Raw genomic sequence first — 71,431 nt, forward strand, 5'->3', positions numbered from 1 at the left:
AAGATCACAAACTTTATCTAATATTTCACATAATTTGTCTAAATAAATTAAGTTTGCATTTGGAGGTCTGTAACAACATCCTACCAACAAAGGTTTCAAGTGAGGTAAATGAATTTGCAACCAAAGAACTTCAATATCAGCAGACATCAAATTATATCTCACTTTAGCTGGTATTTGCTTTTGAATGTATACTGCCACCGCACCTCCATATGCATTCCTGTCCTTTCTAAATATTCTATATCCATCAATATCCACAGCAGCGTCATTACATGTGTCATCTAAGTGAGTTTCAGATATTGCTAACAAATGAATACCACATGATAATATTTCCTCTATCTCAGACACTTTATTTCTTAAACTACATATATTTATGTGAGCCAATTGAAACCCTTTACCTGGTAACTTATTCAACATTAAGATGGCAATTTAAATGTTATCCCTTTTTCACTTCCTATCAAAATGAGAGCTGAATTAAAACATACATGTAACACAATTTCAACCGCACTCCATCACATACATAACCCAACATTTATCTGCACATAGATTGCTATAAATGTGCATACTCACTCGCTCGATTAGACGAGCCTCCCGGTAGCTCCCAAACATTTTTAAATAATAGTATGAAATAGATTCATGGTAATGTCTCGCAACACTAGATCTAATCAATACATCAACATTATATTTTAGGAGGAATAAACAACAATAAAGACACGTTGAAATGTGTCTCTATTCAAAATCTAATAAACATAAATTCATACTCGCAGATGATGAAGTAAATAACTTCAAATAAATGAGTAAATAACTCAGACCAGTGAATATTGGCCTACAAGAAAATAAAACAATTGTGGAGATCACCAAAACTGCAACAATTCCCATTTTCATAATACAATTAATTTCTTCTCCTATATGTATAATCATACCATCTATCAGGTCATGTCAATCAGTCATTTCCCACCTTCATTTCTGGTGTGAACTGAAACCGGGCTTATCACTGTTTTATAGAAATGCTCAGCTTCACTACAGTCCCGATAAAGTTTGGTTTGTCCATTGAAGGTTACGATGAGCGTTGCGGGGAACAATAGTCCATGCCTCACCTCAGCCTTGCGCAGCTTCATCCTGACGTCATTGAATAGGGCTCTCTTCCTGGCAATATCCGGAGTAATATCAGGAAATATCTTCACTCGCATGTCACGGAAAATAATCTCTCCCGTGCTTCTTGCCAGCTTCAAGATAGCTTCCTTAGCTTGATATCTCTGCATAGTGACAATCATAGGTCTGGGTTTCAAATCAGTCCCCTGCCCAATCCTGTATGCAATCTCGACTGCCGGTTCACATGAGAGCTCACTTCCAAACACCTGCTTTAAAAAGTTTGTCACAAAGGCAATGGGATCGCTCTTCTCAATGTCTCAATGTCTTTGTTTTCATTCATTAGATTGCCATTTGCGGTTTCGAGTATGCAGTAGCAACCCGACAATCCATGTCGGTTATCCCCTCCTCCATATCACCGAGCTTCTGACAACATGAGTCAAGTTCTCCCTTTAAAGCATCAAGCTGCGGCTGGAATTTCTCAAAAGCAGCCCATATCTCCTCTCTTATTATGGAGCGTATTAGTACCGACAGCTCCGAGTGGTTCACCTGCGATGCCCCGCTCTCCATGGCGTTCTCCTCTGCTGCTTGTGTGTCACTCACTCCCGAAAGACCGCTGCACTCATTCAATGGCACTTTAGCCTTTTTGTTTGGTTTCTTCGGTGGCATTACATTTCCCACATTGTATTTCGCTATAAACTTTGAGTGATCAACTAGCTCATCTGATCATAACCTGATTTCTCAAAAAGTTTGCTACGGGAGCTCCACGCTCTCAGACTTCACAGTCAACGACAACAAAATATAAAAAATATGTATGTATACATAAAACAGTTGAAGTTAAATGTTAGATAAAACATCAAAAATAATATGTAAAATTAAATTAAAATATTAAACAAAACTTAAAAAGATATATTTATACAAACATAAAAAAGTTCAAAATCAAGAATAAAATATATATGCAAACAAAATAAGTTTGAAAAAATGTACACATTGTACTGACATGTACATATACCATGTATAACAGCAACATGATTTACCCAGGATTCAGGCACCTTCCCTGGCTTGTAAAATGTGGTGATGCAGCCTGTTCTCTGGGTGCAGTCTGGGTGCAAGAGCCATGTGCTGCAAGGATCTCTCTGGGTGCGCTCTGTGAGTCTCACACCCCGCTTCTCTCTGGGTGCTCTCTCCCTCTATTCACACCACTTTTTCCCGCCCTTCAAAGACTTATTGCTGGGTAGAAAAGCCAGGTGCATCACCCTGGATCTCTGCATATGTGCCTGTGAGTCTGAGACCCTGCTAACAGCAGTGACTCTGCTGTTTTTACCTTCTTGTACATTTCATCAGTTGAATGTGGACGAAATGGACAGTTTCCTGTACATTTCATGAGTTAAATGTGGACGAAATGGACAGTTTTCTGTCCATATCACCGGCTGTTTATGCAGTCAAATACACATTTCAATTAAAACAGTTTAATGCACTTTTAACACTCATGTACCCACGATTCAAGCTCCTTTCCTAGGTTATAAAGTGAGATGAAGCAGCCTGTTCTCTGGGTGCAAGAGCCATGTGCTGCAAGGAGCTCTCTGGGTGCGCTCTGTGAGTCTCACACCCCGCTTCTCTCTGGGTGCTCTCTCCCTCTATTCACACCACTTTTTCCCGCCCTTCAAAGACTTATTGCTGGGTAGAAAAGCCAGGTGCATCACCCTGGATCTCTGCATATGTGCCTGTGAGTCTGAGACCCTGCTAACAGCAGTGACTCTGCTGTTTTTACCTTCTTGTACATTTCATCAGTTGAATGTGGACGAAATGGACAGTTTCCTGTACATTACATGAGTTGAATGTAGACGAAATGGACAGTTTCCTGTACATTTCATGAGTTAAATGTGGACGAAATGGACAGTTTTCTGTCCATATCACCGGCTGTTTATGCAGTCAAATACACATTTGAATTAAAACAGTTTAATGCACTTTTAACACTCATGTACCCACGATTCAAGCTCCTTTCCTGGGTTATAAAGTGAGATGAAGCAGCCTGTTCTCTGGGTGCAAGAGCCATGTGCTGCAAGGAGCTCTCTGGGTACGCTCTGTGGGTCTCACAGCCCGCTTCTCCGGGGTGCTGGAGAGTAATTGTCAGGCTCCTCTCCACAGTTGTCCCCCTAAAAATGATCTTTAATCATTATGTTCGCATTTAAATGATTTACTTGATCATTAATATGATTCCCTAACACAATGCACATAACCTGGAGCTCACTGGGGTCCTGCATATGCTTTAATCAGGCGTTTTAACACTTTTTTCCATGAAAAGGATTTGTATTGACTATCATGGGGCTAAATAAAACAAATTCCGGGTAATTCGGAGCACAATTGTACCTTTTACTATTTAAATGTATTTGTATTATATATTTTTGGGCTATAAAAGTGACATTTCTGGGTGACTTTGTCAGTTTATGGAGTTTAGGCCACAAATCCTGGAGGTTCCAGGCCAAATTTGGGAGCTCATAGGCGGCCCGCCATGCGCCCCCACCCGTGGAAAGAAGAAAAAAGTAAAGAAAATGGTCAATTATATCTTAAAATAATCAAAAATGAAGTTTTAAAAAATTGTTGAAAAAACGTGTAAGTGCCAACAGAGAAGGGACTCAAAAAAGCTTCGGGCTGAAGCCCCGGACACTTTTCCAGTCCCCCGTTGCAACTTACAACGGAGAGGGGAAACCAAGCCTCCCCTTCTCCGTCAAAATAATTCATTCATCCATTTCAGACTACTTTCCGGACGAAATCGGAAACCCAGTTTTTGAGAGGACTCAGAAAACAAACGGCTGTCTCACTTCATGGAGGAATGTGTCCGCTCCATGTGCTCAGATGAATTTGTTGCCTCGAGACCCCACAGCATGGTTCTTACCAAACTTTAAGGTGAGACACCCCAGGTGAATAGGGTAATTTTTGTAACTTAAAGGTATCAGCTAGAAATTTCTCCAGTTAATTACTTCCAATAAGGTAATTGTTGTTTGTATTACAAGTTTTCTGAAATAGCATGTTTACATATGCAAATGACCCATTATCTTATTAAATGGGCACATATTTTAACACATTTCAGGAATCGAAATCTGAACTTTGAATAAAGCCAGGTTCAAAATTCTTGTTTTATTTTGTAGTCATATTAGTATCTAAGGCTTTTACAGAAGGGATATTGGATATCTCTTTGTATCACTCCATAAATCAGAAAATACTGTCAACAGCCCTAAAATATCCATTTTCGCCATGTTTTTAGGTATACAATGTTGTATAATTCAGGCTATGAATTATATATGAACAAACCCTTCTGTAAAAGACTTCATAATCTTCATAGGAATATAACTGGAAGGTTTGGTGTATGTACGTGCTACTGAAGTTGACATTTCGAACTCAGAGTAGGAGAAAAAACTCATTTTGAGAAAATGACCTTTAAATATTGCAGTGAGGCGCTAGCTAAACCATCCTGTTCTTTGGATAATAGCTTGCACATCGACGCACTCCGTGAAGGTATTTCATGTTCGGGGTTATTTGTTTTTTGCATAATCTTGCTTCGTGCAAGTAACAATTGTTGTTGTCTTCTCTGTGAACATTTTTTTTGTCGTTCTTTTGCCATTTTGAGATTTCAATTTCTAGCGGAAAGCTAACGAGGAAGTGTTTTAGCACACCACGTGAAGCATCTGAACGAATCACGTTGTCAGAAATTGACACCAGCCAATGAGATTTCGTTTCTTGGGTTAAGACCCCTTTGTGCTTTCACGATTGGTTGCTGATACAAAAGAAATTACCATATTTGGATCTGATGAGATTGTGAAGGAGAGACACAGCTTTCCAACGATATCTCTGTTGACATGGTGCACACAGCGGTCACGGTACTTTATGTTACGTTAGAATGCTAACTTTTGGTTAATTTGGGAGAAATCTACAGACGCAAATAGACAAACTATAGTAAAATAAACACTTAAATGAGTATTTTGTACGTTTTCCTTCCAAAAGCCTGAAAGAAAACATGTTATATAATCAAAATAGCACAACATCTCAAAATTGACCAGTACTTGAAAAACTATGTTTTTGCCTGCCGTGTCTCGCCTTAAGTTTTTGAACTGGTCTCTTGAGGAATGCAAGGGGAGTTGACAGGGGACTCTACCCGCATTATGAGGCACTATTTTCGGATACTTTTTTTCATTTTCAACCCTTTTCTATGGATCTCCAAAAAGTTAACTCAGACTTTTTCTGACTCTGGAGGAATGTAAGGGGAGTCGACAGGGGACTCTACCCGCCTTATGAGGCACTATTTTTGGATACTTTTTCTCATTTTCACCCCTTTTCTATGGATCTCCAAAAAGTTAACTCAGACTTTTTTCTGACTCTGGAGGAATGTTAGGGGAGTTGACAGGGGACTCTACCTGCATTATGAGGCACTATTTTTGGATACTTTTTTTCATTTTCACCTATTTTCCCCTGGTTCTCCAAAAACTTGAATCTGACTATTTTGCCTGTGGAGGAATGACATGGGAGTTGGCAGGGGACTCTACACGGGATATGAGGCACTATTTTCGGATACTTTTTTACATTTTCACCCCTTTTGCCAGGTTCTTATTATTTTTTATATTTATAATAATAATTATTTATATTATATTTTTATATTTTTTTATTCAGATAATTATTCAAACAGGACGGATTTTAATCTGTACTCTGTAAGTTATTTTTTTAAAGTTTTACATTATTATTTGTAATGTACACAATCCTAGGTGTTTCAGTAATACGCTGCTGTAGGAAGATAAGAAAAATATTTTGTAGTTTTTTATTTTATTATCACATTTAATAATTAAACTTCAGTTGTTCCTGGAGGACATTGACGTATATATATATTTAGCTTATTATTCCGAGTTTGCTCACCCACCAGTGTCAGAGAATATTTTAAGGATATCTCTTTGTGTTTTAAGATTCTCAGTTTTTCCTGCATGTGCCCTGTCTGTAACTTGAGGAGGACAAAAGTCAAGAGGTCCTTTTTCCTTTCCTGTGGGGGAAGTGTGGACCATGCAAGCAGTTCTTTGTTCCAAGGTCTGGTATTGATTACCAAAGGCGGGAATATAGGCCACTCCTTTTCTAATGTATAGATCTGCGCTATGCCCCTTTGTCAGGGCAGGGCAGTTCATCTGTAGAGATGTGAATATGCCTTGTGAACCCCCCGGCCGTTTTGTCTCTCAATAAATCCCAGTGTTTGACATTCAGAACTGCTGCTCATCCCGTGTCTCTCTGAGTCCTGACTTTCCATTGCAACAGACGTTTCTCTTACAAATTTGCGTCACGACAGGATACCAAAAGATCTTCAGAGACTGGTAAGTGTAATTTCAAATCCATATTTGGACATTGCCTTACCAGAATCTGTGATTGACGGTATCATAAAATTACCTGTGAAACTGAGCGGCTGCATTTGTTTTGGTTTCTCTACTCTTTACATCTGGGGGTGTGACCAAATTTGGGTTCGGAGAGACTTTAAAGAAGGCCATCAGTAAAGTGAAGCTTCTGCATTTGGAGCAATGTGATAGATTTGTATTGAAACAAATCGCCGAATTCTGGAGGTCTCAGTGGTCAACTGGTTAAATTAACAGCAGGCATTGGCTCAAATCTGCCTGCTGCTGCTGCTGCAGGGAGTGTGTGAATTCTCCACCCCCCCCTGCGGGAAGCCGCAGGCAGAGAAGAAGGAGCACAAAGTGCTACATATTCTTTTCCTCACACCATTTATCGATTTGGAACTAAACAGAACGATTATAAAATGGGAAGCGTGGTATGCAAGAATGTGGCATAGCGCTGTGTTTCATAACTAATTAGTTGTTGAATTTGGCTGTTGTTGGAAGACAGGGTACTGGATAAATAAAAAGACTCTGCTCTCTCGACGGGACGAGCAAAGCACCACTAAATTAGCATAGTGGTTGTTGATTTGAGAATACATTTGTTATTGCTCTTCAACAGATTCCTTTCTTAGCACTTGTACAAGTATATATGAGTAAGAAGGCACTCATATTAAACAGATATTTCCCTACCCCCTCTGAGACTCTCCCTAATTCGGACTAAATTGAGCTGAATGAAGTTTTCTGTCACACTGGTATTTGTTGCGAGTTCATATTTGTTTGTCTACCCGCCGTCTTGTGTATGCTTTGTAACAACTAATAATGAATCAGTCCATAGCCAGGGTAAAATGAACTGCACTTTAGTTATCTCACCAAAAGTAAATGACTTGAGAAAAATAAATAATGTAAAGATGTACAGCTCAAACAGGTCAATGTTGTATTATTTGTTTCATTTATTCTTAAATCTATGTATTGTATGGTAATAATGAATACAAAAACGTAATGTATTGAACACATTCCGAAACAAAGCAGATAAGACTGAACCAGACTCAGACATAATACTCATTGTGATTGAAACCTTTTGCGCTGTTGCTGCAAAATGAAAACTTTGTTGATTGTCTGTTCCAACTGGCCACTGGAATCAGATAATTGATATAAGTTGAAGTTCAATTACAGTTTAAATATAGTTTAACATTCTTTATTAAACTGTTTAAAATTATTTATAGTACAATTGGTCTACAGACATTACTACAAGTCTGATAGTTGTTAAATACTGAGCTTATGAACAATAGAGTAAAGGTCGCTGGTTAAGCCAGGATCAATATATTTGATGAGGTTTTTATTGTGTACATAATAAATGTGTTTAAATGAATTGAGCAATTTTTAAAGGAGTATCATGTTGCAATCTTTTTAAGATAAGTAATTGCAGTTCAAAGACAGATGTTGTTTTCTCCTCCTCTCTTTCACGAGCCCACACAATAAATCATGAGATTTCCAAATCCGAACAGACAGAGAAGTTTTTTTTTTCAACTAAACTATTTTGCTCTTGATTTTTTTGGAAATGGGATTTTCCGCTACATAACAGAAGACTCAATTCAGGCCTTAAAGAACACTTTAAAGACAAGTCAGGGACAGTTAAATGTGGTGCTATTTTGCCCATTAAGAAGTTTACATTTTTGGACAAAATCTCCCCCTTTCTCTGCTCCTAAGGTGCTGCAAAATAAAAAAAAACGCAGCACACGGGGTCAGAGACATGTGTGACCTCTGGAGGGGAAGAGATTCTGAGCAGACCACGGAGTGACCATTGGGGGGTTTTATGGCCTAGGCACAAAGAGGAACATCTGGAGATTGTAAGGAGCTCTCCCAGGGGCAGGCTACCCCCAACCACACACACACACACACACACACACACACACACACACACACACACACACACACACACACACACACACACACACACACACACACACACACACACACACACACACACACACACACACACACACACACACACACACACACACACACACACACACACACACACACACACACACACACACACACGCACTTTGGATGTGTATTTTGCTTTAATCCACTTTGTGTGAGGAATAACAGATGGTTTTAGCAGGCAGAACAACTAAAGCAGCAGTGATAGTAATAACAGAAACGCTACAGAGTCACATCTAATAGAAATATATAGAAAAGCATTTATTTTAATTGTGTAACAGTCAGTTTATAATTTTGCCAGCACTGTTGAGCATTTTCATAAATGTATTTTCATGCCTCTGTGCAAGGCTTAGTCTTTCTATCTGTATAGCCACTGGTGTAACTAAGTTCTTAAACTCAACAAGTACTATACTTGGGCACTATTTTGAGATACTTGTACTTTATTTGAGTATTTAAATGTTTTGCAACTTTATTCTTCTACTTCTACAGTTGAGAGGTACATGGTGTATTTCTACTCCGCTACATGTATTTCATACCTTTTAGTTACTTTACGGATCTGGATGAAATATAATCAAGTGTTAAATCAGACTTTAGTTCCACCTGGAGTAAATCCACAAGCTACCCTGCAGTATACAAAGTCATTCGAACTAGCTGCACCTTTACCAGCTTTGAGAACACTCTCATGATCAATCATTATAAAACACCTCATATATATTATTCTGAAATGGACCAATCTGCACAACAACTACCTTTACTGTCGCTATTTCCACTATATTTTGATGAGAATACTTTTATACTTTTACTTGAGTAACATTTTTAATGCAGTACTTTTACTGTAACATAGTATTCCTACACTCTGGTACTTCTACTTTTACTCAAGAACAAGATCTGAGTACTAAAGCTAACGTTAGCCAGAACATTTTTCAGTTCATTTCACGCTCTGCCGCTCTGACAGGGAGCTCTGCTCTGAACACCTGAACGGCCCGTTCTAACAGCTGTTCACCAGCGGTCCAGTCTGTGCCACAGTGACTCTGGACCACACAGTTAATATTAACGAACACATCCATAGGTAATATAGCTGCTTAAGCATAGCCTTATTATATCCAAAAGCAGAGCCGACGGGCAGGAAGACATTCATTATAATATTAAAAAAAGAAAAGAAAAGAAGAACACCATGCGGGCAATGTTGGCACATAACAGCTCGCGGCTGCAGATTGTCACGTAGTGATCGTCTTCTCAATAGAACATCTTTGATAATGGATTCTGGCCTATCAGAATCAAGATAACGGCGTGGTGTTGTTGCAGGAAATACCCGACGGAGAATAATTTTGCGGTAATACATCGCTATAATACATCGATACAACATTACGTGTTGATAGAAATCATCACATAATTAAATAAGACCCCACGGTTTGATGATTGATAGGTTTACTGTCTTCCATTTTCACACGACAGAACAATGTACCAGTTAAGGGCCAATCAATAGAATCTTCCCTTTCTGACTATTCTGTTTGTGAGTGTTCACAAAGTAACGAGGTAAACGGCATAACTTTAGACCAATCCAAGCTTCTTCCGACAATTCCAGACGGGCATATTAGGGGAAACATATGAGTGTAGTGGCTGTCTGTAATAGGATTTTTTGGAAGTGTCTTGGTGCGTGAATTATTTTTCCTCTTACCAACTGAATCGTTTGTGGAGACAGTATTACCCATGTTTAACGGTTAGTACAATAAAACAAACACTGCAATTTAGACAAACAAACATAAACTCGTAACAAACATCAGCGTGACAGACAAACTCCTCCAACTTAATTTAATCCGAATTAGGGAGACTTTCAGAGCGGGTAGAGAAATATCTGTTTAATATGAGTGCCTTCTTACTCATATATACTTGTACAAGTGCTAAGAACGGAATCTGTGAAGAGCAATAACTAATTTATTCTCAAATCAACAACCACTATGCTAATTTAGTGGTGCTTTGCTCTCCGTCCGAGAGAATAGACTTTAATTTTTTTCCACCCCTTTCTTCCATAACAGCCAAATTCAGCAACTCATCAGTTATGAAAACACAGCACGATTATCACATTCTCATACCATGTTTCCCATAAATAACCGCAGATTGGAAGCGATGCCAGCTGTTTGATTTAATCAGTTTAACCTCTGAAATCTCCAGAATTCGGCGATTTGTTCCATTACAAATCTATCACATTTCTCCTAATGCAGAAGCTCCACTTTACTGATGCTCTCTTTTAAGGTCTCTCCGAATATTTGCTGTGTGTAATTGTCCGGTAATTTATAATTCCGAGAAACACACACAGAGGAAATCAGGAGTGAAAGTCGATATCCTAGGTTATTTATTAGCCTCAAATAATCTCATTGTTTTTTTTACATGAGCTGTGTTTGCTATGTAGGCACATGCCCCAGCAGCAATCACAGGGAAAATTGGCCAGGACAACGTCCCCTTTGGACACCAATTTCCAAGGTTATTATTAATCCTCAAATGTAAACGAGTAGAGAAACCAAAAAAAAAATGCAGCCGCTCAGTTTCACAGGTAATTTTATGATACCGTCAATCACAGATTCTGGTAAGGCAATGTCCAAATATAAAATTTGAAATTACACTTACCAGTCTCTGAAGATCTTTTGGTATCCTGTCGACAATGCCAATTTGTAGAGGAAACTTCTGTGTAGCAATGTATTTGGAGTCACCGACTCATGAAAGAGACACAGGACGAGCAGGAGTTCTGATGTCAAACACTGAGATTTAATACAAATATCGGCCGGATAATTCACATCACAAGTCACACAGTCAAAGGTTTCTGACTGCACGGGTGGGTTGCCATGTCAAATCTGAATCCGCCTCTCATCCTAATAGACCTTTTAACTAGCTTACAGGGAGACAACCCCCACCTTGGGGAAGGCATCTGTGTCCACCTGGAAGCAATGAATTATCTTTATCTGACTCTAGGGCTCTTGTGACCGACAGTTGACCGGTCATTAAATTGGCAAGGTCAGCCACAGTTGACCGTTCCCCTTCCTTAAGACAGATACCAGACTTCGGCTTGGTCATAAAACGTCAACAGGCTGAAAGGTCAAATATCTTAGTAAAGCTACAATTATTCCCTTACAAAGAACATAATTAAAACAAGGTATAAAAAACAGAAATAGTTATATCTTAAAACATGAAAAGTGATACTAACAAATTACAGTTGCCCCAAATGATATGCCAAATTAAAAAGATAGGTCTTTAATGTACTTTAAAACATTTGAATCTGAACGACAATTTATTGTTAGTACAACGTGATTTCCCGATTATTTGAGAATAACTCCTTTTAGTGGGTTAATTACATTCTTACAATAAGTGAGGAATGGATTTAACTTAACTATCAAACTGGAGTAATAAGAAACTGTAAATGTAGGCAATCATTAATAATTAATATCTAATTCTTAACTGTGAATGTCTTTCATTTGATCTAAAATCTGAAATGTATTAGTCTGGCCAAAACGTTCTCTGTTGAGCTTCCTGGAAAAAAAGAACATTTCATTAAAAAAACGTTGATTCAAGAACAAATCTCTGTGTTTTTTTATTATAGGACAATTATTGCTAAATCTGAAAGAGCTTCCCTAGCTTTGTAATTTCTATGATGTCCTATTTGGGTTGCCTTTCGTAAAATCGTGTAGGCATACCCCCCATATTGGACAGTTATGTACGGCAACCCAAAGAGGACATTTGACGTCCAGACGGCTGCCTGAGTTGCACTGTGCAAGAATGTGTTGGTCTGCCATAAACTTATAAACAATAAGAAATACGATAAAAGAGAAATTACAAAGCTGGGAAAGACTTTTCAGATTTAGCAATAATTGTCATATAATAAAAATACAGATTTAATAACAGAGTTTTTGTCTTGAATCAACTTTTTTTATGGAAAATATTTTATGTAATTTCCCTTTTTCCAAGAAGCTCAACAGAGAACGTTTTGGCTAGACTAAAACATTTCTGATTTTACATCAAATGAAAGACATTCACAGTTAAGAATTATATATAAATTATTAATTCCATAAATGATTGAATTTACTCAACCCACTAAAAGGAGTTATTCTCAAATAATTGGGAAATTACGTCGCAATAAAAATAATTAGGTTGTCGGGATCTTTGAATTGTTTTCTCTTCTTTGTGAAACGCTTCTGTGTCAAATGTCCTACGTGGGTTGCCGTACATAGCTCTCCAAAATGGCGGATATCGGGAAGTCACAGCGACATCTTGTAAACGGGTGTCTTGAATTCATATATTTTTATAAACACGATCAGCGCCACAGTATTCATACTATATTTCCATTCCTTGTTTTAACACAGAGAATTGTTGCACTGTTTATTGTTTATGATTATGTATAGCTTGTTATTACAAGTGTGTACGAAGAAATGTGTGTCAGAAAACGATGGATCAGCAAGTGCCTCGAACTGTATTTATCGTTAATATTCCTCACGTTATTTATCAGAACAACGCCTCCTATTCTCAGATTATAAATTTCTAAACCGTCACCCTCACACAGAAATCCTCTCTTGATTCTAATTGTTATTGATTATCGGAATCAGAAAAATTAGCCTGTTTAGATTATTGTTTTTGTGTTAAACGTGACCTTTTGAAATATTGTAAAGTACTGTAAGAATAGCAAAGCTTTCCAAATGCACATTAAATAAGTCGTTAACTTCAATCTTTGAGTGGTTTTTACTAATCTGTTCATAGTTTAATAATAACGTGACACAAATATGAACATGGCAATAGAACCTTAAAATCTGAATCTTTGAATGGAAATATAATGTGTGAAAAAAATATAATTTATCAGTTGTCTTTTTTTAATTTTCATTGTAAGCATATGGGGGCCCCCCAGGGGACGGTGCTGGACCATTTATCTTCACCCACAACACTGCAACCTGTCACCTGCAGAAGTTCTGTAACGACGCCATCGTTGGCCTCATCTCCAACGAGGACGACAGGGAGGTCAGGGAGTACAGGAGCTGACGCAGGACTTCACCCTCTGGAACCACCTCCAGCTCAATGCAATGAAGACCAAGGAGGTGGTGGTGGATTTCAGACAGAGCCCCCCCCCCCCGACACCAGTGAATATCCAGGGAGCGAACATTGAGATTGTGAAATCTTACAAATACCTGGGGTTCATCTGAACAATTAACTGGACTGAACTGATAATACTGCTGCTCTGTACAAGAAGGGACAGAGCAGACTCTTTCGGCTGAGGAGACTGAGGTCTTTCGGGGTGCAGCGGGCACTCCTTCACACATTTTATGACTCTGTTGTGTCATCAGCCATTTTCTATGGTGTGGCCTGCTGGGGCAGCAGCATCTCGGCTGCTGACAGGAAAGACTGAACAGACTGGTAAGGAGCTCTGTCCTGGGGAGTCCTCTGGACACTGTGGAGGAGGTGGGAGATAGGATATATATATATTAGGGCTGTCAGTCGATTAAAATATTTAATGCGATTAATCGCATGATTGTCCATAGTTAATCGCGATTAATCGCAAATTAATCGCACATTTTTGATCTGTTCTACATGTACCTTAGAGGAATATTTTCAAGTTTGTAATACTCTTATCAACATATGAGTGGACAAATATGCTTTATGCTAATGTTTATTATCATTTGAACAATGACAAATATTCTCATGAATATTAAACACAACAACCTCTGAACATTACAAATATTCGCCTCAATTCAACCTGGAACCTCTCTTATACAATAATACAATATAACTGATGTTGTGTGTGTGTGTTGTGTGTGTGTGTGTGTGTGTGTGTGTGTGTGTGTGTGTGTTGTGTGTGTGTGGTGTGTTTGTGTGTGTGTGTGCGTGCGTGCGTGCGTGCGTGCGTGCGTGCGTGTGTGTGTGTGTGTGTGTGTGTGTGTGTGTGTGTGTGTGTGTGTGTGTCGTTAGCTATGTGCAACTCACACTTCACGAGGTTTAGCCTCAGCTCAAGTTGAGTTCTCTGTAAAGATACGGGTCCAGCTCTCGGAGAGCATTGATCAGAACCCTGCTGCTGCAGCTCCTTTTATTTCGCACCGCGTCCACCACCTCTCGTGCTCCGTCATTTTTGGGTTTGATTCTGGCTGACGTCATTTCAGATTCACTGATCACTTCAGAATCAAGAGTTTATCCAGAAGGACGTTCAGGACAGTTGGAGTCACTCTTTGAATGAACTCTGTTCGAACTGAGAGCAGCCTCTGGTCTGCTGGGACTCTGCTCTCTGCTGAGACTCTGCTCTCTACTGAGAATCTGCTCTCTGCTGGGACTCTGCTTTCTGCTGGGACATTTCTCTCGGACAATGCATGTCTTGGACCTGGTAGATAAACAGGGAAAATACTTTTGTTAACCAACAATCACATTAAACAGATCTCTTAAAAATTCAAGTAACTCGACAATCCCAGAGGTGGATTTCTGTTCGGTTAAAGTTATATGTAATATTTCCTCATTCAAATGTATAAGACTCCTACACCTGTATTATTTATACTTGGTTGAGTTGTGTACATAGATTATCCCAAATGGTTTGGGGGGATGTGTAATTTTAAAGGTAACAGTACGTTTCATCACGGTCCTGTAATGCTGTAATCCACTTGAGAATGAGAAGCTGAAGACTACAACTCCCATGATGCCACGCTGTTTCACCACCACACTAGTTATTACTATAGTTATAGAACATTACAGGTTGTGTGTTTAATGTCGTAATGATATGCTGCCATGGAGCCTTAATAGAGAAGGCTCTGAGATAGAGCTTTAGAGATATCAGTCTATCACTGGGTCTGAGCTCAGGTGGAGTCTTTACCTTCCAGTGACAGGCGACAATACCAGACATTATTTCCACGTTGGTCCTTGACCCTCAAAACCACTGTCTCTGTGCTCGTCGTCAGGACAACTTGAAATGTCGGATCGTAATCTGGTCCAAAACTTGATTCAAATGTTTTACTCTGAAAACCAGAAGCAGAAGTTAAAAGTGTATCTGTTTCTTTCCTGATTGTGGATCCACATGCAGATACATGTGTGTTAATGATCATTGTGTTCCTTTAGAGGAGTATCAGTGACTCACCTCAGGCTGAATGAAGAAGCCCTCAGGTTCACAGTGCACACTGTAACCTTTGTACAGTTCCAGCTCACAGTCAGAGGAGATTGTGATGTTCACAGCAGGTCTGTGTTGATCAGCAACCTTTAGTAACAGAGTAACTTTAGTTATGCTCAGATAGTCAAGGCAACTTTATTTAAAGATCACATTAAACAACAACAAATGTTGACGGACCCACTCCAGAAAGTGATGAGATATACAATCAATCACAACATAATTATAAGTATATATTGCCTTTGTAAAGGAATATTAAAAATAGATGATTGTAATTCTTTGAGATAAGCTATTGAAGAAGCTATTCCAACGTTAACCAAAACACAAACCGTCTGTGTCAGTTACAGATTAGCACTCCAGATAGGACTCCAATGGGTGTGTCCCAGCCAAAACCAGCGGATCCCAGTGGATGGGGGTGTTGCCAAACTTTTAGAGGGGGTTTCCAAATTTCTCCATTTGTTCAATTACAGGATTTAACCATGAGATGGCGCTTCATTCACAAATACACAAAGACAACTGGGTGTTGTATAACTTAGTCTGTTTGCAATGTTTGCAGCTCTGCAGTTGTGTTTGCTGAATACTGTAGCATTTAATCACTTATTTGTTATGGGTTTCACAGGCTACTATAATGAAAAACTATCAATATTTTAGATCAAATAAAGTATATAGTTTGCTTTATGCAGTATATTTTTTGTAATATTGTTGGGGTGTTTTTACACAGTACATTAGATTGAAGTAAATCAACTTATACATTAAGATAAGATAAGATAAGATGGACCTTTATTAATCCCTGTGGGGAAATTCAGTAGTTCAAACAGCAACAGGGTAAGAGTGAAAAACAGGATAGCACAGATTAATAAAATCAAAAATAAGATGAGCGATACAAATACAAATAATAATAATGAGAAACTATGAAATAAGAAATGAATAAAACTAAAATGTAATTATCATATATTATAATGTATTGTATTATTAAGCAATATCATACATTAACCCAGTGGTTCTCAAACTTTTTCTGTCATTCCCCACTTTGAACAGGTGGGCCTTTTCAAGCCCCACCTGTTCCTCATCGCTTCAATAAAATGGTAGGCCAAGCTTAAAATTGTCAAATGTATCGTTCTATAACAGGGGTCTCCAACTTTTTTAGGATGAGAGCTACAGTACTTTCAAAAAATAAAACAAGTCGTGAGCTACTTTTACTCCTCTTTTTAGTTTTTTTGCAGTGTATATATTTAGCACATTTTAACATTATTATATGCTACCTTTAACCTTTGAGTGCTGTTTGGGTCTGTGGGACCCGTTTTCAGTGTTTACTAAAATAAAATGTATGCAATTTAATTATTTTAACCTGCTTTATTTGGTGGTGGACGTCACATCCTCGAGGGTCCGGTGGCATGCACCCCCAGGAAGATTTTTTTTAAATGTTGAAGTTGAATGCATCAATCTGTTGCACTTTGAGCTAGGGCTGCTCAATTAAATAGTATTTTCATCGCAATTACGATTTTGGCTTGCAACGATTATGAAAACAACATAATCGAAATAAAACGATTTTATTTATTTTTTTAAATAGGTTTTTCAGTTGAATTATACTTAAAGTTCAGGGTAATCAACTGTTAAAAACATACTTTTCAAATTATTTTCTTCAATAAATTGATGTTTTTCAAAGTAAATAATTTTAATAATCGTGATATCAATTATTGACCCAAATAATCGAGATTATGATTTTTGCCATAATCGAGCAGCCCTACTTTGAGCCCAACATGAATTTATGGATACAGCTCTCAACACTCAGATGAAAGGGAGCTGTATACTTTTCAATAATCCAAACAGCTTTAGAATATGATCACAACAAATCATTTAAACTTGTTTATTCTTATCTTATGTTACCTAGTTAGCATTCTTTCTTTTTATTTATGCATATTTGACTAATCACTCCCCTTTTAAACTTTTTACTGTCCTATAGTACACATTGGAATGATTTCTTACTTTATTTTGTTCAACTTTATTAAATAGATAAAGGTGTGCTCTCTCTCTTGCTCTCTCGCTCCACATTGCTTTTCTTCCCGACTGCAACGCTGTTGTGTGTGTCTGTGAGAGCGTTTCACACGTGTGTATGAGAGATTTTTACCAGTGGCGAGCCTGTCTCTGAGGGCCTAAGATATTCTACAAAATAATATTTAAAAACATTAAAACAAATTATATTTTTCTTTATATATTTTTTTTAAATATGTTTTTAGTAATATTTGTCAATAGTTTTAGTTTTTTTTAACATAACTTGATTAAATTGTATTTAAAATAACATTTCCAAAGAAATAAATCCTTTGAATCTGCCTATTCAGTTTCTGTTTGAATGTGAAGGGTTAAATGAAAGAAGCTCCTCTCTGCGAGTCTGTGAAGACAGGAGCTGATTGGACGTCCAGCTATGAATTCACAGAGGGCCAGCTATAGTAACTGAACGAGAGTAATGTCAAATGACCAATCATATCTTCCCTCTAAATGGGTGGGCTTTATTATCGCGGACTTTATGACAATGTTTCTTGTTTCCATAGCAACAACAACTGTCAACAGCGTAAACTTGCCTTCAAAATAAAAGCATGCCAAATTACAGTTAAGACATACAACTGCAACGAAAGTAACACAATGCAATATCCTTTTCAATTTCAAAGAACACAAATTGGGTTATCTACGTTTTGCTCCCCGGGCGGACCGTTGTTTTGATATTCCACCAGTGTATAAATAATAAATAAATGTGAAAATAAAAATGTAAAACATTTTTTTTTTTCGCGACCCTCCTATCACATCTCTGCGCCCCACACTTTGAGAAACGCTGCATTAACCCCATTATAGCAGATGCCAAATTGAATGGATGAACACATTTATGCATCAATAATTACAAGAGAGTATTTCTAAATACAAGTTGTAAAAATACTTATATGTATTTAATATTAATAACATAATGATTAATTTCAGATGATAATACTTTTCAGGGTTAGGTCCGGTCTGACAGCGCTTAGCTCTCTGCTGCAGAGAAGATCACTGCTCTAAACAAAGTCAAAAATCCTACATCCAAACGGAATAAATATAATAAATTATTATTAATACGTTAAGTCTTGTTCATTGATTTTCACTTTTATTAAATGTTTGATATTTCCGGCACAGACACTTTCATACCAGCAATGCGCGATAGAAACAACAGAAAGTGCGACAGCTTAAATATGCCAGTGTTAATTTCGTCAACGAAAACTATGACGAAAAATGTTCATTAACGACCTTTTTACATGACTAAGACGAGACGATGACGAGCTAAAATAGATTATTGATAACAAAAACTATGACGAAATGTATATTTAGTTTTCGTTGACGAGACGAACAGGGTGTTAATAGTGGACTATCGGACATTCAAAATGCAGCATATTTTCCCCCCAAGTGTCCATCTTGTCTGTCAAAATGCATCTTACATTTTCTTACTTGCAATATAATTATTTCCGCTCTCTTCACTCCAGAAGAGCAATCTCCCTGTGTCTCTCTGTGTGTGGGGGGCGGGGCCTAACATAAATGTTGCAGCGGACACAGAGATCTGCCGGGGACGGAGCGTTCAGAGAGTATAGAGACACATTTTGACCAAAAGTTGACTAAAATGTAATTTTTTCGTAGGGATTAGATCACGTTGTCTTAGCAGTGATTCATCTCAGCAGGTCTTTCAGTTCTGTGTGATGTGTTTAACATTTATGCCATCAGTTTCCACAGACAGAAAGACATGCTGAGAGAGAGAATCATACAAAACCACAAAGAGCGATCAGAAGATTTACAGTTCAGATAGATCTTATTCTTCTCCCAGCACGAGAAGGTTTGAGAAGAGGAGCAGTGTGTGGAAACAGCTGTGGTTTAAACCAGTGTTTAGTCTGATGGTGAGCACATGGCCTTACCTCCTTCTTAGGGACGTTTTTCTGCAGCAAATGTACATCCAGTGTTTGCTCCTCTCTGCCCGGGGGTCGTAGGAACACCAGAATCTTGCCCTTTATCCGCAGAAGCAGAACCCTTTTAATGACATCCCAGACCAAGCCAAAGAGAGAGAGGTGAGGCACCTTCACCACCACGTGAGTGCGTGTGACCTCCAGCGGCTCCAAGATGCTCAGGCCTTCATCAGTGATGTGGACGACAGACAACAGGCCGTCCAGGAGCAGCGCTGTGGAGCAAAGAGCTGTTCATCTGTTGCATTGCTGCTGAAACAGCTTCATCGTATTCAATGTCCCACCACTTTAGCTCAGAGCTAATGTTCATCTAATGTCATTCACTTTGGAGCCTCACTAGGATGTACCAGTTTATATCCTTCACCTTTTATTCTAATGTTTCATTATTGTTCCGCCCCCTGTGATCTTTCTGGATGTGAGCATTTGCTCTTATGCATAAACTTTATTAATTATTTTTTATTCACAAGACTGCTGAAATGTTTGTAATCTGCTGCCAGAACAGCTTGACTGTGTCCACTCTCATGTCTGAGTGATTCTATAGATGTGTGAAGAGTTTTCTAACGCTTTTAGGGCGTAGGAAGTCTAAATTATAAATGTTGTTGTCGTTTTGTTTTTACATGGTTCAGCTAGACCAGGGGTGGGGAACCTTTTTCCTCTCAAGGGCCATTTCAATTTTTTCAACATCCTCCGAGAGCGTGGAAGTGTGGTCTGCCACAAGCGGGCGGCAGGAGCGGGGCTGTCAGCATCATCAGTTTGTAGATGGTATTTTAAACTCGATGCGCTCTGAAACTACGGGGCGGCCGAGGAAAAAAAATACACATGCGTTAATCGCGTTAAAATAATTAGCGGCGTACATTTTTTTGCGTTAATGCGTTAATGCGTTATTAACGCGTTAACTTGACAGCCCTAAGTATTTTATACCCGTTTACTTTATTCTCTTATTTTTTTATAACTATAATGATCATATAAAGATGTGCCTTTACCTCACTGTTTGGAGAAAAAGCTTCTTATATTCGTTAGCATAGCTAGCTAACCAGATGCTAATAACAACACAGTTATTGACTGGATGATCAGTATGACAGATGAACAGATCGCCACTGGGCTTTCAACTAAAGACACAGCCACGCAAAAACTGCGGCATGTGTACGGTTCCTTATGGGTACTGCAATTTTTGGAAGTGCCGGAGCCGCGTTCTGGTGCTCTCCATCAGAACTGCACCCCTGTCAGACGAGACATATACCACGTCATGACACGTTTTTAGGCTCATGTTGTGTTCAAGGACCCTGACCTTGGCCAGGATACGGCCCGGGGGCCGAAGGTTCCCCACCCCTGAGCTAGACTGACAATGTAAAGAGCAGAAAGAGCAACAGATGAATAACAAAGTAAGAATTAATCAAACTGCTAGCTTAGCATCAAGGGGATTGGACTGTGAGCCGTAGGGTCGCCGGTTCAAGTCCCCGACCAGACCTAAAAATGGAGTGTGGACTGCTACTTGGAGAGGTCCCAGTTCACCTCCTGCCCTGCCGTGGTGCCCTTGAGCAAGGCACCGGACAACTCCCTTCCCCCCTCACTCCCATTGCTCCCCGGGCACTGTACACTAGCCGCCCCCTGCTCCTAGTACTAGACTCCTGGTACTAGTATGGGTTAAAAGCAGAGAACAAATGTCACTTTGTGTGCTGTGTGCTCTGCATGTGAGACCATTAAAGAGGGTTTCATACATCCCAATATTTTTAATGTAACAGAGAGTTGGCATTGAGTTAGCACTATTAGCAGCTGAGCATGCTGTGGACTGACCAATCACAGTTTACATCTCTTTAATTTTACAGTGAGGAGACTGCAGAGGGCCCAAAGAAAAACTAACTGAGTATTTAGAGCTGCTTTGCATCGTATGCTTCAATAATGATGTCATGCAACACATCAACTAAATGGATGTTTTAATAATTTAATTCTTCTTCTTTTGAAACAGATTTGGTGCCTGAATTATACTGTTGCTATATTTTTTAGACTAGTTTAATAAAGCTGCTTCATAACTCTTGAACGCTCGTGAATAGTATAAAGTGCTAATCATTATATAGTGTATTTGTTAACACTAGATGTCTTTACCATCCTCTGTCTCACTGTGTGGCAGGTGGAGCTGGCAGACGGCAGCTTCACCAGAACTCTTCACCTCGAACAGCGGCCCAGCTGCCATCTTGCCAGCTGATTGGAGGAAGCTCTCCTCCCAAGGGACAGTCCTGTACAGAAGCTCCGCCTCCTGAGCCATGACAAACACCAGGCCAGTCGAAGCACACTGGAACTCACCTGGACCAGGACACCTGAACCTGTAGACACACAGAAGGGACAGGTTACTACACCAAGCATTCACTGACTGACAGGTGTTCATCCAACTGGAGTCTGACCTGGAGGAGGGTTTGTTGAAAGATCTGAAACACCTGATGATTACAGGAACATCACTGAAGATGTGTCCACATGCATCAGAATGTGTGTGTAAACACATTTTCATTAAATTATCAAAATGGCTAGTCCAGCGAGGATCTAGACTGGCACAAGAAAACAATCCTTCCTACACACACAGGCATTATTTTATTTACTTCTGTTGGAAAGAGATTGGATGCAATACCTCAAGGTGAAAGACATGACATTTTAAATAATGTTTGGTCATGTTATCGGATTACCTGTATGAAGACTCAGTTGTGAGTTCAGGTGAGAAGGATTCAGGAGCCTGGATCAAACAAAGTTAGTTATTTTAATAGAAATCAAGTTAAATTCTAGCTTCATGAAACCAAACCACAATTCCACAACATATTCAGACCAATTTGAAAAATGCAAATGAGTCTGGATCATCTGAGTTCATTGTCAATTTCAGACGGGTTATTAACGGGTTAACATGTCACAGCAGTACCAGCCAATCACAGCACAGTATTACCAGCCAATCACAGCACAGTATTACCAGCCAATCACAGCACATTGGGGCGGGATATTGTTTAGGTTTCTAGATAAATTGCGAGCATTAGTGCGTTTAACTTGAAAGCCCTAATAATTATATTTCATTCAGTGGTGAAATAAATATACTTCACTCTGTACAACTGCTCCTCTCTCACCTTTCTGTCTGTCTTCACTTCCTGTTCCACATCGAGTCACCTGATGGAGAGAGGTGGTGACAGAGAACATAATATAAAAACAATAATATAATTCTTGTACTATAATATATTTTAAGATCAAATTTAGTGTACATAGTTTGATGAATGGAGGATATGGTTTCAGTACTCACAGGGTCTTCTGGATCTTGGCTCTCGATCGTCTCACCTTTGATGCTGTAGGGATGAACACAATCCGAAAGTTTTGGATCAAGTTTAAAATAAGTGTTTGTTCTTTGAGTCAGCTTCAGAGTCCTGACTGATCTCATGCTTTACATCCCATCATATCTTCTCTGCAACACTACGACTGACTGCCACAGCTCTCAGCTGCATCACAGGAAGTAACTGCTCATTAGGCTAGAAACTAAAAACATGACAGGAAACAAAACAGAAAACCTTTTCCACTCTTCTGTAAAATCCTATATGTCTGTTAGAAAGTTGCTAACTAGCTAAATGTGGATTTGCATTTTCAGCTTACAATATATAGTTGATGGAAGAATGAAAGAAACTGCAGTCAGTGGTAACATCACTGATCTGTTGAGATTCCCCAGAGAGAGAAACACCTCCCTGTGTTTAAAACAATACTGCTGAACCAGCAGAGACCCCAGTACTGACCTGAGAGTCTCCAGTCTGCAGTCTGGACTCTACAGAAGATTCTCTCAGCAGCTCCACTCCTTATCCAGCAGAGCGTTGAGACTCAGGTCCAGAACTCTCAGATGGATGTTGGACTTCAGAGCTGAGGCCAGAGCAGAACAGCTGATCAACCAGCAGCCACTCAGTCTGAATAAAGAACACATGATGTAACTTTAGAAAACAAAGTTCCTGTTTGAAATAACTCCAGGTTTAATAATCTGCTCAGAGCTGAAGAAGGTCAGAAAGAGGAAACTCCAAACAGGTTAAAAACGGTAAGATACAGAAAGAGGGAAAGAGCTCTCATTAATATTAAAGACAACGTGCTTCTACTTCAATAAAACGAGGAGACTTCACATCTGAGACTCTGCTCCATCGACACTAACTCATGATGTGCAGCCAGACAAATAAATCCAATCTTTATTCAGACTCAAGGTCCATATCACAAAAGACCAAAACACTCATCAATAAATAAGATAAAAAGCTAAACACAAAACAGATAAAAACACAACAGATAAAAACATAAATCAGTCCAATCACAGCGAGCAAACACATGCTCACCGTCTGTAGAGGCTGTTGCGCCAATGTCTCCAGATCATGGAAGAGAACCGGGTAGAACTCTTCACAGGGTTAATTAAAATTGAGATAACATTATTGTCCGAGTCTTCCAGGCGACACATGAATCTGTACATTAACTTTCTTAAAAGTGCTTGACAAGTAGGTACCCCCAAGTTAACAACCAGCTGGCTGGCACTGTGCCATCTCGGTACCCTCAGCAGCAACCGTAAAGCATCGTTGTATGCAACTTTTAATTTGTGCATGCTTCTAGCCTTGTAGTTACTCCACAGGTGAGCTGTGTACAATGGAGTACAGAAAGCTTTAAAAAGTGATACCTTGACATCTACAGAGCACTTGTGAAACTTCCGCATTAATATGTTTGCAGCGTTGTCTATGGATGTCTTTGTCCTCTGTGAGATCATCAGAGATATAATGACCAAGGTACTTAATCTCACTGCACAAAAGAAGAATGTTGCTACTGAGAATAAAATTAGGAAATACAGCCTTTTTATCCTCTTTACTTCTCACAATCATGATGCTACTCTTCTTGGCGTTATACTTAATATTAAAATCAATAGCAGACTGGGAACAAGTCCTCAGAAGCTGTTGTAAGCCAGCACTGCATGGGGAGAAGATGATTAAATCCTCTGCGTACATAAGGTGGTTGACAACAGTAGCTCTGATGACACAGCCAGTTTTACACAAATTCAGTTTCCCAGACAGATCATCCAGGTACAGATTAAACAACAAAGGAGATCAAACCCCACCTTGCTTGACCCCATTACCAACATAAAAATGTTCAGACACAGTATTGCCCCACTTCACCTCATAGTCTGATGTGCATACCAAAAGGCTAAGATCCTCATTATGTACTTGGGTTCCCCTCTCTGGGACATGTTGTCAAATCATTTGAAATGATTCAGTCGATCAAATGCCTTGGAAGCATCAATACAACACAGAAACATGGTGGAATTATGGCTTCTGTATTTTTCTATAATGTCTTTTAAAGCAAAAATATACATATCTGTGCCGTATTTTCTTTTCAAACCGAACTGGTTGTCAGCTGTGGTAATATACCTTTCCAGCCGATCCAACAGAATGCTCTCCAACACTTTGGAGAGAATGCTAGCTAAAGCAATGGGTCTGTAATTATCAATTCCATTAATCTTCCCAGCTGTATCCTTGATGGCACAAGCAGCACAGATAACATGGAATCTGGTAAGACACCATGATTAAGGAAACCAGTAAGACACAGAGCAAGAAGAGGAGCAAGCTTAAGACTGGCATGTTTTAAGTGTTCAGCTGAGATGAGATCCGGGCCACAAGCTTTGTTCTTTTCTAGTTTCATTATAGTGTTGTAGACTTCCTCTGATCTGACTGTAACATTTTCAGTGGAGTCAACCTTTTCAACCACAGATGCATCACTCTTCTTAACACCGTTGAACAACTCATGATAGTGTTGTCGCCACAGTTCTGCCTGACCCACACACTCCTTCAATGGAAGACGGTGAGGGAGTCTTACAGCTGTTTATGACTTTGACCTCTTTCCAGAAATCATAGCAACTATTGTTGCGCAGCTTTCTGGCAAGTGAGTCAGCCCTCATTGTGTGCTCATTTTTTTTAATGAAGCGGACAGCATACTTATATTTGGCATTAGTGGACTGTTTATGTTCAAACAAAGACCCCTGCCTCGGCCTTCCTGATTCGGCCCATCATTTAAAAGCATCTCTAGCAGCAGAGTGTAGCTCAGACACATGTTCATTCCATCCAGGTTTTATACTATGCTCCTTTTTCTTACTGTTGGAAAAACCCTACTTGAGGCATTTAACACATCAATAATAAGATCATATGTAAAACATTGATCACTCCCATGCTCAGTACAGTCGGTGTCACTGCACAGCATTGCTTCTCTAGGAATTACAACCGAGTCTAATGATTTGTCAGTGAGTGAGGTGTAGTGATTAATATCCTTCTCACTTAACTTTGACCAATCCAGCCTCCCTGTGTATGTTTTATTGTCATCAACAGATAGCACCGGAATATGTTCAACATTTAGGGTCAATACAAAAGGAATGTGATCTGTAGTGGCTGTCACAATTCACATGTTATGTCACGTTTGTAGTTTTGTCTGTGTTGGTGTTTTTCTTGTCTTTGGGTTTCCTGTTTTATTGTGTAAAGTGTTCACCCCCGTTTCCTGCCTGTCTGCTTTCTGTCTGTTTCCCTCCCTGATTACCCGATTGTGTTCACCTGTTGTCCTTGTGTTTCTCCTCCCCTGCCCGGCTGTTTCTCGTTGTCATGATTACCCCTTCTTGTATTTAGTCTTGTCTCTGTCCGTGTTCAGTGTTGGGTCATTGTTTGTTGGTGACGGAGTTCACCGGAGAGTGTTCTGTTCTGTATTTATCATTTATCCTTGATCCTTGATCCTTGGAATAAAGGGTTTCTCAAAGGTTATCTGCATTTGGGTCCTGCTTCCTTCACTCATCCGTGACAGAATGACGCAACCAAGAATGGACCCAGCAGACAGTTTGTACGAGGTGAAGTACAATTTAACATGCTTGAGGAATGACTTTAGATATGCCTCCAGTACTGAAGAGAGGCAGTCAGTTATTTCTGCGGCACGCCAGGAGGTAACCTCAAGGCCCTGGTTGAGGGAGTTGCTCCCCGAGTGGGTGGAGGACTTTTTGGGCAGCGTTGAGGTCAAACCTCTTTCCCGGCCTGCTAGCTCCAGGCATGCTAGCCCCCTGCCTCCCAATTCTCAACCTGACACCATACGTCTCGGCGTGTTCCGTCTGGAGTCAACCTCTGCTTCTTCCCCAGTTCCTGCTCCTGTCCAGGAGCCGTTCTCTGGAACTCTGGCTTTTGGAGGTCCACGGAGCCTCCAAAAGGCTCCTAAGAGAGGGAGTCGCAAGTCCAGACTAGCAGCCCGAGCCCCAAGAGTCATGGTTCCGGCCCCGGCAGCCATGGTTCCAGCCTCAGTCCTGGCCCCAGCAGCCACGGTTCCGGCCCCTGCAGCCACGGTTTCGGTCCTAGCAGCCACGGTTTCGGCCCCAGCAGCCACGGTTCCAGTCCCAGCCCCAGCAGCCATGGTTCCTGCCCCAGTGCAGGCTCCCGCAGCCATGTTTCCGGCTCCGGGTCCGCCCCACACAGTCATGATCCGGGCTCCAGAGCTGGATCATACAGCCATGTTTCCGGCTCCAGGGCCGGCCCCAGCGGCTATGGTCCCGGCTCCGGGAGCGCCCTATACGGCCGTGTTTCCGGCGTCGAAGCTGGAGCTTATAGACAGGATTCTGGCTTCAGCAGCCATGTTTCTGGCTTCAATTCCGGTCCCTGCAACCAGGGTTTCGGTCCCAGTTCTGGTCCCAGCAGCCATAGTCCCGACCCCAGCTGCCTTGGTTTCAGACCCGGATCTGGTCCCGGCTGCCACGGTCCCATCTCGGGTTCCCTCCTCTGGTTCCTCCTCGAGTCCCCTCTCTAGTTTCCCTCTCGAGTTCCCTATCGAGTTCCCTTCTCTAGTTACTCTTCTAGTCCCTCCTCTAGTCTCTCCTCTAGTCCCCTCTTTAGTCTCTGTTCGAGTCCCCTCTCTGTTTCCATCTCAAGTTCCCTCTCCAGTTCCCCCTCGAGTCCCCTCTCGAGTTCCCTCCTTTAGTCCCTCCTTTAGGCCCTCCTCTAGTCCCTCCTCGAGTCCCCTCTCTAGTTCCCCTCTCGAGTTCCCTTCTCTAGTTACTCTTCTAGTCCCTCCTCTCTCCTCTAGTCCCCTCTCTGTTTCCATCTCAAGTTCCCTCTCCAGTTCCCCCTCGAGTCCCCTCTCGAGTTCCCTCCTTTAGTCCCTCCTTTAGGCCCTCCTCTAGTCCCCTCTCTAGTTCCCCTCTCGAGTTCCCTTCTCTAGTTACTCCTCTAGTCCCTCCTCTAGTTTCTCCTCTAGTCCCCTCTGTAGTCCCTTCTCGAGTCCCCTCTCTGTTTCCATCTCCAGTTCCCTCTCGAGTTCCCTCCGTTAGTCCCTCCTCTAGTCCCTCCTCGAGTCCCCTCTCTAGTTTCCCTCTCGAGTTCCCTTCTCTAGTTACTCATCTAGTCCCTCCTCTAGTCTCTCCTCTAGTCCCCTCTTTAGTCTCTGTTCGAGTCCCCTCTCTGTTTCCATCTCAAGTTCCCTCTCCAGTTCCCCCTCGAGTCCCCTCTCGAGTTCCCTCCTTTAGTCCCTCCTTTAGGCCCTCTAGTCCCTCCTCGAGTCCCCTCTCTAGTTCCCCTCTCGAGTTCCCTTCCCTAGTTACTCCTCTAGTCCCCTCTGTAGTCCCTTCTCGAGTTCCCTCTCTGTTTCCATCTCGAGTCCCCTCTCCAGTTCCCCCTCGAGTTCCCTCTCGAGTTCCCTCTCGAGTTCCCTCCTCTGGTCCCTCCTCGAGTCCCCTCTCTAGTTCCCCTCTCAAATCCCCTCTCGTGTTCCCTTCTCTAGTCCCCTCTGGAGTCCCCTCTCCAGTCTCCTCTCGAGTCCCCTCTCAAGTCTCCGCTCGAGTTCCCTCTCCATTCCCTATTCAAGCCCCTACGCAAGTGTCGTTGGAGGTCCCGCCGTCTACTCCCCTGCCGGGGGTCCTGCCAACCCTTTCTCCTGTCCCGTTGGAGGTCCCGCCGTCTACTCCCCTGCCGGGGGTCCTGCCAGCTCTGTGTCCTGTGCCGTTGGAGGTCCCGCAGAATACTCTCCTGCCGGGGGTCCTGCCAACCCTGTGTCCTGTGTCGTTGGAGGTCCCGCCGTCTGCTCCCCTGCCGGGGGTCCTGCCAGCTCTGTGTCCTGTGCCGTTGGAGGTCCCGCCGTCTACTCCTCTGCCGGGGGTCCTGCCAATCCTGTGTCCTGTGCCGTTGGAGGTCCCGCCGTCTACTCCCCTGCCGGGGGTCCTGCCAACCCTGTGTCCTGTGCCGTTGGAGGTCCCGCCGTCTACTCCCCTGCCGGGGGTCCTGCCAATCCTGTGTCCTGTGTCGTTGGAGGTCCCGCCGTCTACTCCCCTGCCGGGGGTCCTGCCAACCCTTTCTCCTGTCCCGTTGGAGGTCCCGCAGAATACTCTTCTGCCGGGGGTCCTGCCAACCCTTTCTCCTGTCCCGTTGGAGGTCCCGCCGTCTACTCCCCTGCCGGGGGTCCTGCCAACCCTGTGTCCTGTGTCGTTGGAGGTCCCGCCATCTACTCCCCTGCCGGGGGTCCTGCCAACCTTTTCTCCTGTCCCGTTGGAGATCCCGCAGAAGACTCTTCTGCCGGGGGTCCTGCCAACCCTATATCCCGTGCCGTTGGAGGTGCTACCGGGGGCCCTGCCAGCCCCATGTCCATCACCGGTCTCGCCGGGGTTCCTGCCAACTCCTGGTCCTTTTCCGTGGGGGATCCTGCCGAAGCCTGTCCGACCGGCTCCGGTTTCTGTCCGGCCGACACCGGGTCCTGCCCGATCTCCGGAACTGGCCCATCAGCGCTTTCCTGCCCGGCCTCCTGATCCTGTCCGGTCGACACCGGCTCGAGCCCGGCCCCCTGAGAGCCGCGGTCTTCGCGCTCGAGCCCGGCCCCCTGAGAGCCCGGCCCCCTGAGAGCCACGGTCTTCGCCCTCGAGCCCGGCCCCCTGAGAGCCGCGGTCTTCGTCCTCGTGCCCGGCCCCCTGAGAGCTGCGGTCTTCGCCCTTGGGCCCGGCCCCCTGACTCTTCCTGCCGTTGCCTTCGCCCTCGGACCCGGGTCCCTGACTCTTCCTGCCGCTGCCTTCGGTCCTCCATGGTCCCCACCTTGGACTCTGTTTTGACCCCGGGCCGTCCGCCCGAGACCCCTTCCTGGTTCTCTGCCTTGTCCCCGGGCAGTCCGCCCGAATCCCCCTTTTTGGACTGTACCTTGCCCCCCGGGCCGTCCGCCCGAGACCCCTTCCTGGTCCTCCGCTGTGTTCCTGGGCTGTCAGCCCAAGACCCGTCCTCCGTACCCCCTCCGCCCACCCTGCTTGGGGTTTTGGACTTTTTTGTTTTGTTTTTTTTAGGGACGTCTGGAATCCGTCCCTTGAGGGGGGGGGTTCTGTCACAATTCACATGTTATGTCACGTTTGTAGTTTTGTCTGTGTTGGTGTTTTTCTTGTCTTTGGGTTTCCTGTCTTATTGTGTCAAGTGTTCACCCCCGTTTCCTGCCTGTCTGCTTTCTGTCTGTTTCCCTCCCTGATTACCCGATTGTGTTCACCTGTTGTCCTTGTGTTTCTCCTCCCCTGCCCGGCTGTTTCTCGTTGTCATGATTACCCCTTCTTGTATTTAGTCTTGTCTCTGTCCGTGTTCAGTGTTGGGTCATTGTTTGTTGGTGACGGAGTTCACCGGAGAGTGTTCTGTTCTGTATTTATCATTTATCCTTGAAATAAAGGGTTTCTCAAAGGTTATCTGCATTTGGGTCCTGCTTCCTTCACTCATCCATGACAGTGGCCAACTCATAACAAATGTCAATGTTGTCCAGAGAAGCGTGTGCATCAGCTGTGCATATACAGTGATCTAGCCATGACACAGTATGCCATGCTTCACTAATATATGTAAAGCTTTTCTCAGGTAAAAGAGATTTACTTGACAGTATGAGATTATTATCATTACAAAAATGCAGTAAACATTTGCCAAACAGAGATTTAACATCTGAAATGTCAGCATTCAAGTCCCCCACTACAGATGTAGCACTCCAGATCCCATCCCAGCGGATGCCAGTGGCTGGGGGTGTTGCCAAATTGCTAGAGGGCGTTGCCCAATTTCCCCATTTGTTCAATTACAAGATTTAACCATGAGATGGCGCTTCATTCACAAAATACACAATGGGTGTTGTAGAAACATCAATATTTTAGATCAAATAAAGTATATAGTTTGCTTTATGCAGTATATTTATTGTAATATTGTACAGTAGATTGAAGTAAATCAACTTATACATTAAGATAAGATGGACCTTTATTAATCCCGTGGGGAAATTCAGTAGTTCAAACAGCAACAGGGTGAGAGTGAAAAACAGGACAGCACAGATTCACACAGATTAATAAAATCAAAAATAAGATGAGCGATAAAAATAATAATAATGAGAAACTATGAAATAAGAAATGAATAAAACTAAAATGTAATTATCATATCATATATTATAATGTATTGTATTAAGTAATATCATACATTAACCCCATTATAGCAGATGCCACATTGAATGGATGAACACATGTATGCATCAATAATTACAACAGAGTATTTCTAAATACAAGTTGTAAAAATACTTATATGTATTTAATATTAACCCTTTGGAGTCGACCGTCACGCCGGCGTGATCAGATCACATGACCTGTTCAAGCCGGTGCCGCATAAAAACAACAGTCCGGACAACATTGCCGTGTGTTTCTGTCGAAAGTACTGGCTTGAAACTATATCCCAGTCTTTGTTTCATGCAAAAAGACCCAGTAAACACGGAGATACGATGATATAAAGTTAATACATTTCAAAAGTATGAAATATGGAAGCACATATTTGAGTTCCAGTGTGGCAGCTTTTCACGGCTCCCCCCTGGTGGATCCATGATCCATTGCTGCTGGTTTCATTCTAATTAAATGTATTTATCAAGGGGGCATTTCAAGTCCTGCGGGGGTTTTTCCTTTTCAGCAGGGGCCCACCCCGTGCCGATCACGGACCCGCACGGGTAGGCGTCTGAAACGAAGCGCTACATCTGTACATACACACAGGTTGTGGCATTATCCTTAATGAATGCGTTAACAAATGCCATTCTATTGCGATATTCATCTTCATTTTCATATGATTCATAAGGTGTGTAAATATTTATGATAATAAATGACCTATTTTCATACTTGATCTCTATACCAATGACCCAGTCGACGTCCAATCTTACCACCTACCTCGATCCAGAGGTTTTAGCCAACTATAGACCTATTTCTAATCTTCCGTTCCTCTCAAAGACTCTTGAGAAAGCGGTCGCTAAACAGTTGTGTGATTACTTAAAAAACAATGATTTATTTGAAGATTTTCAGCCTGGCTTTAGAACACATCATAGCACAGAGACAGCTCTGGTTAAAGTCACAAATGACATTATAATAGCCTCTGACAAGGGACTCGTCTCTATTCTTGTTTTGCTCGATCTCAGCACTGCATATGATACTATCGACCATGATATCCTATTGCAAAGACTAGAGCACTTAGTTGGCATACAGGGAACTGCTTTAGGCTGGTTTAGGTCCTATCTATCTGAACGCTCTCAGTTTGTACGTGTCAACGATGAATCTTCCACGCAAACCAAAGTTAGCCATGGAGTGCCACAGGGCTCAGTGCTCGGACCTATTTTGTTCACATTATATATGCTTCCATTAGGCAATATTATAAGGAATCATTCTGTAAACTTTCATTGTTATGCGGATGATACTCAACTATATCTATCAATCAAGCCTGATGAAATTAATCATCTAAATAAAATTCAAGACTGCCTTAAGGACTTAAAAACGTGGATGACCTTAAACTTTTTGATGTTAAACACGACCAAAACTGAAGTTAGTGTACTTGGCCCGAAGAATCTACGAAACAAATTATCTAAAGATATACTAACTAAGGATGGCATTAATTTGGCCTCCCGTGAGACTGTAAGGAATCTTGGTGTTATATTTGATCAGGATTTATCCTTTAACGCCCACATAAAATCAATTTCAAGGACCGCCTACTTCCATCTACGTAACATTATAAAAATCAGGCATATCTTGCCTCAAAACAATGCAGAGAAACTAGTCCATGCATTTGTTACTTCTAGACTGGATTATTGTAACTCTTTATTATCAGGGAGTACCAAGAAGTCAGTCAAGTCGCTTCAGCTGTTGAAAATGCTGCGGCTCGTGTACTAACCAGAGTTAGGAAAAGGGACCACATTACTCCTGTTCTGGCTGCCTTACACTGGCTCCCTATAGAACACAGGATAGAATTTAAAATTATTCTTCTCGCCTACAAAGCCCTTAATGGGCAGGCGCCATCTTACCTTAAATAACTCATTATACCCTACTGTCCTACTAGGGCATTGCGTTCCAAGAATGCAGGGTTGTTGGTTGTTCCTAGAATCTCTAAAAGTACAATGGGAGCCAGAGCCTTTTCTCATCAAGCTCCACATTTGTGGAATCAGCTTCCAGTTTGTGTTCGGGCGGCAGACACCCTATCCGTTTTTAAGAGTGCGCTTAAGACCTTCCTTTTTGATAAAGCTTATAGTTAGGGCTGATTAGATTCAGCCCCTAGTTTTGCTGATATACTGTAGGCTTAGTTTGTCGGGGGACATCTTACTTCTTCCTTCTCTCTGTCTGTACCTGTGTACTCTCATGTTCCGATTAACCCAGCTTCCCCACATTTCTTTCTTTTTGGTGTCTATATACGCCGGGATCCGGAGTCATGGATGATCCTGCGGTCCTGTGTCCTGGATCGCGAGCGCTGGATCTTGAGTCGTGGCTGTGGTCCTGGATCATCGGTCCTGGATGGATATCCTCGTGGATTAATCTTCCTATTATACACACATGCATTTCCAAACATTTGGACTACCTATGTTGCAAATGTATTATCTTTTCAATTTACACACGGCATCTATTGCATGTCTGTCCGTCCTGGGAGAGGGATCCCTCCTCTGTTGCTCTCCCTGAGGTTTCTCCCATGTTTCCCTTTAAACTGGGTTTTCTTTCGGAAGTTTTTCCTTGTACGATGTGAGGGTCTAAGGACAGAGGGTGTCGTATTGTCATACTGATATTCTGTACACACTGTGAAGACCACTGAGACAAATGTAACATTTGTGATATTGGGCTATATAAATAAACATTGATTGATTGATTGACCACTGTAACCAAAGGATCATATTTACTGTTCCAGAGAATCGCCACACCACCAGGTATCCTGCCATGGGCAATTTTATCACAGAAATCAGTAGTTGACTCTCCAACTCCATGAAAATTAGCATGTAATGTATTCAGCCTTTCCAAATCTTGCTTAGGTAACCATGTCTCTTGTAAACACAGAATATCACATTCCTCCAACAGTTTATCAACAACCAGCCGCCTCGCTTTATCACCAGCACTGTGCCCCACACGTAGGCCACGCGTGTTATATGACACCACCCGCATCCTATTGTTTATGTACTATAGTCATTTACATCAGCAGATGCATGATTCTCGTGGTGTACAGTAGCGACCACATTGTTTGTAGTAGTGCTATCCCCCACCAGCACCCCACTAGCAGGCCGTCTTGGCTCATAATAGCGTCGGACATAGGTGCCAGCTGGCCACAGCTCTGGGTCATACATTTCTGCCACTTCCTTGCATTCGGCAGTGACGTGAAATGAGCTGAACCTACTCTGTGCCGACTCGATCTTCCGACAAGTAACTGCTCGGCCAAGTTTCTCACTCAGATACTCAGTTAGCATGTTAGATTCCAGTTGAGGGGCAAACTTAGTGGCAAACACACTCACCATCTTTGTGATCACAACTTGTACGTTAGAACTCACTGGGCCAGTTCCAACTATACCCGTTTTATTCCTCTCCCGTTTCAGTGGCGCTTGCATTCCCCGTTGTCTTGCTGCTGGCTTATGCGCAGGTGTCACCTTGCTTCTGTGTCCTTCTTTCACAACACGGGACCACAAAGGAGAAGGAGTGGTGGCTGTGGTGTCGACACGGATCCCACAGAGCTGCTGGAGCCTCCACCAGCCACTGTTACCTCCTGGTCAGCACACACAGCTGCTGGCCGCGCTTGATTGCATGGCCTCACATACCCCGCCCCTGGGACCACGCCGGTAGATCCACAGGGCTTCTCAATTGCGGACACCCAATAAAAATACAAACCACAGAAACTGATTCCACTCAAGATCACAACGTTTACAAAGATCACAATTCAGGATGAATTTTAAATGTGAAGAAAAACCTCCAGAATATGTATTTTAGGAACAGTGGAGTCATCAAATCACAGCATCTTCAGAGTGAGCTATTCAGCCAGCATCAGCATCATGGAGCTTCAGGAACATGTTGGAAACAGCAACAACTGAAGATACTTGTTAGTGTTGGATCGTTTTAATATAACTATTTAATTAATGTATTTGATATCATTTGTTAAAATCATGATGGAGAACACAAAGAATCAACATTGCATTATGCAACTGTAGCATTAAGAGGCTCAGTGAGGATCAGAGTGATATCAGCCTGATGTCTGCAGCTCAGAGTCAACACAACTCTCACATATTCATCTCAGCACACAAGTTACAGATGGAGAACTGACCTGAGAGTCTCCAGTCTGCAGTCTGGACTCTCCAGAAGATCTCTCAGCAGCTCCACTCCTGAATCCAGCAGAGCGTTGAGACTCAGGTCCAGATCTCTCAGATGGATGTTGGACTTCAGAGCTGAGGCCAGAGCAGAACAGCTGATCTCTGACAACCTGCATCTCTCCAGTCTGAATACAGAAAACATGATGAGGATAAACATCTGTTTGTAATCCAATCAGATGTTCAGGTTTATTAAGTGTAGCTCAACATTCCTGTCTCCTAATCAATGAGCTTTCCCCTGAATTACAGTGACTGTCTTTCTGTTATTGTGGGTCATCATAATATCAGCCTTCTGTTTATTATCTGTGAAAACATTGAAATCAATGGGAAGCAAGAAAAACATGTATGCTTCAGAGATCAATGTGAAACTAATATCAGTTCAGATGAACTTCTTTATTCAGATGTGACCATTTACTAAAGACAACATACATTTACTTGAACAACTAACAGTGGATATCTAACATTTATATTTTAAGAAACAGTCAACTTTTATGACTGCAGACTAAATGTAGTACAATAACAATAAGAATATGAACAAAGGACTGTGGCAGTGGGGTGTGGTTAGAGCGCCGGCTGCTGGAGGGATGGGGCTGGCTCCAGACAGCTGGACGAGGATCAGGTAACCAGGTGAACAGTAAAGCATGTCAGTAACCTGGTTCTTGTCTCTTGGTCTGGGTCCTGGGGGCAGAATGACTTGCCCCGAGAAAGCCTGTCACTGGCAGCAGTGTTCTGTCTGTTTCCTAAAGTATTGATGTATTGTTTGCAAGCTGTGGCCAGTCAATAAAGCTTTCTTTTAGGCAAGCCTTCCTCTCCTTCGGTCCTTTTTAACTGGGTGAGCAGGAAAACCCTCACAACGACATATACAAATGTCTGGTTGTTCAAGCATTAGGTTCAAGGTTAATGAAGCATGAGATCTCCAGCAGCAACAGAGAGTCAGTGAACTGACCTGAGAGCCTCCAGTCTGCAGTCTGGACTCTCCAGAAGATCTCTCAGCAGCTCCACTCCTGAATCCCGCAGAGCGTTCTGACTCAGGTCCAGATCTCTCAGATGGATGTTGGACTTCAGAGCTGAGGCCAGAGCAGAACAGCTGATCTCTGACAACCTGCATCTCTCCAGTCTGAATAAAGAAAACATGATGAGGATAAAAATCTGTTTGTAATCCAATCAGATGTTCAGGTTTATTAAGTGTAGCTCAACATTCCTGTCTCCTAATCAATTAGCTTTTCCCTGAATTACAGTGACTGTCGTTCTGTTATTGTGGATCATCATAATATCAGCCTTCTGTTTATTATCTGTGAAAACATTGCAATCAATGGGAAGCAAGAAAAACATGTATGCTTCAGAGATCAATGTGAAACTAATATCAGTTCAGATGAACTTCTTTATTCAGATGTGACCATTTACTAAAGACAACATACATTTACTTGAACAACTAACAGTGGATATCTAACATTCAACCCGGTATCACGGCAAGACGTGAACATGTGACGATTTACCATGCTGGGAGACGTGAAGATGTCATGGTTTTGTCCCTTCAAACGTGACAGTTACACGGTATTGTTAACCCATGTTGACCAGTGGAGAAATAACCAGAAATGCCAAGCAAATGCTACCCCGACGTAATGATTTATTTTTTAATAGTCACACTCAATTACGCCGATTTTCTTGTTGCCCGGGCTGGTCGACACCTCTTTTAGCAGAAACAAAGGCTACATTCATGTATTAAATCGATGTGTGTGGATGTGGAACCGGAAACAGACGTAGGCAAGATCCTCAGCTTGATGATTGGATGGTTTAGCCGCAATGCATGCTGGGATTTGGTGTTTATGTGATGTGAAATCTGAAAACGTTTTTTAAAAATAAAATACTTTATTGTGCTTGCTTTTCTCTTTGAAAGTCATCACATAACGACATTGTAATACACGATTCGGCTGCATTAAATATTACCTATCTGCCGTAGTTCTCTATTTGTAGAGCCCTGATGAGAAGACTTCTCGACAAACAGGAGAACTGCCGCCAAAACTGAATACGTGACGTGGATCGTAAATATATAAGCAATTAAACAACATCTTACATTTCTTTTCACACAATACCTCTCCTTGCAGTATCAACACTAATTCGGCTGACTTTTATATACACTGAACAAAAATATAAACGTAACACTTTTGTTTTTGCTCCCATTTTTATAGGCTGGCCACAATAAAAAGCCACTCTGAAACGTGCATTTTTGCTTTATTGGGGGGTCTGGGGGGGTCCGAAAACCAGGCAGTATCTGGTGTGAGGGGTAGGGGTAGGGTAATGTTGTGAATTGAGTGGCCCATGGTGGTGGTGGGGTTATGGTATGGGCAGGGGTTATGGTATGGACGACGAACACAGTCCACTTGATTCACAACATTACCCTAACCCTACCCCTAACACCAGATACTGACTGGTTTTCGGACCCCCCCCAGACCCCCCAATAAAGCAAAAATGCACATTTCAGAGTGGCCTTTTATTGTGGCCAGCCTAAGGCACACTTGTGCAATAATCATGCTGTCTAATCAGCATCTTGATATGCCACACCTGTGAGGTGGGATGGATTATCTCGGCAAAGGATAAGTGCTCACCATCACAGATTTTTTCAGATTTGTGAACAATATTTGAGAGAAATGGTTATTTTGTGTATATAGAAAATGTTTTAGATCTTTGAGTTCATCTCATGACAAATGGGAGCAAAAACAAATGTGTTGCGTTTATATTTTTGTTCAGTGTATTTACACCATGACGGTGCAGAGCTGATAGAAAGGGACACCTGGTGGTTAAAGCAAGTTATTGAATTGTATTATTTTATTATTAGATATTAATAGGAGGATGTGCAAAACAGACAAACTAATAAGGCTTAATTTAAACATTAAAGAGTACTTTAGGTTAAGGTCTTCTTTTGAATAAGAAAAAAGCTTTGGGGGTATAGAAGAAGAATATGGAGGGATGAAACCCTCTTTAATGGTCACACATGCAGAGCACACAGCACACACCTTGACATTTGTCTACAGATAAATATTAAGCCTGACAAAGTACTTAATATATTTCTTTCCTGCAATATTAACTATGTGTAAGCACTTATTTGTGTACGTGTTAACGATGAATCTTCCACGCAAACCAAAGTTAGCCATGGAGTGCCACAGGGCTCAGTGCTCGGACCTATTTTGTTCACATTATATATGCTTCCGTTAGGCAATATTATAAGGAATCATTCTGTAAACTTTCATTGTTATGCGGATGATACTCAACTATATTTATCAATCAAGCCTGATGAAATTAATCATCTAAATAAAATTCAAGACTGCCTTAAGGACTTAAAAACGTGGATGACCTTAAACCTTTTGATGTTAAACACGACCAAAACTGAAGTTATTGTACTTGGCCCGAAGAATCTACGAAACAAATTATCTAAAGATATACTAACTATGGATGGCATTAATTTGGCCTCCAGTGAGACTGTAAGGAATCTTGGTGTTATATTTGATCAGGATTTATCCTTTAACGCCCACATAAAATCAATTTCAAGGACCGCCTACTTCCATCTACGTAACATTGCAAAAATCAGGCATATCTTGCCTCAAAACGATGCAGAGAAACTAGTCCATGCATTTGTTACTTCTAGGCTGGATTATTGTAACTCTTTATTATCAGGGAGTACCAAGAAGTCAATCAAGTCGCTTCAGCTGATTCAAAATGCTGCAGCTCGTGTACTAACCAGAGTTAGGAAAAGGGACCACATTACTCCTGTTCTGGCTGCCTTACACTGGCTCCCTATAGAACACAGGATAGAATTTAAAATTCTTCTTCTCACCTACAAAGCCCTTAATGGGCAGGCGCCATCTTACCTTAAATAACTCATTATACCCTACTGTCCTACTAGGGCATTGCATTCCAAGAATGCAGGGTTGTTGGTTGTTCCTAGAATCTCTAAAAGTACAATGGGAGCCAGAGCCTTTTCTTATCAAGCTCCACATTTGTGGAATCAGCTTCCAGTTTGTGTTCGGGCGGCAGACACCCTATCCGTTTTTAAGAGTGCGCTTAAGACCTTCCTTTTTGATAAAGCTTATAGTTAGGGCTGATTAGATTCAGCCCCTAGTTTTGCTGATATAGGCTTAGTTTGTCGGGGGGACATCTTACTTCTTCCTTCTCTCTGTCTATACCCGTGTACTCTCATGTTCCGATTAACCCAGCTTCCCCAAATGTCTTTCTTTTTGGTGTCTATATACGCTGGGATCCGGAGTCATGGATGATCCTGCGGTCCTGTGTCCTGGATCGCGAGCGCTGGATCTTGAGTCATGGCTGTGGTCCTGGATCATAGGTCCTGGATGGATATCCTCGTGGATTGATCTTCCTATTATACACACATGCATTTCCAAACATCTGGACTACCTATGTTGCAAATGTATTATCTTTTCAATTTACACACGGCATCTATTGCACGTCTGTCCGTCCTGGGAGAGGGATCCCTCCTCTGTTGCTCTCCCTGAGGTTTCTCCCATTTTTCCCTTTAAACTGGGTTTTCTTTGGAAGTTTTTCCTTGTACGATGTGAGGGTCTAAGGACAGAGGGTGTCGTATTGTCATACTGATATTCTGTACACACTGTGAAGACCACTGAGACAAATGTAACATTTGTGATATTGGGCTATATAAATAAACATTGATTGATTGATTGATTATTTTAACTGATATTATATGTATTATACTCTTATAAGATGTATGTAGATAGCATAAGAAATGTGCAGAATGACAGTTTAATGGTGGAGGTGTACACACATGATAGATGTCTTGTAATGCACTGTTGAGGAACCTGCGATCTTAGTTTTTCATTCATTGCATAACTACACCGTAGTTGTGTATAATATGATATGCCAATAAACCTTAGAAAATCTTGAAATCTTGAAAGGGATGTGCAAACTAGTCATTATATACAGTATTTAATTAACTATTAGTAGATAATAACGAGTAATGAATATACTTTATAGGGATCCTATTAATATCTAATAATAAATACAATGCAATAACATGCTTTAAACCACTAGGTGTCCCTTTCTATCAACTCTGCACCGTTATGGTGTAAATACAGCCTATCTACCAATTGGATCAAATATAAAAGTCAGTCGAATTAGTGTTGATACTGCCAGGAGACGTATTTTGTGAAGAGAAATTGAAGATTTTGTTTAATTGCTGATATATTTATGATCCACGTCAAGTATTCAGTTTTGGCGGCAGTTCTTCCTGTTTGTCTTGAAGTCTTCTCAGCAGGGCTCTATGAATAGAGAACTACGGCAGATATGTAATATTTAATGCAGCTACACCATGTATTACAATGCCGTTATGTGATGACCTCCAAAGAGAAAAGCAAGCACACTCGGAATAAAGTATTGTTTTATTTTTTAAAAAACGTTTTCAGATTTCACATCAACACAAATCCCAGCATGCATTGCGGCTAAACCATCCAATCATCGAGCTGAGGATCTTGCCTACGTCTGTTTCCGGTTCCACATCCACACACATCGATTTAATACATGAATGTAGCCTTTGTTTCTGCAAAAGAGGGGTGTCGACCAGCCCGGGCAACAAGAAATCGGCGTAATTGAGTGTGACTATTAAAAATAAATTCATTACGTCTGGGTAGCATTTGCTTTGCATTTCCGGTTATTTCTCCACTGGTTAACATACCATGTAACTGTCACGTTTGAAAGGGACGAAATCGTGACATCTTCACGTCTCCCAGCATAGGTAAATCGTCACATGTTCACGTCTTGCCGGATACCCGGGTGCTAACATATATATATTATGTATGAAGAAAACAGTCAACTTGTATGACTGCAGACTAAATGTAAATAACAAAATATGAACAAAACGACTGTAACCAGGTAACCAGGTGAACAGTAAAGCATGTCAGTAACCTGGTTCTTGTCTACTTGGCTCTGGGTCCTGGGGGCAGAACGACTTGCCCCGAGAAAGCCTGTCACTGCAGCAGTGTTCTGTCTGTTTCCTAAAGTATTGATGTATTGTTTGCAAGCTGTGGCCAGTCAATAAAGCTTTCTTTAGGCAAGCCTTCCTCTCCTTCTGTCCTTTTTAACTGGGTGAGCAGGAAAACCCCTCACAACGACATATACAAATGTGTGGTTGTTCAAGCATTAGGTTCAATGTTAATGAAACACATGAGATCTCCAGCAGTAACAGAGAGTCAGTGAACTGACCTGAGAGTCTCCAGTCTGCAGTCTGGACTATCCAGAAGATCTCTCAGCAGCTCCACTCCTGAATCCTGCAGATTGTTCTCACTCAGGTCCAGAACTCTCAGATGGATGTTGGACTTCAGAGCTGAGAACAGAGCAGAACAGCTGTTCTCTGACAACCTGCAGTCCCACAGTCTGAATAAAGAAACACATGATGTAACTTTAGAAAACAAAGTTCCTGTTTGAAATAACTCCAGGTTTAATAATCTGATCAGAGCTGACAACGTTTTAACGTCAGCAATGATGTAGAAACAAATCCCTGATAATCTGGAACTCTCTGCAGCAGTTTCTCTCATCAGATGTTTAACAACGCCTTCCTCTCCCTCACAGCTCATCAGTACTGACAGCATCTCCACTGACTCATGGAGCACAGAGCTCAAACACTCTCCATCACACATTCACCTTCTCTGATCTTTGTTATTCTTAAAGTTTGGATTCCATTTCCATTTGGAAATACAGAAACAAAGAAAGCATTAAAATGTTTTCAGGCAAATTCTGAAAATCATAAACACAAACAGATCTGTATGAACTGCAGTCAGTGAACTGACCTGAGAGCCTCCAGTCTGCAGTTTGGACTCTTTAGTCCAGAACTCAGCAGTTCCACTTCTGAATCCTTCATATTTCCATTGTAACTCAGGTCCAGATCTCTCAGATGGGAGGGGTCAGACTTCAGAGCTGAGGCCACGACTTCACATTCAGTCTCTGAGAGTCCACAGCCAGAAAGTCTATAACGACACATATATCACAACTTGTGTTAGTATAAAAACAGGGGAACCATTTAATTAACTTACTGAATTTGAAATTGAACAACTTTTAACATATTATGTCGATTTAATTTAATAATAAAGTTTGTATTCATTGCCAGCCTGTCAGACATTATTTAAACTCTTAAGCATTGTGGTAAAAACAGATCTGATTTCATGTTTAAGAAACTGAAATTATATATTTATAACTGCTTTCACCGATCACTGTAAATACTGCTGTATGTTGTGATCACACTAAAGTCCTTCATTTGTTTGACATGTCGCCTCCATCACTCAAAATAATGTGAAGAAAAGAAAAAAATGTTAAAATATCACAATATATAAATAGAATAACTGGATCATTTAATTTTGCTCTCAAAGTATTTGAGACAGCTCTGGTTAAAGTCACAAATGACATTCTAATAGCCTCTGACAAGGGACTTGTCTCTATTCTTGTTTTGCTCGATCTCAGCACTGCATATGATACTATCGACCATGACATCCTATTGCAAAGACTAGAGCACTTAGTTGGCATACAGGGAACTGCTTTAGGCTGGTTTAGGTCCTATCCATCTGAACGCTCTCAGTTTGTACGTGTCAATGATGAATCTTCCACGCAAACCAAAGTTAGCCATGGAGTGCCACAGGGCTCAGTGCTCGGACCTATTTTGTTCACATTATATATGCTTCCGTTAGGCAATATTATAAGGAATCATTCTGTACATTTTCATTGTTATGCGGATGATACTCAACTATATTTATCAATCAAGCCTGATGAAATTAATCATCTAAATAAAATTCAAGACTGCCTCAAGGACTTAAAAACGTGGATGACCTTAAACTTTTTGATGTTAAACACGACCAAAACTGAAGTTATTGTACTTGGCCCAAATAATCTACGAAACAAATTATCTAAAGATATATTAACTATGGATGGCATTAATTTGGCCTCCAGTGAGACTGTAAGGAATCTTGGTGTTATATTTGATCAGGATTTATCCTTTAACGCCCACATAAAATCAATTTCAAGGACCGCCTACTTCCATCTACGTAACATTGCAAAAATCAGGCCTCAATATCTTGCCTGAAACGATGCAGAAAAACTAGTCCATGCATTTGTTACTTCAAGGCTGGGCATTATCCTTAATGAATGCGTTAACAAATGCCATTCTATTGCGATATTCATCTTCATTTTCATATGATTCATAAGGTGTGTAAATATTTATGATAATAAATGACCTATTTTCATACTTGATCTCTATACCAATGACCCAGTCGACGTCCAATCTTACCACCTACCTCGATCCAGAGGTTTTAGCCAACTATAGACCTATTTCTAATCTTCCGTTCCTCTCAAAGACTCTTGAGAAAGCGGTCGCTAAACAGTTGTGTGATTACTTAAAAAACAATGATTTATTTGAAGATTTTCAGCCTGGCTTTAGAACACATCATAGCACAGAGACAGCTCTGGTTAAAGTCACAAATGACATTATAATAGCCTCTGACAAGGGACTCGTCTCTATTCTTGTTTTGCTCGATCTCAGCACTGCATATGATACTATCGACCATGATATCCTATTGCAAAGACTAGAGCACTTAGTTGGCATACAGGGAACTGCTTTAGGCTGGTTTAGGTCCTATCTATCTGAACGCTCTCAGTTTGTACGTGTCAACGATGAATCTTCCACGCAAACCAAAGTTAGCCATGGAGTGCCACAGGGCTCAGTGCTCGGACCTATTTTGTTCACATTATATATGCTTCCATTAGGCAATATTATAAGGAATCATTCTGTAAACTTTCATTGTTATGCGGATGATACTCAACTATATCTATCAATCAAGCCTGATGAAATTAATCATCTAAATAAAATTCAAGACTGCCTTAAGGACTTAAAAACGTGGATGACCTTAAACTTTTTGATGTTAAACACGACCAAAACTGAAGTTAGTGTACTTGGCCCGAAGAATCTACGAAACAAATTATCTAAAGATATACTAACTAAGGATGGCATTAATTTGGCCTCCCGTGAGACTGTAAGGAATCTTGGTGTTATATTTGATCAGGATTTATCCTTTAACGCCCACATAAAATCAATTTCAAGGACCGCCTACTTCCATCTACGTAACATTATAAAAATCAGGCATATCTTGCCTCAAAACAATGCAGAGAAACTAGTCCATGCATTTGTTACTTCTAGACTGGATTATTGTAACTCTTTATTATCAGGGAGTACCAAGAAGTCAGTCAAGTCGCTTCAGCTGTTGAAAATGCTGCGGCTCGTGTACTAACCAGAGTTAGGAAAAGGGACCACATTACTCCTGTTCTGGCTGCCTTACACTGGCTCCCTATAGAACACAGGATAGAATTTAAAATTATTCTTCTGCCTACAAAGCCCTTAATGGGCAGGCGCCATCTTACCTTAAATAACTCATTATACCCTACTGTCCTACTAGGGCATTGCGTTCCAAGAATGCAGGGTTGTTGGTTGTTCCTAGAATCTCTAAAAGTACAATGGGAGCCAGAGCCTTTTCTCATCAAGCTCCACATTTGTGGAATCAGCTTCCAGTTTGTGTTCGGGCGGCAGACACCCTATCCGTTTTTAAGAGTGCGCTTAAGACCTTCCTTTTTGATAAAGCTTATAGTTAGGGCTGATTAGATTCAGCCCCTAGTTTTGCTGATATACTGTAGGCTTAGTTTGTCGGGGGACATCTTACTTCTTCCTTCTCTCTGTCTGTACCTGTGTACTCTCATGTTCCGATTAACCCAGCTTCCCCACATTTCTTTCTTTTTGGTGTCTATACGCCGGGATCCGGAGTCATGGATGATCCTGCGGTCCTGTGTCCTGGATCGCGAGCGCTGGATCTTGAGTCGTGGCTGTGGTCCTGGATCATCGGTCCTGGATGGATATCCTCGTGGATTAATCTTCCTATTATACACACATGCATTTCCAAACATTTGGACTACCTATGTTGCAAATGTATTATCTTTTCAATTTACACACGGCATCTATTGCATGTCTGTCCGTCCTGGGAGAGGGATCCCTCCTCTGTTGCTCTCCCTGAGGTTTCTCCCATGTTTCCCTTTAAACTGGGTTTTCTTTCGGAAGTTTTTCCTTGTACGATGTGAGGGTCTAAGGACAGAGGGTGTCGTATTGTCATACTGATATTCTGTACACACTGTGAAGACCACTGAGACAAATGTAACATTTGTGATATTGGGCTATATAAATAAACATTGATTGATTGATTGACCACTGTAACCAAAGGATCATATTTACTGTTCCAGAGAATCGCCACACCACCAGGTATCCTGCCATGGGCAATTTTATCACAGAAATCAGTAGTTGACTCTCCAACTCCATGAAAATTAGCATGTAATGTATTCAGCCTTTCCAAATCTTGCTTAGGTAACCATGTCTCTTGTAAACACAGAATATCACATTCCTCCAACAGTTTATCAACAACCAGCCGCCTCGCTTTATCACCAGCACTGTGCCCCACACGTAGGCCACGCGTGTTATATGACACCACCCGCATCCTATTGTTTATGTACTATAGTCATTTACATCAGCAGATGCATGATTCTCGTGGTGTACAGTAGCGACCACATTGTTTGTAGTAGTGCTATCCCCCACCAGCACCCCACTAGCAGGCCGTCTTGGCTCATAATAGCGTCGGACATAGGTGCCAGCTGGCCACAGCTCTGGGTCATACATTTCTGCCACTTCCTTGCATTCGGCAGTGACGTGAAATGAGCTGAACCTACTCTGTGCCGACTCGATCTTCCGACAAGTAACTGCTCGGCCAAGTTTCTCACTCAGATACTCAGTTAGCATGTTAGATTCCAGTTGAGGGGCAAACTTAGTGGCAAACACACTCACCATCTTTGTGATCACAACTTGTACGTTAGAACTCACTGGGCCAGTTCCAACTATACCCGTTTTATTCCTCTCCCGTTTCAGTGGCGCTTGCATTCCCCGTTGTCTTGCTGCTGGCTTATGCGCAGGTGTCACCTTGCTTCTGTGTCCTTCTTTCACAACACGGGACCACAAAGGAGAAGGAGTGGTGGCTGTGGTGTCGACACGGATCCCACAGAGCTGCTGGAGCCTCCACCAGCCACTGTTACCTCCTGGTCAGCACACACAGCTGCTGGCCGCGCTTGATTGCATGGCCTCACATACCCCGCCCCTGGGACCACGCCGGTAGATCCACAGGGCTTCTCAATTGCGGACACCCAATAAAAATACAAACCACAGAAACTGATTCCACTCAAGATCACAACGTTTACAAAGATCACAATTCAGGATGAATTTTAAATGTGAAGAAAAACCTCCAGAATATGTATTTTAGGAACAGTGGAGTCATCAAATCACAGCATCTTCAGAGTGAGCTATTCAGCCAGCATCAGCATCATGGAGCTTCAGGAACATGTTGGAAACAGCAACAACTGAAGATACTTGTTAGTGTTGGATCGTTTTAATATAACTATTTAATTAATGTATTTGATATCATTTGTTAAAATCATGATGGAGAACACAAAGAATCAACATTGCATTATGCAACTGTAGCATTAAGAGGCTCAGTGAGGATCAGAGTGATATCAGCCTGATGTCTGCAGCTCAGAGTCAACACAACTCTCACATATTCATCTCAGCACACAAGTTACAGATGGAGAACTGACCTGAGAGTCTCCAGTCTGCAGTCTGGACTCTCCAGAAGATCTCTCAGCAGCTCCACTCCTGAATCCAGCAGAGCGTTGAGACTCAGGTCCAGATCTCTCAGATGGATGTTGGACTTCAGAGCTGAGGCCAGAGCAGAACAGCTGATCTCTGACAACCTGCATCTCTCCAGTCTGAATACAGAAAACATGATGAGGATAAACATCTGTTTGTAATCCAATCAGATGTTCAGGTTTATTAGTGTAGCTCAACATTCCTGTCTCCTAATCAATGAGCTTTCCCTGAATTACAGTGACTGTCTTTCTGTTATTGTGGGTCATCATAATATCAGCCTTCTGTTTATTATCTGTGAAAACATTGAAATCAATGGGAAGCAAGAAAAACATGTATGCTTCAGAGATCAATGTGAAACTAATATCAGTTCAGATGAACTTCTTTATTCAGATGTGACCATTTACTAAAGACAACATACATTTACTTGAACAACTAACAGTGGATATCTAACATTTATATTTTAAGAAACAGTCAACTTTTATGACTGCAGACTAAATGTAGTACAATAACAATAAGAATATGAACAAAGGACTGTGGCAGTGGGGTGTGGTTAGAGCGCCGGCTGCTGGAGGGATGGGGCTGGCTCCAGACAGCTGGACGAGGATCAGGTAACCAGGTGAACAGTAAAGCATGTCAGTAACCTGGTTCTTGTCTCTTGGTCTGGGTCCTGGGGCAGAATGACTTGCCCCGAGAAAGCCTGTCACTGGCAGCAGTGTTCTGTCTGTTTCCTAAAGTATTGATGTATTGTTTGCAAGCTGTGGCCAGTCAATAAAGCTTTCTTTTAGGCAAGCCTTCCTCTCCTTCGGTCCTTTTTAACTGGGTGAGCAGGAAAACCCTCACAACGACATATACAAATGTCTGGTTGTTCAAGCATTAGGTTCAAGGTTAATGAAGCATGAGATCTCCAGCAGCAACAGAGAGTCAGTGAACTGACCTGAGAGCCTCCAGTCTGCAGTCTGGACTCTCCAGAAGATCTCTCAGCAGCTCCACTCCTGAATCCCGCAGAGCGTTCTGACTCAGGTCCAGATCTCTCAGATGGATGTTGGACTTCAGAGCTGAGGCCAGAGCAGAACAGGCTGATCTCTGACAACCTGCATCTCTCCAGTCTGAATAAAGAAAACATGATGAGGATAAAAATCTGTTTGTAATCCAATCAGCTGTTCAGGTTTATTAAGTGTAGCTCAACATTCCTGTCTCCTAATCAATTAGCTTTTCCCTGAATTACAGTGACTGTCGTTCTGTTATTGTGGATCATCATAATATCAGCCTTCTGTTATTATCTGTGAAAAACATTGCAATCAATGGGAAGCAAGAAAAACATGTATGCTTCAGAGATCAATGTGAAACTAATATCAGTTCAGATGAACTTCTTTATTCAGATGTGACCATTACTAAAGAAACATACATATTACTTGAACAACTAACAGTGGATATCTAACAATTCAACCCGGTATCACGGCAAGACGTGAACATGTGACGATTTACCATGCTGGGAGACGTGAAGATGTCATGGTTTTTGTCCCTTCAAACGTGACAGTTACACGGTATTGTTAACCCATGTTGACCAGTGGAGAAATAACCAGAAATGCCAAGCAAATGCTACCCGACGTAATGATTTATTTTTTAATAGTCACACTCAATTACGCCGATTTTCTGTTGCCCGGGCTGGTCGACACCTCTTTTAGCAGAAACAAAGGCTACATTCATGTATTAAATCGATGTGTGTGGATGTGGAACCGGAAACAGACGTAGGCAAGATCCTCAGCTTGATGATTTGGATGGTTTAGCCGCCAATGCATGTGCGGATTTGGTTGTTTATGTGATGTGAAATCTGAAAACGTTTTTTAAAAATAAAATACTTTATTGTGCTTGCTTTTCTCTTTGAAAGTCATCACATAACGAATTGTAATACACGATTCGGCTGCATTAAATATTACCTATCTGCCGTAGTTCTCTATTTGTAGAGCCCCTGATGAGAAGACTTCTCGACAAACAGGAGAACTGCCGCCAAAACTGAATACGTGAGTGGATCGTTAAATATATAAGCAATTAAAACAACATCTTCATTTCTTTTTCACACAATACCTCTCCTTGCAGTATCAACACTAATTCGGCTGACTTTTATATACACTGAACAAAATATAAACGTAACACTTTTGTTTTTGCTCCCATTTTTATAGGCTGGCCACAATAAAAAGCCACTCTGAAACGTGCATTTTTGCTTTATTGGGGGGTCTGGGGGGGTCCGAAAACCAGGCAGTATCTGGTGTGAGGGGTAGGGGTAGGGTAATTGTGTGAATTGAGTGGCCCATGGTGGTGGTGGGGTTATGGTATGGGCAGGGGTTATGGTATGGACGACGAACACAGTCCACTTGATTCACAACATTACCCTAACCCTACCCCTAACACCAGATACTGACTGGTTTTCGGACCCCCCCCAGACCCCCCAATAAAGCAAAAATGCACATTTCAGAGTGGCCTTTTATTGTGGCCAGCCTAAGGCACACTTGTGCAATAATCATGCTGTCTAATCAGCATCTTGATATGCCACACCTGTGAGGTGGGATGGATTATCTCGGCAAAGGATAAGTGCTCACCATCACAGATTTTTTCAGATTTGTGAACAATATTTGAGAGAAATGGTTATTTTGTGTATATAGAAAATGTTTTAGATCTTTGAGTTCATCTCATGACAAATGGGAGCAAAAACAAATGTGTTGCGTTTATATTTTTGTTCAGTGTATTTACACCATGACGGTGCAGAGCTGATAGAAAGGGACACCTGGTGGTTAAAGCAAGTTATTGAATTGTATTATTTTATTATTAGATATTAATAGGAGGATGTGCAAAACAGACAAACTAATAAGGCTTAATTTAAACATTAAAGAGTACTTTAGGTTAAGGTCTTCTTTTGAATAAGAAAAAAGCTTTGGGGGTATAGAAGAAGAATATGGAGGGATGAAACCCTCTTTAATGGTCACACATGCAGAGCACACAGCACACACCTTGACATTTGTCTACAGATAAATATTAAGCCTGACAAAGTACTTAATATATTTCTTTCCTGCAATATTAACTATGTGTAAGCACTTATTTGTGTACGTGTTAACGATGAATCTTCCACGCAAACCAAAGTTAGCCATGGAGTGCCACAGGGCTCAGTGCTCGGACCTATTTTGTTTCACATTATATATGCTTCCGTTAGGCAATATTATAAGGAATCATTCTGTAAACTTTCATTGTTATGCGGATGATACTCAACTATATTTATCAATCAAGCCTGATGAAATTAATCATCTAAATAAAATTCAAGACTGCCTTAAGGACTTAAAAACGTGGATGACCTTAAACCTTTTGATGTTAAACACGACCAAAACTGAAGTTATTGTACTTGGCCCGAAGAATCTACGAAACAAATTATCTAAAGATATACTAACTATGGATGGCATTAATTTGGCCTCCAGTGAGACTGTAAGGAATCTTGGTGTTATATTTGATCAGGATTTATCCTTTAACGCCCACATAAAATCAATTTCAAGGACCGCCTACTTCCATCTACGTAACATTGCAAAAATCAGGCATATCTTGCCTCAAAACGATGCAGAGAAACTAGTCCATGCATTTGTTACTTCTAGGCTGGATTATTGTAACTCTTTATTATCAGGGAGTACCAAGAAGTCAATCAAGTCGCTTCAGCTGATTCAAAATGCTGCAGCTCGTGTACTAACCAGAGTTAGGAAAAGGGACCACATTACTCCTGTTCTGGCTGCCTTACACTGGCTCCCTATAGAACACAGGATAGAATTTAAAATTCTTCTTCTCGCCTACAAAGCCCTTAATGGGCAGGCGCCATCTTACCTTAAATAACTCATTATACCCTACTGTCCTACTAGGGCATTGCATTCCAAGAATGCAGGGTTGTTGGTTGTTCCTAGAATCTCTAAAAGTACAATGGGAGCCAGAGCCTTTTCTTATCAAGCTCCACATTTGTGGAATCAGCTTCCAGTTTGTGTTCGGGCGGCAGACACCCTATCCGTTTTTAAGAGTGCGCTTAAGACCTTCCTTTTTGATAAAGCTTATAGTTAGGGCTGATTAGATTCAGCCCCTAGTTTTGCTGATATAGGCTTAGTTTGTCGGGGGACATCTTACTTCTTCCTTCTCTCTGTCTATACCCGTGTACTCTCATGTTCCGATTAACCCAGCTTCCCCAAATGTCCTTCTTTTTGGTGTCTATATACGCTGGGATCCGGAGTCATGGATGATCCTGCGGTCCTGTGTCCTGGATCGCGAGCGCTGGATCTTGAGTCATGGCTGTGGTCCTGGATCATAGGTCCTGGATGGATATCCTCGTGGATTGATCTTCCTATTATACACACATGCATTTCCAAACATCTGGACTACCTATGTTGCAAATGTATTATCTTTTCAATTTACACACGGCATCTATTGCACGTCTGTCCGTCCTGGGAGAGGGATCCCTCCTCTGTTGCTCTCCCTGAGGTTTCTCCCATTTTTCCCTTTAAACTGGGTTTTCTTTGGAAGTTTTTCCTTGTACGATGTGAGGGTCTAAGGACAGAGGGTGTCGTATTGTCATACTGATATTCTGTACACACTGTGAAGACCACTGAGACAAATGTAACATTTGTGATATTGGGCTATATAAATAAACATTGATTGATTGATTGATTATTTTAACTGATATTATATGTATTATACTCTTATAAGATGTATGTAGATAGCATAAGAAATGTGCAGAATGACAGTTTAATGGTGGAGGTGTACACACATGATAGATGTCTTGTAATGCACTGTTGAGGAACCTGCGATCTTAGTTTTTCATTCATTGCATAACTACACCGTAGTTGTGTATAATATGATATGCCAATAAACCTTAGAAAATCTTGAAATCTTGAAAGGGATGTGCAAACTAGTCATTATATACAGTATTTAATTAACTATTAGTAGATAATAACGAGTAATGAATATACTTTATAGGGATCCTATTAATATCTAATAATAAAATACAATGCAATAACATGCTTTAACCACTAGGTGTCCCTTTCTATCAACTCTGCACCGTTATGGTGTAAATACAGCCTATCTACCAATTGGATCAAATATAAAAGTCAGTCGAATTAGTGTTGATACTGCAAGGAGAGGTATTGTGTGAAAAGAAATGTAAGATGTTGTTTAATTGCTGATATATTTATGATCCACGTCACGTATTCAGTTTTGGCGGCAGTTCTCCTGTTTGTCTAGAAGTCTTCTCATCAGGGCTCTATGAATAGAGAACTACGGCAGATATGTAATATTTAATGCAGCCGAACCGTGTATTACAATGCCGTTATGTGATGACTTTCAAAGAGAAAAGCAAGCACACTCGAAATAAAGTATTATTTTATTTTTAAAAAACGTTTTCAGATTTCACATCAACACCAAATCCCAGCATGCATTGCGGCTAAACCATCCAATCATCGAGCTGAGGATCTTGCCTACGTCTGTTTCCGGTTCCACATCCACACACATCGATTTAATACATGAATGTAGCCTTTGTTTCTGCTAAAAGAGGTGTCGACCAGCCCGGGCAACAAGAAAATCGGCGTAATTGAGTGTGACTATTAAAAAATAAATCATTACGTCTGGGTAGCATTTGCTTTGCATTTCCGGTTATTTCTCCACTGGTTAACAATACCATGTAACTGTCACGTTTGAAGGGACGAAATCGTGACATCTTCACGTCTCCCAGCATGGTAAATCGTCACATGTTCACGTCTTGCCGTGATACCGGGTTGCTAACATATATATATATTTGAAGAAACAGTCAACTTGTATGACTGCAGACTAAATGTAAATAACAAAATATGAACAAAACGACTGTAACCAGGTAACCAGGTGAACAGTAAAGCATGTCAGTAACCTGGTTCTTGTCTCTTGGTCTGGGTCCTGGGGGCAGAACGACTTGCCCCGAGAAAGCCTGTCACTGGCAGCAGTGTTCTGTCTGTTTCCTAAAGTATTGATGTATTGTTTGCAAGCTGTGGCCAGTCAATAAAGCTTTCTTTTAGGCAAGCCTTCCTCTCCTTCTGTCCTTTTTAACTGGGTGAGCAGGAAAACCCTCACAACGACATATACAAATGTGTGGTTGTTCAAGCATTAGGTTCAATGTTAATGAAACACATGAGATCTCCAGCAGTAACAGAGAGTCAGTGAACTGACCTGAGAGTCTCCAGTCTGCAGTCTGGACTATCCAGAAGATCTCTCAGCAGCTCCACTCCTGAATCCTGCAGATTGTTCTCACTCAGGTCCAGAACTCTCAGATGGATGTTGGACTTCAGAGCTGAGAACAGAGCAGAACAGCTGTTCTCTGACAACCTGCAGTCCCACAGTCTGAATAAAGAACACATGATGTAACTTTAGAAAACAAAGTTCCTGTTTGAAATAACTCCAGGTTTAATAATCTGATCAGAGCTGAACAACGTTTTAACGTCAGCAATGATGTAGAAACAAATCCCTGATAATCTGGAACTCTCTGCAGCAGTTTCTCTCATCAGATGTTTAACAACGCCTTCCTCTCCCTCACAGCTCATCAGTACTGACAGCATCTCCACTGACTCATGGAGCACAGAGCTCAAACACTCTCCATCACACATTCACCTTCTCTGATCTTTGTTATTCTTAAAGTTTGGATTCCATTTCCATTTGGAAATACAGAAACAAAGAAAGCATTAAAATGTTTTCAGGCAAATTCTGAAAATCATAAACACAAACAGATCTGTATGAACTGCAGTCAGTGAACTGACCTGAGAGCCTCCAGTCTGCAGTTTGGACTCTTTAGTCCAGAACTCAGCAGTTCCACTTCTGAATCCTTCATATTTCCATTGTAACTCAGGTCCAGATCTCTCAGATGGGAGGGGTCAGACTTCAGAGCTGAGGCCACGACTTCACATTCAGTCTCTGAGAGTCCACAGCCAGAAAGTCTATAACGACACATATATCACAACTTGTGTTAGTATAAAAACAGGGGAACCATTTAATTAACTTACTGAATTTGAAATTGAACAACTTTTAACATATTATGTCGATTTAATTTAATAATAAAGTTTGTATTCATTGCCAGCCTGTCAGACATTATTTAAACTCTTAAGCATTGTGGTAAAAACAGATCTGATTTCATGTTTAAGAAACTGAAATTATATATTTATAACTGCTTTCACCGATCACTGTAAATACTGCTGTATGTTGTGATCACACTAAAGTCCTTCATTTGTTTGACATGTCGCCTCCATCACTCAAAATAATGTGAAGAAAAGAAAAAAATGTTAAAATATCACAATATATAAATAGAATAACTGGATCATTTAATTTTGCTCTCAAAGTATTTGAGACAGCTCTGGTTAAAGTCACAAATGACATTCTAATAGCCTCTGACAAGGGACTTGTCTCTATTCTTGTTTTGCTCGATCTCAGCACTGCATATGATACTATCGACCATGACATCCTATTGCAAAGACTAGAGCACTTAGTTGGCATACAGGGAACTGCTTTAGGCTGGTTTAGGTCCTATCCATCTGAACGCTCTCAGTTTGTACGTGTCAATGATGAATCTTCCACGCAAACCAAAGTTAGCCATGGAGTGCCACAGGGCTCAGTGCTCGGACCTATTTTGTTCACATTATATATGCTTCCGTTAGGCAATATTATAAGGAATCATTCTGTACATTTTCATTGTTATGCGGATGATACTCAACTATATTTATCAATCAAGCCTGATGAAATTAATCATCTAAATAAAATTCAAGACTGCCTCAAGGACTTAAAAACGTGGATGACCTTAAACTTTTTGATGTTAAACACGACCAAAACTGAAGTTATTGTACTTGGCCCAAATAATCTACGAAACAAATTATCTAAAGATATATTAACTATGGATGGCATTAATTTGGCCTCCAGTGAGACTGTAAGGAATCTTGGTGTTATATTTGATCAGGATTTATCCTTTAACGCCCACATAAAATCAATTTCAAGGACCGCCTACTTCCATCTACGTAACATTGCAAAAATCAGGCCTCAATATCTTGCCTGAAAACGATGCAGAAAAACTAGTCCATGCATTTGTTACTTCAAGGCTGGATTATTGTAACTCCTTATTATCAGGGTGTACCAAGAAGTCAGTCAAGTCGCTTCAGCTGATTCAAAAATGCTGCAGCTCGTGTACAACCAGAGTTAGGAAAAGGGACCACATTACTCCTGTTCTGGCTTCCTTACACTGGCTCCCTATAGAACACAGGATAGAATTTAAAATTATTCTTCTCGCCTACAAAGCCCTTAATGGGCAGACGCTATCTTACCTTAAAGAACTCATTATACCCTACTGTCCTACCAGGGCATTGCGTTCCAAGAATGCAGGGTTGTTCGTTGTTCCTAGAGTCTCTAAAAGTACAATGGGAGCCAGAGCCTTTTCTTATCAAGCTCCACATTTGTGGAATCAGCTTCCAGTTTGTGTTCGGGCGGCAGACACCCTATCCGTTTGTAAGAGTGCGTTTAAGACTGTTACGGTTTGTGAAGCAGGCAGGACCCAAATGCAGAATAAAGTGAAAATTCCTTTATTTCAAGGCTAGGTGATAATCAAAGACAAAACAGAAGACTCACCGACGAACTAGTCATGACACAAGACGAACCGACAAAGACAGACAGAAAAACCAGAACTTAAATACACACAAGACTAATCACACAAACAAGACACAGGTGAGGAGGGAGGAGAAAACACAGGGGCCACAGGTGAACACAATCGGGTAATCAGACACACCAGGACAGAAAACCAAAAACAGATATAGACAAGACAAAACACCATAAAGACAGATCGTGACAAAGACCTTCCTTTTTGATAAAGCTTATAGTTAGGGCTGATTAGATTCAGCCCCTAGTTTTGCTGATATAGGCTTAGTTTGTCGGGGGACATCTTACTTCTTCCTTCTCTCTGTCTGTACCTGTGTACTCTCATGTTCCGATTAACCCAGCTTCCCCAAATGTCTTTCTTTTTGGTGTCTATATACGCCGGGATCCGGAGTCATGGATGGTCCTGCGGTCCTGTGTCTTGCATCGCGAGCCCTGGATCTTGAGTCGTGGCTGTGGTCCTGGATCATCGGTCCTGGATGGATGTCCTCGTGGATTCATCTTCACACATGCATTTCCAAATATTTGGACTACCTATGTTGCAAATGTATTATCTTTTCAATTTACACACGGCATCTATTGCACGTCTGTCCGTCCTGGGCGAGAGATCCCTCCTCTGCTGCTCTCCCTGAGGTTTCTCCCATGTTCCCTTTAAACTGTGGGTTTTCTCCGGAAGTGTTTCCTTGTACGATGTGAGGGTCTAAGGACAGAGGGTCTGAGGACAGAGGGTCTAAGGACAGAGGGTGTCGTATTGTCATACTGATAATCTGTACAAACTGTGAAATCCACTGAGACAAATGTAACATTTGTGATATTGGGCTATAAATAAACATTGATTGATTGATTGATTGATTGATTGATTGATTGATTGATTGATTGATTGATTGATTGATTGATTGATTGATTGATTGATTGATTGATTGAAGCATTTAACATGAAACATTTGTTTGTGTTTATTTAAAGAAATACACTTCTGATCCACATCAATTTATAAAGCTAATCACATCTGGACTTACTTGGCCTTCCTGCAGTTCCTCACAGCTGGAATCAGTCTCCGTCGTCCCTCCTCTGATGTGTTGTACTTCTTCAGGTCCAACTCATCCAGAACCTCCTCTGACATCTGCAGCATGTAGGCCAGAGCAGAGCAATGGATCTCAGAGAGTTCCTTCTCTGATCTGTTCTCTGACTTCAGGAACTCTGTGATCTCCTGATGTACTGAGTGGTCCTTCATCTCTGTCAGGCAGTGGAAGATGTTGATGCTCCTGTCAGGAGAGATTTCATCACTGCTCATCTCCTTCAGGTTGCTGATGGCTCTCTGGATGATTTCTGGACGGTTGTCTGTGCGACCCAGAAGGCCTCCTAACAGCCTCTGGTTGGACTCCAGAGAGAGGCCGTGGAGAAAGCGGACAAACAGGTCCAGGTGGCCATTTTCACTTCTGAGGGATTTCTCCATGGCTCCCTTAAGGAAGACATCCAGGGATGGGTAATCCTGATCTCTGCTATCACTGCTATCACTGTCACTGCTATCACTGCTATCACTGCTATCACTGCTATCACTGCTATCACTGTTGTCTTCGTCCCTGTCTCCCTGCAGGAAGTCCTGCAGTACCTCTGTGTCTCTGTTGATGTAACAGTGGAACAAGTAGACTGCAGCCAGAAACTCCTGAATGCTCAGATGAACAAAGCAGTAGACTGTTTTCTGGAAGATCACACTCTCTCTTTTGAAGATCTCTGTACAAACTCCTGAGTGCACCAAGGCCTCGGTGACGTCAAGGCCACAGCGCTGCAGGTCTTCTTGGTAGAACATGATGTCTCCTTTCTCCAGATGTTCAAACGCCAGCCTCCCCAGCTTCAGAAGAACCTCCCTGTCAGCCTCCGTCAGCTGCTGTGGACTCGTCTCATGTCCCGCTTCATACTTCTGCTTCTTCCTCTTGGTCTGGACCAGCAGGAAGTGTGAGTACATGTCAGTAAGGGTCTGGGGCAGCTCTCCTCTCTGGTCTGTAGTCAACATGTGGTCCAGAACTGCAGCAGTGATCCAGCAGAAGACTGGGATCAGACACATGATGTGGAGGCTCCTGGAGCTCTTGATGTGAGAGATGATTCTGCTGGACAGGTCTTCATCACTCGATCTCCTCCTGAAGTACTCCTCCTTCTGGGCGTCAGTGAAGCCTCGTACTTCTGTGACCCTGTCCACACACTCAGGAGGGATCTGATTGGCCGCTGCAGGTCTGGAAGTTATCCAGACGAGAGCCGAGGGAAGCAGCTTCCCCCTGATGAGGTTTGTCAGCAGCACGTTGACTGAGGACTGCTGTGAGACATCAGACACAACCTCATTGTTTCTGAAGTCCAGAGAAAGTCTGCTTTCATCCAGGCCGTCAAAGATGAGCAGCACTTTGCAGACAGCCAGCTGCTCTGCTGTGACCTTCTGTAAGGTTGGATGGAAAACATGGAGCAGGCTGAGTAGACTGTACTGCTCACCTTTGATCAGGTTCAGCTCCCTGAAGGAGAGCGGGATCACCAGACTGACATCCTGGTTCTCCAAACCCTCGGCCCAGTCCAGAGTGAACTTCTGCACTGAGAAGGTTTTTCCAACTCCAGCGACTCCGTTGGTCAGGACCGCTCTGATGGGAGTCTGTTGGTCAGGTGAGGCTTTAAAGATGTCCTGGCACTTGATTGGAGTTTCATGGAGGGTCTCTTTCTTGGAAGCTGTCTCCAGCTGCCTCACCTCATGTTGGGTATTAACCTCTTCACTCTGGCCTTGCGTGATGTAGAGCTCAGTGAAGATGCTGTTGAGGAGGGTTTTACTTTGATCAGTTCCTTCAGTCACACGTTCACATCTCCTCCTCAGACTGAGCCTATGTTCATCTAGAACCTCCTGCAGACCACTATCTGCTGGAAGAGAAGGAAACAGGAGAGAATCAGGAAAATGCTTTTGAGAATCTGAACAGTCAGGATTTGAAATGTCATGATTTTTATAAAACATTTTAATATCTTTACTTTAAAACACAAAATATCCTGGACATGAAGACTCCAGAAGGAACCACAAATACTAGTTGCCAGATATTTATACTATCATACGTAAATGTTATATAAGTGCTGGGCTAATGTAGTAATGTCTGAGTAAGACAGAAATCGTTTTTTAGGGAAATACTGCTATCCCACGTGAAATATTTGTGTACACACTTTAAAACCAAAGCCTTGAAGAAGGGATCAGATGACACAGTGTTTCTATAGAAGAGTAGACACCCAGCGCCCAGACAGCGGTAAAGAGGCTGCTCGTGTTCGGCCTCTTACTTTGTAAAATGCTCCATCTTTCTCCACACTGAGGACAGCAGGAGTCTCCTGATGGAGGAAGCTGCTCCCAGTATGAGGCGATGCACTGTCTGCAGAACCAGTGTCCACAGCTGGTAGAGACTGGATCCTTCAGGACGTCCTGACACAGAGCACAGCTGGACAGCTGCTCCTCCACAGGAACAGGACTCTTCCTCTCCCCTCTGTGGAGATGAACACATCCTTTACAGCACTTTACATTAGTGGAGCTGATTCTCACCAAAGGTACAACAATGTGGCAAATTCTAGTTTCACATTTGAATTATAATTAGATTAGATTTCATCATGATAAGGTAGATAGAGGTTAGTTCTTCATATCATTAGGAAACCACACAGCTTTGTGTCTGGATTCATAACATCAGCTGAATTAATCTGGTACACTTTAGCACTTTGAACCCAATTTACATTGAATTCGCTGTGAATACATTTCAATACAAATATGGAAAGGATGCCGAAATACGTAATGATAGTGATTTGTAAAAAGCCAGAGTTAATGCTTTGTCAGGTCTGTCTGCAACACAACAAGCAAAACACTTTAAAATGTTTGTTTTCTGAATGGAGATTGGTTTCATTGAAGCTAGGATAGGTCAATGGTTCTCAAACTTTTTCTGTCAGGCCCCCCCTTTTGGAGAAAAAAAAAAGTCGGGCCCCCCCAACACAAATAGTCACCTAATGGGCCAAGTTAACATTTATTAAAATACATCATTGTGAACGTGAGCATTCCTTTAAAAAAAATCACTTTGTGATAATAAAACAATGCTTCATAATTCTGTGTGGTCAAAAAAAAAAAATGCATAATACAACTATGCAATCCCTTTGCTAGAACAATAAGTTATAATACTTTGCCACTTTGCAATCTGTGCAAAAAAATGAAAAGAAAGAAAATGCTGATATTTGGCAAAAATGTGTGTCTTATCTCAGGGGGCTGCAATGAGCCTGTTTGGCACTGCACATTTCTTCAAAACGGGGTTGGAGGCTCAGTGGCGGCGCCAGAGATTTATTTTGGGGGTGCCCTGGGGTATCTCGGCATGTCACTGACGACAGGAGCAGAATCTCAACACTGTTTTTTGTATCAGAGCGTCACAAACTTTACTCTCAAGTTGTAACTTTTCAAGTGAAAAAGAAACTGAGGTAGTCAACTCATTTGTTGGAAGATTGATATTGTTTCAAGTATTATTGTCATTTTGAGAACATGTCATAACACTGATACATTGATAATATAATAGCATATTGAAATATCCTAAAATATTGTGAACTGTCCTCTTCGTCCTTGTTGACTGAACTTTAATGCTTTTATTGGTGGCTTGTTATTACAATTCATTTGTGAAGTTGTACATGTTTGTATTTGATTTGCTTAACCAGAGGTCCTACATGTGGAGAGAGAGTGTTCTTTTACTGGAGTAGTTTACTTAGTTCTCTACTGCCTTTTTGGATTTTTGGACTTGTGCTAAACTTTCTGTTTGTTAGTCGTGCTTCTTGGTTTCTGTCGTTACAGTTCAGTGAAAAGTTTTACGTTTGAAGTTGATTTACTTAAGTATATAAGTTGTTATGGTTAAATTCAACTGCATTACTGTACTCTACTGCGTTTCTTTATTATACTCTACTGCAGTGTTGCTGTACTGTGTTCATGTAATTACTAATCAACAAGTTATATCATCAGATTATTTAATAACTGAATCCTCTTCAGGTCAGGTCACAGTAGAAACAGAATCTTACTTCCTGTCTGAGGGTCCAGGTTCATCTCTGAAGTCCAGAGGTTCCTCTTTAGACCGGTCACTCTCCAGAGACAGACAGCTGGGGACTGGAGAGTTGTCCTCTTCTTTGAAATCACTCATCTTCTCCAGTCTGAGAGATAAACCAGAATGCACACACACACACACACAAACACACACACACACACACACACACACACACACACACACACACACACACACACACACACACGCACACACACACACACACACACACACACACACACACACACACACACACACACACACACACAACTACAACACACACACACACACACACACACACACACACACACACACACACATACACACAATATAGTATGTTAATCTCTAAACCATCATAATGACAGACTTGGGTTTCAATACAACACACCAGTCAGACTTCAGGCTGCTCTCCATTATACATATATTACATCCAAATACAACAATGGCTGGGCTACGACATGTTATGTAACTCTGATGAATCAGAAACCAGGAAATGGATACAAAAGTTCACAACATTTGAAGATGTCACTTTCGACTGCAGGAAATATATATATTTCGATGTACAGATTATTATTTTATTATATATTTCTGACGTATAAAAGCAGATCCTGGTGTTCACACTCACCCTGTTTTTCTCCTCCTGCTCTGTCGAAGTGTAAAATGGAGTCTGGCATGACTTCATACTTTCCCTTCAACACCCTCCCCTGTCTGCAGCTCCTCCCTCTATTTCACAACCAGCCTCATCACCTGGACAGGTACAAACAGGGATTGTTTTCAATTGCTCTCACAGTAAGACAGCTCCAAAAACATGTATAAGAAAGTTAGAAAGTAGGCAAGCAGCTGAAAACAAGCAAGTACAAATTATAATACCACAAAGTGAACAAAAATCAATAAACATCCTGCATTCAAACCTCACTTGTGAGGTTGTTTTGGGTACTCTAGTGTTAACTGTGCAATATATTGTTCCATATTATATATATTTGTTTGAGGAATAATATTACTGCTGCATGAATGCACACATTGCATAGTGTAGATTATTTGAACTCCTTTATATACTCTTGGTTTGTTAAATGCATTGCTGCAGATTCTATGAGATCAATGTGTGTAGCTTTGTCCTGTGATAACCACGTATCTTTAAAAAGTCAACTTTTCAAGAGTTTTTCAGAAAAACAGCCCAGTTTTCAGCTTTGTGAAGGTGCATTTTCAAGCTGATCCAAGAGGCTTTTTAAAGGCATATAGCTTAGGGAGGAGAACTGCCTCAACACATAAATAAATACTGGATCCTTTTCATCGGAAAAAATTCAAATCATCTGGAGATACGTGGTTATCACTGGACAGGAGGGGGAAGAACATCTGTAATTTTAAAGGTGGGGTATGTAATTTTGGAGAAACCAGCTCGAGTGCGCTAGAATTTGAAAATACACAGCCGGAAAAAATCTGCCACTTCCTTACAGAGCCCCTCCTCCAACACACACGAACGCGCACATGGCCACATTTGTGTACAGCGGCTCAGATGATTGGTCGTGCTTTTTACAGTACTACGGCTTCCACAGATTAATTTTTTAATGAATTTTTTGTCAAACCACTTCAGATATTCATTGCTATTGGGATGTTAAGAGCATTCCATGGAATATAACAAAAAGTGTATCTCGAGCCGGTTTCTCAAACGTATCTACCCCACCTTTAAAGTAACTAAAGCTGTCAGACAAATGTAGTCGGGTAAAAAGTGAAATAATTACCTCTGAGATGTAGTGAAGAAGTGTACAGCTGATACCTTGATTTCGTTCTAAAGTACAGAACTTGAGTGTCAGTACTTAGTTACCATTTTCAGTAACCATGCCAGGGGGGAGAGGTTGACCGCCGTGAAGATAGTTTTAGGTTGGATATTTGACATACATTCGCGGACCAGCCAGCAGCGTCAGTTTCCCCTGCTGTTGTCTATATTACCCTAGATTCCACCGGGTCCGTCTGCGGCGCGTTACGGCTGTGCCGTGGTTTTGGTCCGGCCTCTACCGGACGCGTTTCAGAACATTTCAGAAGCGGAGCGTCTTGCCTGCCGGCTCGCAGTTTTTGTTGATTTGGGCATATTTCGCGGATACAAGCGGCCGAGATGGGTTTCCTCCGCCGGGTGGCTGGTGTCTCCCTTAGAGATAAGGTGAGAAGTTCGGTCATCAGGGAGGGACTCGGAGTTGAGCCGCTCCTCCTTCGCGTCGAAAGAAGCCAGTTGAGGTGGTTCGGGCACCTAGTTAGGATGCCACCTGGGCGCCTCCCTAGGGAGGTGTTCCAGGCACGTCCAGCTGGGAAGAGACCAAGGGGTAGACCTAGGACCAGGTGGAGGGATTATATCTCTTCTCTGGCCTGGGAGCGCCTTGGGACCCCCCAGTCAGAGCTGGTTGATGAGGGGAAAGGAACGTTTGGGGCTCTCTGCTGGAACTGCTACCCCCGAGACCCGACCACGGATAAGCGGAGAAGATGGATGGATGGATGGATGGATGGGCATATTTCCTGGACAGGCTACTTTGTACAGACAACGTTAATAATAATTATAATATCCCAGTTATAAACAACATGAATCAAAGATGTGTTGCTGTATTTTAGTGGTAAAATAATTATTCTATAATGTAGCCTACACAGTGCCTGTAAACCGGAGGAGAACGCTGGCATTTCTCCTCCTACTTGAAAGACTACGGACTAATTTTTGACAAATTTTGCAGACCCTATCGTAGTACGGAGGGAAAATTAGTTTGTGTGTGTATATATATATATATACTCCAGCGATTAAAAACCAGGCCTTGTCCTTTCTGATGTTGTCCTTGTAAAAAGCATTGGTTACATCATATAAAATAGTGTGTTTTTCCACCTCCAGAATGAAAAGCTCCTCGTCCATTGTGCGTGTCGTAGTGAAGGTGTTGTGATGAAGGAGGGGGGGTCTGCAACATTAGTACATGTGGGGGATGGGCCTGGCCCGGATGCTCTGACCGTTCCACTTCCTGCCTACGTTACGGCTGCGCCGCAACAACAATAGGATTCATCCTAATTTTAGAGGATCCCTGCGCCGAGCTGCTTCTGGGACGCTTCTGAGCCCGTAACACGCACGTAATGCGCCGCAGACGGACTGCGGTGGAATCTAGGCTCTGCGAAACGAGGTTTTCGGACCATCAACAAATGACTTTTCAATTACACAAGAACAATGTTCTTTTTAATAAATCGACAGCTTCCCGATCGTGTGAATGTGAAACAAATCCCCTCTAGAGCATACATTTGTTGAACACACCTCTTTTTATTGCATTGTAATACTTTAAATATGTTTTATTAGTATTATTTATGGGGAAATTAGCATATGGCTTCAATAATTACCAGGTAATGTGACTTAATCACTCAAAAATAAGCTATGGATCAAATACACTGGCTGCATAGGACACACCTCTTTTTGTTGCATGTTCACCCTCTACATATTTTTATATTAAAATGTTGATGGAGCAGCGGCGAGCCGGCCAACTATCTGTCCACCTGTCTATCTACCTGTCTGTCTGTCTGTGTGTCTGCCTATATACCTACCTAGCCTACTAGTTGTTTTGTTTGGAAAGGTTTTGTCATTGTATTGCTCTTTACCGGCACCTGCAGAGCACAGGACTTTACATTGGACTTACCATTTTACATTGTAACTTTGCCCCGCTTGACTGAATACACAACAAACAATGAAGAAAGAGTTTTATCTGGGCTGCTTCGCTGCCAGCTGCTCCCCCCCGGGATCTGAAAGTGGCGCATAGCCTGCACTTCAACATCAACGAAAGTGCTCGATATATGCTATATTGAACCAAACTAACACAAACTAACTGTATCACTATAACACAGGGGTCGGCAACCCGCGGCCCACGGGCCGCATGCGGCCCTTTAAGCCCTCTGCTCTGGCTCCCTTGAGCTTAGACAAAAATAAGAAGGAAATAAAATAAAAGTATTTGTAGGACTATTTATATTTTGTTGCACGGTTGAAAATGTTTCGTATCTTGTATTTTGAGGTGATACTGTGACACATAAATAAAAAACAAAACGGTTATAATTAGGTCAACTAAAATATGCGTCACATCCTGCTCCGGTCCCGCGCGAGCGCCTTTTCTTGGAGGCGAATAACCCCCGGCTCGATGAGCGAGCTATGGATAAATCAAAGAAAAGTACCAGAGGAACACAGGTTTAATTCTGCGTGGACAGAGTTATCTGCTTTCACAGCAAACGATGCTGGTTTACCGGGATGTTTGATATGTAGAGAGAAGTTGTCAACGGTGCTGCAGCCTTTACGTATCGAGGAACAACAAAGGAGAGGAAGACAGCTGACGATCTTCAGTCATAATTCAATGGGGTATGTAATTTATTTCAGAAAACACTGTGTTATAATCCATGGAATGCTCTTAACGTCCCGATAGCAATGAATACATTAAGTGCTTTGACAATAAATCCATACAAAAATTAATCTCTGGAAGCCGTAGCGCTGTAAAAAACACGACCAATCATCTGAGCCGGCTAAAGTAACTGGATGGCCTACCTGCCTGTCAGCCTTCCATCTGGGCACAAACTTATCTCGTGCCCTCATTGGTCATGTGCGCGTTCGTGTGTGTTGGAGGAGGGGCTCTGTGAGGAAGTCTGAAGGAAGAGGCATATTTTTTCCGGTTGTGTACTTTCAAATTCTAGCGCACTTGAGATGGTTTCTCCATTCTTACCTACCCTACCTTTAACTCTTTTTAGGGTGCAGCTATATGTTTTATTTATTTCAAAGTGGGCCCATTTTAATAATATTTTTTTCCCCTTCAAATGTGCAGAGGACTCCCCAAGTGCTGTGCTTCATTTATTTTAAAGTAGGCCTGTGTATTATTTGTAGTTCTCCTTATAAGAGTTCTTTGTTTCTTATTAGAGGTTAACAGTTTTATATCATGTAATAAATAGCCTAATAAATGCAAAAAAACTGTAGTTTTTGTCTGATATAGCAATAAAAAACTATGAAATATGTTTTGCGGCTCCAGACAAAAATAAGTTTTGGAAAAAGGAGCAAAATGGCTCTTTTGGTCAAAAAGGTTGCAGACCCCTGCTATAACATGATGATGATGATGATGATGATGATGATGATGATGATGGTGGTGATAAAAAATGCATCTAACGTTCTGCTGTTCATTATAATACAAAAACAGAGCATTAAACAAACCATCATGCTCTTACTTTGAAATCATGCGGAAATGTCGTCATCAGCATCACGTGGTTTCCGAAAATCACCGAGTGACACGAGTTAACTTATCTCTAAGTTTCAAGGATGTAACCTTATTTTATAACCTCAAACAGAAGCCATTTGTTCAACAGTATTATCCCACTTAACGCTTAACACTTGTCTATTTCGTTTTAACCTTTATATATACAGTCTATGATTTTAACTTGGAGACTACGATTAGCATCGTTAGCACCGATGTAGCTACCACTAGCTTACATGCTAACCCAAGCCTTACCATTTGTTTGTTTGTTTGTTTATTTTATTTAAATGACAGTGCACATTAATTCACATTGCTGTACATGAGCCAGTGTTAGCCAGCAGGCTAATTGTCAACTGTTGTCCTTGGCAAGATGTTAACTGACCACAACAAGACTAGAAAATAAAAACATAATTAAATATAGTACAGCAGACAACATCAGTACACCAATAAATAAATAGCAGTACAACAATAGAGAGGAACAAACAAACATGCAAACAGATGAAATATCATCATACCTTGATACAGTTAAAAGTGTTCACATTTTTGATTGTTTAAAAGCCAGTTCTTATGATTGTGGTTACATGTATGATAGGAGGTGTTATTCCTGATCTGCATGGTATTGTGATCCAGAGTGTAGGTGTCCTCACAGAGAAACAGTGTTTGGAACTGGACCTAAGAGGGGCACCACAGTCCCCTCTTAGGGCAGACCTTGTGGTTCTGCTGTTTGAATGTGTCTGCTGTATAAAAGTGCAGAGTGGGGGGGGTGCCTTGCCGTTTAGAATTTAAAAAATGAGACATGCGTCAGTGTGTTTTAATATATTTTCCCAGCTGAGCAGGTTATGTTTGTCCAGGATTTTGTAATGGTGGTATAGCTTTGGCTTTCTGTCTAAAACTTTGAGAGCTTGTTTGTAAAGTGACGTAGCTGATTAAAATCATTAACACATAAATAAAGCACTCGAATTTCACTTACCGCATTCATGCACCGTCTGTGTGTTGTTACTTCCCGTTGTACCCCCTAGATTTAGAAGGGAACGTAACATGGAGGCTCGTCCGGGATTCCCTTCTAAATCTAGGGGGTACAAAGGGAAGTAGCAACACACAAGGATGACCAAGCACGACAAAAAAGGAGAGAAAACCGATCTCTGAGTAACGAACAAGTCGTTTAATGAACACGACAGGAACACGGGCTCACCAGCCAACCTGCACAGAATAATACAGCATCAATATAGCATGGAGCTCCCCTCCTATCAATCGGCAAGACACAGGTCTGCACACATGCAGCCAGAGGAGGAAAAGAGGAGACCCCACTGCAGTCTTCCTCCGGTCCTATATGGAGGCCCTGATTTGGAATTAGGAGCACCTGGGGACAATCAGGCTGCACCTCGGGAGTCAGAGGGAGAGAGAGAAACACACACACACGACCACACAAACACTACGGCACGTAACGCGGATAATATCCACATGTCTACCCTACTTTTATTATTTTCGAATCATAAATCTAATCGATAGATTTATGATCGATAGATTTATGATTAGCATAAGTTCGTTCATGATGGCTCACTTCAGTGATAGTGATGACATCGTTGCGAAATTATTAACCGAGTCATTTTCAAGATTGAGTTCCAATGATGAGCTGGAGTGGCAAAGGATCAGCTGCATGACCCGCAAGTGCTTCATCCAGAAGGACACGAGGATGGACTTTGTGTTTCAGTGATTTATCATCAAAGGTAGGCCTAAGTCATTTTCAATGCGGGTTGCCGTGCCGACTTAATTCATTAGTAATTGTCACTTGGCTGTGGGCGCCCTGTCACGAGAGGTGTTTATATACATGGTGTTGTTCTGTGTGGTCGAGGGTCGCTGTCATTGATGCGTTTTGCACCCCGGGCCGCGGTTTTGATATTCCGCTGAAGTATACGCTGTGACGTAATATCTCTTCCTTTTTTTCTCGAGGGAAGGGGGGTCAGAGGGCCTAGGTATAAAAGTCACGGCTCGCCACTGTGATGGAGAAATTAGCAAATGTCTTCAATTACTTCCAGGTCATGTGACCTAATCACTCAAAATCAGTGCTGGGTCAAACAACTACACTGGCTGCATTAGACACACCAAGGAGCTGGTGGTGGATTTCAGACGGCGCCAACACTGCCCCCGACACCAGTGAACATCCAGGGAGCGGACATTGAGATTGTGAAATCTTACAAATACCTGGGTGTTCATCTGAACAATAAACTGGACTGATAATTCTGCCGCTCTGTACAAGAAGGGACAGAGCAGACTCTTTCTGCTGAGGAGAGTGGGGTCTTTCGGGGTGCAGGGGGCACTCCTTCAGACATTTCATGACTCTGTTCTGTCCTCACTGTGCAGCTCCTTCAGCGACAGGCTGCTGCGCCCCGGTGTCACGGAGAGACACCGCAGGTCCTTCCTTCCTGTCAGACTTTACAACCAGCACAACCCCCCTAGTAGACCCCCCCCCCCCCCCCACACACACACACACACACACACAACACAGACTATAACACCCCTTCCTGTTAAATACCAACCACCTATGTGCAATATATACCTGGCTACTAAATCCTAATGTTACAGGATGTGTATTTTGTAAATTGTGTAACTTTTTATTTGTATTATATTTTTGTATTATATATCATAACTTATTTTTTTACTCTAATACTTTTTAATGCATGTCATATGTAACATGAAGGTGTCTTTGGCTCTTGTCTGCGGTAACTACGTAAAAGTCCCCTCTGTGGGACTAATACAGGTATTCTGATTGTGTGTGTGTGTGTGTGTGCATTGGAAAGGGTGTGTGTGTGTGTTTAAGACTCAATCAGCAGGTTCTGATCAGCGATTGGTTCTCAGTATGCAGACACAGTCTCACTAAGAATCAGTCAGCTGCAAATATGGTTTCACCCCAAATACAAAAGCAACGTCCTGTTTCTTCGACGTCTTCCCGGTTTGTTTGTAGTTTTCTGTTTGCTTCGTTCCTCTTTGTCTAACCTCCTGCAGTGTTTGTATTTATTTAGTAACAGCTTTAATTAAAGCTCGCTTTTTATTACACTCTTATACCTGCCTCTGCTGTTTAATTCTGCATTTGTGCGCTGTTTTAAAACCACGAAAACACAAATCCAGGTCTTCATCACGTGCATCTTCTTCATCTCCAGCTCACACTCAATACACCAGTTTTACAGTTTTAACCATCTTTATGAAGGCAAGCACAAAAGTCATGCAGTCAAATTAAAAAGCCATTCAATCCAGAAACTGAATGTAAACTACATTTGGACCTAAAGTAGGGATTGCCCACAGAAGCTAGTAGAATAAAAGCTAGTAAAAATAAAGACAAGAAACTGTAGGAGCAGGTTGTTGTCGTCGGGTAAAACAAAAATAAAAGCAGAGATTAACAAAAACCAGGAAGAATAAGAGGAAGAGATACGTGGAACCAAATCCAAAATAAAATGCATCCGAAGGTTTCTAAATGGAGTTTTCTCCTGCAGTTTATATATATTTGAAAGTGTGAATCAGACATTAAGGCATTTCATATTTTGGCAAGTAAACTTTTAACTTTAGCAGCAGCTGAGCTAATGTCGCACAACACAGAGATACACAAGTATTAAGCATTACTGTAGTATCTGAACGAGTATTTAACAAAAGGAACTTCACTGGATGAGTATTACAGATGTGATAATCTATATAAAACAGTATTAACCACAAAGTCATGCAGTCAAATGAAAGGGCCTTTAAATCCAGAAACTGAATGTTCACTAACATTTAAACATAAAGTAATGAAACTATCTGAACAGGTTACATGTCTCCATATTGAAACAGTCTGTTCTCAGGATCTTTCTCTTCACTTCAAGCCGACGTGGATTTGGCACTTCGTCTAAAAACAGAGGAAGAAGAATAATTTTAACATTTTGTTTTACAATTTATACAAACGAGGGCTGCACTGAGTGCCCTTTATTTTAAATGTGAAGCTTGTCTCTTGATGATTTGATGTTGTCATGCTATGCTTCTTGTTGTGGTCGCATGAAAGCAGCATGTGGTTCGGTAGCGCCTGTCTTTAAAGGGTAACTGCTTTAAAATATTGAATATGGAGGAAAACATCTGGATTTTGGAAATGATTACAGCTATATGTATTGAGTTGATGTTACATTTTTGGACTTTACAACGCTCTGGAGCAGTGCTTCTCAAAGTGTGAGCGCCCCCTAGTGGTCCGTGAATATATTGGTAAAATTTCACATTTGAAATAAATTTATTTATTTAAGTTTTCCGCACTCTCGTGGGAGTATCTCCGCAATGGAGCAAGTTTAAGTTTCACTTTCGATTGCATGATATAGCCCAGATAAACAGCTTCATCACACATGTTGCCACTTGTTTGTACCATTGTCAGGCGATTTGTAAAAAACGAAGTGTTTTTAGATATTTGTGTAGTTAGGTGGTCCGCGAGTGTTTTTTTATTGGTTAAGTGGTCCTTGGTATGAAAAAGTTTGAGAAACACTGCTCTGGAGTTATTGTAAATGTTAGGATTTATTTTTATATTTTATTTTTGACTAATGCCTACTAGTTAGAGTAGAAGTATAAAGTAGCATGAAATGGAAATACTCAAGTAAAGTACAATGATCTCAAAATTGTACTTAAGTACATTACTTGAGTAAATGTACTTTACTTATGTGTACTTTGCACTCGCACTTGCAGGACTCTTGGTTTGTATCTTCATGGTTGATTACACATTATCGTCAGTCGCTTTGGAAAATGTAACGTAAACTAAATGAGAAGGTTTTTATTTCCTTTTTTTATTTGCCAATGTGAAGTCGTGGGTTTTCAATCTGCAACTGTGCTAACATACTGACTCTAAACACAGTCAAAATCAGGCCAATAATACAATTAAAAAACACACAGCTTAGCATGTTAATATTTAACTAGTATTCAACAGAGGTGGGAAGTATTGGGAGTACAAATACTTTGTTACTGTACTTAAGTACATTTTTACGGTATCAGTACTTTACTCCACCACTTATTTTTTCTGACGACTTTTTACTTTGACTTCTTACATGTTGAACACAAATACCTGTACTTTCTACTTCTTACATGTTGAACACAAATACCTGTACTTTCTACTTCTTACATGTTGAACTCAAATACCTGTACTTTCTACTTCTCACATGTTGAACACAAATACCTGTACTTTCTACTTCTCACATGTTGAACACAAATACCTGTACTTTCTACTTCTCACATGTTGAACACAAATACCTGTACTTTCTACTTCTTACATGTTGAACTCAAATACCTGTACTTTCTACTTCTCACATGTTGAACACAAATACCTGTACTTTCTACTTCTTACATGTTGAACTCAAATACCTGTACTTTCTACTTCGTACATGTTGAACACAAATACATGTACTTTCTACTTCGTACATGTTGAACACAAATACCTGTACTTTCTACTTCTTACATTTTGAACCCAAATACCTGTACTTTCTACTTCTTACATGTTGAACCCAAATACCTGTACTTTCTACTTCTTACTTGTTGAACCCAAATACCTGTACTTTCTACTTCTTACATGTTGAACACAAATACCTGTACTTTCTACTTCTTACATGTTGAACTCAAATACCTGTACTTTCTACT

At 41.4% G+C, this 71,431-nt stretch overlaps 2 pseudogenes; both read right to left on the reverse strand.

Moving 5' to 3' along the window:
• Positions 1–13,790: 13,790 nt before the first annotated feature.
• On the reverse strand, positions 13,791–23,847 carry LOC117442826 (NACHT, LRR and PYD domains-containing protein 1-like; annotated as a pseudogene).
• Positions 23,848–34,953: 11,106 nt separating this feature from the next.
• LOC117442821 (protein NLRC3-like) lies at positions 34,954–60,669 on the reverse strand (annotated as a pseudogene).
• Positions 60,670–71,431: the final 10,762 nt, after the last annotated feature.

This window comes from Pseudochaenichthys georgianus, unplaced genomic scaffold (genome assembly GCF_902827115.2).
Source record: "Pseudochaenichthys georgianus unplaced genomic scaffold, fPseGeo1.2 scaffold_481_arrow_ctg1, whole genome shotgun sequence".
Classification (NCBI taxonomy): domain Eukaryota; kingdom Metazoa; phylum Chordata; class Actinopteri; order Perciformes; family Channichthyidae; genus Pseudochaenichthys; species Pseudochaenichthys georgianus.